The 62,228-nt window shown below is 36.3% G+C and overlaps 1 protein-coding gene and 3 pseudogenes across 2 annotated transcripts; all 4 read left to right on the forward strand.

Moving 5' to 3' along the window:
* Positions 1-30,504: 30,504 nt before the first annotated feature.
* LOC114278115 (L-type lectin-domain containing receptor kinase IV.3-like) lies at positions 30,505-37,255 on the forward strand. Its single transcript, XM_082897305.1, has 5 exons — positions 30,505-31,149; positions 33,961-34,175; positions 34,330-34,860; positions 34,958-35,112; positions 35,485-37,255. Exons 1-5 carry the CDS (start codon positions 30,606-30,608, stop codon positions 37,115-37,117), a joined length of 3,078 nt encoding a protein of 1,025 aa, XP_082753431.1. The 5' UTR covers positions 30,505-30,605; the 3' UTR covers positions 37,118-37,255.
* Positions 37,256-38,989: 1,734 nt separating this feature from the next.
* LOC145803926 (L-type lectin-domain containing receptor kinase IX.1 pseudogene) lies at positions 38,990-41,216 on the forward strand (annotated as a pseudogene). The gene has a single exon (XR_014345587.1). The product of XR_014345587.1 is annotated as an L-type lectin-domain containing receptor kinase IX.1 pseudogene (transcript).
* Positions 41,217-41,250: 34 nt separating this feature from the next.
* On the forward strand, positions 41,251-46,956 carry LOC114300659 (L-type lectin-domain containing receptor kinase IX.1 pseudogene; annotated as a pseudogene).
* Positions 46,957-48,976: 2,020 nt separating this feature from the next.
* LOC114311072 (L-type lectin-domain containing receptor kinase IX.1 pseudogene) lies at positions 48,977-50,080 on the forward strand (annotated as a pseudogene).
* Positions 50,081-62,228: the final 12,148 nt, after the last annotated feature.

Here is a 62,228-nt window from a genome sequence, read left to right on the forward strand (position 1 = left end):
TGAACTTTTTGAACCTTTTAGTAGTCGACCGGTTGGTCGATCGGTAAGGTAAAAAAAAATTTTTTTTTTTTTTTACTGTTTGAACCTTTTCTTGGAACTGTTTGAACTTTTTGGTGGTCAACCGGTTGGTTAACCGGCCGGGCAACCGGTTGGTCTCCCCCAACGGTCACAAACATGTTTTGATGAAATCAGTATTCTGTCCTCAGTTTGATGAATTGTTTGGTGAAATCTCATTTTGATATCGATTTGGTACAACTGTTGGAGCACCAAACAGTAACTTTTTTACCAAATTTTAAATTTGATGTCAACTTTGATGAACCGTTGGAAATGGTCTAACATTGAAAAAAAAAAAAAAAAAAAAAAAATCTGGAAATGATCGCGGGGTCAAAGTTGTTGACAACTGTGATATCGGTAGATATTGGCATTTATATGGATTGGTGAGCTGCTATCTTCAAGTTGTCAGAGCCACATGTCTTGGGGAAATTTTTAAATGCAGATAGGATAGAGGTGACGTGGGAGGCCAAGGTTTCAAAAAAGTACGGGGACCATAAGTTAGCACAATAGGACGCCAAAAGTGTGTTTGACTTGCATTTTGCGAGAAATTTTAAAAATAATTTGAAAAGAGAATTTAGAAATTTTTTTATTCATTTAGTGATATATTTTGAAAAAGTAAATTATAAATATATTTTTTAAAATTTATTTAAAATATAAATTATTTTTTGTGATTTAGAAAATTATAAATATTTTATTGTCAAAATTTTTTATTTAACATAGTTAACTAAAAAAAATAAAATTCATAATTATTTTTCTATATAATTGTGGGGGCCGAATATATGAAAAAATCAGATGGTGCGTATCATTGGAAGACTGATATTAATCGGCTATATCCTACGAGAGTGGCGAGCCGAATATAATATATGTGCCGAATAAGTGTAAGTCCTTAGTGCCGAATAAAAGAAAGGACAATGATTAAAAAGTAGGCCCTGGCCCCAAGGATCAAAAAGAACAGGTATAAATACAAGAACAACGGTTATAGAAAGGTATGTAAGAATCACTTGACAAAACTTAGTAAAGAAGCTACCCTAAGTATCTAAACTAACTTGTCCGTCAGAGTGCTAATTCCGGCACCCCCGACCGGAGTGTTTGTATCTTTTCAAGTGACTAGCTGAGGATCACGAGCGTCTCCCAAGATCCGAAGAGTATTTCCAAATTACTTCTCCACAATTGGCGCCGTCTGTGAGAATACTCAAATACATCCATGGCAGGCGTGACTGAAGATCCTCCGGCAACCATTGACGAGACCGCACAGGGAGCTGACCTCACTCCAACAAATATGCTTGGAAAAGAAACCATTGCTGCAAGACACGCCTTGAACTTTGACTCACCAACGACCTCAGCGCAAGAGACAATGCAGGTGATCATCGAACAAGCAAAGCAAAATGAACAAAGGCTAGAGAACATGATCGCTGAAAATGAACGTCTCCGTCAAGATTTGGCCCTCGAAGTCGCAAAATCGAGAGAAGCCATGCGCCAAGATCCCGAACGACCTCCGAGGGCCGGTGGACAACGACCTCGAGCCCGACCAAAGGATACCGATAGCAACTCCAACTCATTAACCACGGAGCTCAACAAGAAGGGACGATCCAAAACTTCCAGTTCCTCCGAAAAGAGTCTACATACAAGGAACAAGCATAGGAGGAGCAGTTCAGACGAAGAGGACCAGCACGATCCTTTTGTCTGAAGGATTGCAAGGGCGACCCTGCCCAAGAAGTTCAAAGCTCCGTCATTCACTCTCTATGATGGAAAATCAGACCCCACTGATCATATCCGTCACTACAAGCAGGCCATGACATTGCATGCAGACAACGAAGCCCTCATGTGCCGAATATTCCCCAGCAGCCTGGGGCCATTAGTTGTCAGGTGGTATTACAAGTTAGAGCCGGCCTCGATTAAAAGCTTCCATAAATTACAGAAATCCTTCAGGGCCAGGTTCATCACCAATGAGGTGCAGCCGAAACAGGCCGACTCTTTCTGGGCTATGCAGATTCAGTCAGGAGAAACGCTCAGAGCGTATTCGGCGCGCTATTGGGAGTGCTTCAACCTCGTCGACGACGCTTGCAACGACTCCATGGCCATCACCGCCTTCAAAATGGGACTACATCCTGACAGTTCTCTTCGCAGTTCCCTGACCAGAAGACCCCCAAAAACAGTCTGGGCGTTGATGAAGAAAGTTGAAGAGTATTGCAAAGTGAAAGATGATGCCTTGATAATAAAAGCCGGCCAAATGTCCAACAAAATGGCCTCCCCTGAAATTGCTCAACCAATAAGTTCCGCGCCACCTCCTAGCCCAGAGCCTCAACAACGTGCTAAACGAGACAAAAGGCGGGATACTCGCCGATCAAGCGATCAATGCTCCCACCGGACGAATGAACAACTGCAAGCCGACAGCAGGCGTTCGAGGCGTGCCGACAAGAAGTACACAGAGTTGTCAGAACCAATCGCTGCAATAATGACCAAAGTCCAACATCTTCCATTCTTCAAATGGCCGTTAAAGATGGTGGGGCCGCCTGACATGCGAAGAAGGGATAGGCGGTGCGAATATCACAAAGATCACGGCCACAAAACGAAGAGTTGTTACGCATTAAAAGATCACCTGGAAGAACTAGTGCAAGACGGCCAACTGCAACAGTACATGAGAAAGGGAAAGCCAACCACGGCACTGGCCTTGAGACAGGACTCACCTCCACTTGGCGTGATCCATATGATCTATAGCCTACCTGCACCCCCAACCGTGAACACAATTCAATCGCATCCAATCCCCAAAAAGCAACGTATTCCGATTGAATGGCCCAAAGAAGCTCCGACAATTACTTACAATGACTCCGATCTTAGTGGCACAACAACTTCCCACATCGATCCGTTGGTCATTAAATTACGCATAAATCGGTTCACCATTGAACGCATTCTCATAGACCCGGGGAGTACTTCAGAGGTTATGTATTACCAAACTTTCATCAAACTCGGCCTCAACGAGTCAAATCTGTCTCTGGCGCCTCACCTATTGTTCGGCTTGAATATGAATCCTGAATACCCGTTAGGGAAGATCATACTACCTGTTCAAGCGGGCTCCAGAACGGTCGAAGTAGAATTCCAGGTCGTAAAGCTCTCTTCGCCGTATAATGTCATCATGGGGCGAACCTGGATACATATTATGAAGGCCGTTCCAAGCACTTATCATCAGCTTGTGCGCTTCCCGACAGCCCATGGCATTGAAGAGATCCGTGGCTCCCCCCAATCGGCACAAGCAGAGATTTAATGAAAACCCTGTCACTAACCCGACCTGTGGGCTTTGATACTTGTATATATATCACTTCTGCAATGCAAACCATTTTTCTTCGTGGCTCCATTCATTTCTCAAAGCTCACTTGGGTGCACGACACCTTAAGGCCGATTAAAATCTCCGGATTCGGAGCCCCCTTGGGTACACGACACCTTAGGGCCGATTAAAGTCTCCGGATTCGGAACGCCCTTCGTGGATATCACGATTGGCCAAACAAAGTCTCCGGATTCGGAGCCCCCTTGAGTGCAGGACACCTTAGGGCCAATTAAAATCTCCAGATTTGGAGCCTCCTTGGGTGCACGACACTTTAAGGCCGATTAAAGTCTCCGGATTCGGAGCCCCCTTGGGTGCACGACACCTTCGGGCCGATTAGAGTCTCCGGATTCGGAGTGCCCTTCGTGGATATCATGATTGGGCAAAGTCTCCGGATTCGGAGCCCCCTTGGGTGCAGGACACCTTAGGGCCGATTAAAGTCTTCGGATTCGGAGCGCCCTTTGTGGATATTACGATTGGCCAAAGTCTCCAGATTCAGAGCCCTCTTGGGTGCAGGACACCTAAGGGCCGATTAAAGTCTCCAGATTCGGAGCCCCCTTGGGTGCACGACACCTTAGGGCCGATTAAAGTCTTCGGATTTGGAGCCCCCTTGGGTGCACGACACCTTAGGGCCGATTAAAGTCTCCGGATTCGAAGCGCCCTTCGTGGATATCACGATTGGCCAAAGTCTCTGGATTCGGAGCTCCCTTGGGTGCACGACACCTTAGGGCCGATTAAAGTCTCCGGATTCGGAGCGCCCTTCGTGGATATCACGATTGGCCAAACTAAGTCTCCGGATTTGGAGCCCCCTTGGGTGCACGACACCTTAGGGCCGATTAAAGTCTCCGGATTCGGAGCGCCCTTCGTGGATATCACGATTGGCCAGTCTCCGGATTCGGAGCCCCCTTGGGTGCACGACACCTTAGGGCCGATTAAAGTCTCCGAATTCGGAGCCCCCTTGGGTGCAGGACACCTTTGGGCCGATTAAAGTCTCCGGATTCGGAGCGCCCTTCGTGGATATCACGATTGGCCAAACTAAGTCTCCGAATTCGGAGTCCCCTTGGGTGCACGACACCTTAGGGCCGATAAAAGTCTCCGGATTCGGAGTGCCCTTCGTGGATATCACGATTGGCCAGTCTCCAGATTCGGAGCCCCCTTGGGTGCACGACACCTTAGGGCCGATTAAAGTCTCCAGATTCGGAGCCCCCATGGGTACACGACACCTTAGGGCCGATTAAAGTCTCCGGATTTGGAGCACCCTTCGTGGATATCACTATTGGCCAGTCTTCGGATTCGGAGCCCCCTTGGGTACATGACACCTTAGGGCTGTCACGACCCAAACCCGGCCCTATGGGTTTAGCACCGTAACCGGCCAGTAATCCGAGATTACCGAAGGCCTGCTTAACAGAAATACAGTAAAACAGAGTACAGGGCCTGGCGGAAGCCAATACAGTAATTAAACAATGTCCAATGAGCTGTGACAGTCTGTATGCAAAAGATTTTCCATGCATTCATACATAAACGGTACAGAACAGTATGAACAATATTCACATCCATTCAAACTAGGGACTCAACCCTACATAACAGTACAGAAAACATTCCGTCTGTACAAAACAGTACGGTCTATACAAAATTTACAGTCACACAGTACAGGGACCTAATCCCTGTATAACAGTACAGTAAACAGTCAGTCTATACAGAACAGTTAGACAGTACAGAAGACAGGCGAGGGAAACAACCAAAACACCCCCAAGCCATAGCATGGCAACTCGGAACCTCGCAGTGAGGCGCAAAGGCTGGCTTGACAAAACTGGAGTTACCCTGACGCTCCTAGCTCCGATCTGGTGCCTGTACACCTACATATATATATGAGCAGTGAGCTAAAGCCCAGTGAATAACACAATACGTAAAGGGGTTAAGAATGAATGTCCTTACAGTATGAAAACAGTTCATTTCAATCAGTCATTCAGTTGTTCCGTACAGTAAACAGTCATATGTGGTACATCCATTAGCATAACAGTAACAGTAGGTCTTAAAAGACCGAACAGTAATGATGGCCATCAGTCAGTAAACAGTAGTGGTTCCACGAGGGAACCGACAGAGAATTCTGTCGCAGTAACAGTAACAGTAAACAGTAAGTACTAAGGATGCCACAGTACAGTTCAGAAATAAAGGACATACATTCATTCAGTAATACCAGTTCAGTATTCAAAAGATAATCAGTTGAACATATCTTTACACAATTGTTACTCACAGAGCTCTGGGCTACAGTATGCTAGAGCGTGTCTCCCCAGTTGCCAACCCTACACAGTTCACAGGTTGAACACACTAAGCTACACAGTTGGGAAATCTCATAACTTAATCCCTAATTTGCCTTGGTGTGTTCTACAATGATATCCTCATCAAGATGCCTTAAACTAGGCCTAAGAATGCCTAGGATGGGATGAGGATGCAAAAATATACTTAGAAAATATTTCGCAAAGTTTGCTGAAAATAGGAGCCTCGCTCGAGCGAGACTTTCTACGCTCGAGCGTAAGTCCAAAATCAAAGGCTTCGCTCGAGCGAGGAATCCTTTGCTCGAGCGGTCTGCAAAACAGTAAAAGTACTGGATGCTGAAATTTTACGCGCGATCGTCGCTCGATGGTCGCTCGAGCGGAGCCCTGGACAAAGGTGCTCGCTCGAGCGGGGAATCCTTCGCTCGAGCGAGGAAGCCAAATCTGGAATTTCCAGATCTGCCTCCCAAGCTCAAACCAAGCATTCAACCACTCCAAACTCGACCTCTTGGGCCCAAATTCTGGAAAACATCATTAAATTCAATGTATAACAAGTTTCAAAGCTCAATTTATGAATTCAAGCCCCAAAGGTGAGTCAATTAAAACCACATTCAAACCCATTTTCAAGAACAACATTCAAACATGTCATGTATGAGTTTTAAACCAAATTAAAGCTCCAAAGCTTGATCAAATGAGCTCATTTCTTTTCAAACCAGTTGGAAACATGGTCTATAACAACAATATGAGCATGCATGCACTAATGTTCATGTAATCAACCTCAAAATGCAACAATACCAACATGCATGCAAGAAATGATCTTCAATCCATCATTAATGAACCAAATCATGACTTAGCTCTACAAATTAACATGAATCATGCAAGAATGAACTCAAGAACAGCAACATGAAGATGGATGTCCTACCTTAGTCTTGTATTCAAGGTCTAGGAGCTCAAAGTAGCAATCACACTTCAATTCTCAAACAATTCCAAGCAATTTAAGATGAAAACCAACTCCTCAAGTCTCTCTCTCTCTAAGGTCGGTTGAGGCAAGAAGAGGAGAAGAAATGTTTGGTTTGATCACATACGTGGAGTGTAAAAGGCTCAAGTGTGTGTATATGAGATAGTGGCAAAATGGTAAATATGGCAAACTCTTTAATTGGCTTATTTTAATCTAATTTAATCATACCTAATCAGTTTTCAGATAAATATACCATAAAATCACATTAATTATGAGGGTCACGGAACATCAATCGGTTTCTAATTCGGCCGCCGATAAGGCCTTCAATTAGCAGTTTAAACATATAAACATGAACAGATAATCAGACAATCAAACAGATAGAATGCAATTAACTAACATATACTCAGTCAATTCAGTTTCAATTTCAGTCAGTCAGTTCAATATTTCATTCAGTTCGATTATCAGTCAGTTATCAGTTCCGTTTAGCAGTAATCGGTGATTATCGGTAATCAATCAGTCCTTAATCAGTGAACAGTATGGGGGTTGTTACAGTCTCCCCTCCTTATAAAGAGTTTAGTCCTCTAAACTCGAGTTACCTTCATTCTGGAAGAAAACAGGATTCAGTGGAAACAGTTCGGGATATCGTTTAGCCATGTCATCTTCCCTTTCCCAAGTGGCATACACGCCACCATGGTTCTGCCAGTCAACTTTCACTAACGGAATCTCTTTGTTCCTCAGTTTCTTGATTCGTCTGTTTACAATCTGTATAGGCCGTTCCTCGTAAGTGTAGTCATCACTCAACACTACGTGGGTAGGCTCTATTATATGGAAGGGATCCCGGAGATAGTCTCTCAACATAGAGATGTGGAAGACGTTATGCATGTGCTCCATTTCAGGAGGCAGCGCAACTTGATACGCCACCGGATTGATTTTCTCAATAATCTCGTATGGTCCGACGTATCTCGGTGCTAGCTTGCCTTTGACTCCGAAACGAGTCTGGCCTTTCATTGGTGTCACTTTCACAAAAACGTGATCACCCACTTCATACTCTCTGTCCCGTCTTCTGACATCTGCATAACTTTTCTGTCTACTCTGTGCAGTTTTCAGTCTGTGTTGTATCAGTTTCACTTTTTCAGTTGTTTCATACACAATCTCGGGCCCAAGCAAAGGCCCATCTCCAACTTCTGCCCAGCAAATTGGAGATCTACATTTTCTGCCATACAATGCCTCAAAAGGCGCCATACCAATACTCGAATGGTAGCTGTTGTTGTAGGCGAATTCAGCTAAGGGCAAGTGACTTTCCCAGTTTCCCTGATAATCAAGGACACACATTCTCAATAAATCCTCCAGAGTTTGGATGGTCCTTTCTGATTGGCCATCTGTCTGAGGATGATAGGCACTACTCAGTCTCAGTTCAGTACCCAGTGCAGTTTGTAGGCTTTGCCAAAACCTCGATGTAAACTTCGAATCCCTGTCAGAAACAATAGACACAGGCACTCCATGCAGTCTTACAATTTCATCAATATAAATAACAGCCAATTTGTCCGCATTATAAATCGTCTTGACAGGTAAGAAGTGAGCAGATTTGGTTAGTCTATCAACAATAACCCAAATTGAATCCATACCTTTTCTGGAGCGAGGTAATCCGACGATAAAATCCATCGTGATATGCTCTCATTTCCACTCTGGTATGGGTAGAGGTTGCAATAATCCGGCAGGTCGCTGATGTTCAGCTTTGACCTGTTGGCAATGAAGACATTTAGATACAAAATCAGCAATTTCTTTCTTCATTCCCGGCCACCAGAAATTCTGTTTCAGATCTTGGTACATTTTCGTGTTCCCCGGATGGATAGACAATCTTGAGTTGTGGCCCTCTTGCAGAACTCTTCTTTTCAGTTCAGTATCATTTGGTACACACAGTCTTTCATGAAATTTCAGTACATTGTTCTCGAATTTGAATCCCGGTCTCGGTTTAGATTCTCTTTCTTCGATGATCTTCTTCAAGAAGTCATCCAGTTGCTGTTTCTCTTTAATCTCCTCAATCAGCGCCGGTTGAGAAGAAATAGCAGCTAAGGTTCCACCTTGTTCTCTCAAAACAATTTCTATTTCAGATTTTTCAAGGTCACAAAGCAACTCTTTCTGTCCTGTAAGCAAACAGGCTAAGTTTCCAATCGATTTCCGGCTCAATGCATCGGCAACGGTATTGGCTTTTCCCGGATGGTACAATATCTGTAGGTCATAGTCTTTAATCAGTTCCAGCCATCTCCGCTGTCTCATATTCAGTTCTTTCTGTGTGAAGAAATACTTTAAACTCTTGTGGTCGGTGTATACTTCACATGTCACCCCGTACAGATAGTGACGCCAGATTTTCAGTGCAAATACTACTGCAGCAAGTTCCAGATCATGGGTCGGGTAGTTCTTTTCATGTGGTCTCAGTTGTCGGGAAGCATAAGCAATAACCTTCCCATTCTGCATTAAAACACATCCCAAACCCTTATGAGAAGCATCACTAAATACAGTATAACCATCCGTACCTGAGGGTAAGGTAAGCACCGGTGCAGTCACTAATCGAGTTTTCAACTCCTGGAAAGCAGATTCTCTTTGGTCAGTCCAGTCAAATGATGTCCCCTTCTGAGTTAACTGAGTCAATGGTAGGGCAATTTTGGAGAAATCTTTGACAAATCTTCTGTAATATCCAGCCAATCCCAAAAAGCTTCGGACTTCAGTCACATTTGTTGGTCTAGGCCAGTTCACTACAGCTTCAATTTTCTGCGGATCAACAGAAATTCCATTTTTGCTAACAACATGCCCCAAAAACATAACATGGTCAAGCCAAAATTCACATTTAGACAGTTTAGCATACAGTTTCTGTTCTCTTAAGGTTTGCAGGGCAAGTCTCAGATGATGTTCATGTTCTTCTATACTTTTGGAGTAAATCAATATGTCATCAATAAATACAACAATAAAGTCATCAAGGTACGGTTTAAAAATTCTGTTCATGAGGTCCATAAAGGCAGCAGGGGCATTCGTTACTCCGAAAGGCATAACCAAAAATTCGTAGTGTCCATACCTTGTTCTAAAAGCAGTTTTATCAATGTCTTCCGGTTTAACCTTCAGTTGATGATACCCCGATCTGAGATCAATCTTAGAAAACACTTGTGCACCCTGTAACTGATCAAATAAATCATCAATGCGTGGCAAAGGGTATTTATTTTTCACAGTTACCTTGTTCAATTCACGGTAGTCTATACACAACCTCAACGAGCCATCTTTCTTCTTTACAAACAAAACTGGTGCACCCCATGGTGAGGTACTGGGTCTGATGAACTTTTTGTCTAACAGTTCTTGCAGTTGCACTTTCAGTTCTTTCAATTCAGTTGGAGCCATTCGGTATGGAGCTTTAGAAACTGGTTGTGTTCCGGGAATCACATCAACGGTAAATTCAATCTCCCTGTCAGTCAAATCTCCTGGAAGATTATCTGGGAAAACATCTGGAAATTCTCTGACTATAGGAATACAATTCACATCAGTTTTAACACTATCATCAGTAGACACAGTCAGTACAGAACACAGATATCCTTTACACCCCTTTCTAATTAATTTAACAGCTTTCACTGACGAAATCAAATACGGAGGAGGTACTACTCCACTCCCATTAAACACAACTTTAGGCAAACCAGGTGGACGGAAAACAACTTGCTTGGTCACACAGTCAATAGTGGCATGATATTTTTGTAACCAATCCATCCCCAATATCACGTCAAAATGATCAATGTTCAATGGCAGTAAATCAATAAACAGATGCATATCCCCAACAATGATTTCACATGCGGGGTACATATAAGCACATGTCATAGATCCCCCTATGGGTGATGATACGGCTAGCAAATAGTTCATGGGTTCTAAGGGTCTATTCAATTTCCGTGAGAAAGCATGTGATACATAAGAATGTGTAGACCCCGAATCAATCAGTACATATGCATTTTGAGTACAGATAGAGAGAATACCTGACACAACGGTCTCGGTATTCTGCACATCTCCCGGTACTAGTGCGAACACTCGGCCTTGCCTCACAGGCTCTTTCCCGGTAGCTCTAGGGTTAGGCTTTGGTGGAGCGTTTGATGCTGCTGCGCTTGGTGCAGCTTTACTACTGGCTTGTGGAGCAGAGGGGCAGTCTTTGACCATGTGGCCCACCTTGCCACACCTGTAGCAGGCTCCAGATATTCTGTAGCAAACCCCCTTGTGCTTCTTGCCACACTCAGGACAGGGTGGTATAAACCCACTCCCTTGGCTGGGGCTAGTTGTCAACCCCGTATTCTGTTTCTTGTTGGCTGGGTTGTGCTTGCCTTTCTTGAATTTGAAACCCTGCCTTTTACCATGCCATTCAGTTGTTGGTGTTTCAGATTGTTTCACCGCTGCGATGTTCGACTCGGCCATCAATGCCCGGTCGAGAACACCCACGAAAGTCGGTAATTTCAAAACATTTATCCGGTCAAGTATTGCCACATTAAGGCCGCCTTCAAATTTTCTGGCCTTCTTATATTCCGTATCCACCATATGCGGTGCATATCTAGCAAGCTCGGTGAATTTCGTCTCGTATTCCGCAACAGTCATTGTGCCCTGCTTCAGCTGTTCAAATTCAGTCACTTTTCTATCCCTAACACACTGAGGGAAATACTTTTCAAAGAAGGACTCCTTGAACTGAGCCCAAGTCATAACAGTATTTGTTTCACGGATTAACATCCACCACCTTCTAGCCTCTTCTTGTAGGGTGAAGGTAGCTAACAATACTTTGTTCGCTTCTGAACACGGAAACACTTCAAATAGTTTTTCTATTTCCAGAACCCAAGCTTCAGCTTTTAACGGTTCAAGGCCTCCCTGAAAGGATGGCGGTTTCATCTTGCTGAATTTATGGGTGAGAGCAATAATATCCCCATCATCCACATTCGCATTAGGTTCCGGCTGTACCGGAGGAGGAGGAGGTGGGGGCGGTTGGTTCTGTTGTTGTTCAAGTCTAGCAGTTATCAGTTCTATCATTCTTTCCATTCTTTCCATTCTTGCCTCGGTAGACGAGGATTCAGGTTCATTTGCATTGTCCATTTCACTATAAGCAGTTATAACAGTTTTAAACATAAGCAGTCATTTGTTTACCAGTTTAACACATTAGCAAATATTCAGTCATAACGTATTCACACACTTAACATGCTCATGAGATGCCCTAATCACTTTCTAAGACACCCTATAGCTCATTTGGACACGTGTGTGCGGTATAACTCGTGGTTAAGTATCGCTCTGATACCACTCTGTCACGACCCAAACCCGGCCCTATGGGTTTAGCACCGTAACCGGCCAGTAATCCGAGATTACCGAAGGCCTGCTTAACAGAAATACAGTAAAACAGAGTACAGGGCCTGGCGGAAGCCAATACAGTAATTAAACAATGTCCAATGAGCTGTGACAGTCTGTATGCAAAAGATTTTCCATGCATTCATACATAAACGGTACAGAACAGTATGAACAATATTCACATCCATTCAAACTAGGGACTCAACCCTACATAACAGTACAGAAAACATTCCGTCTGTACAAAACAGTACGGTCTATACAAAATTTACAGTCACACAGTACAGGGACCTAATCCCTGTATAACAGTACAGTAAACAGTCAGTCTATACAGAACAGTTAGACAGTACAGAAGACAGGCGAGGGAAACAACCAAAACACCCCCAAGCCATAGCATGGCAACTCGGAACCTCGCAGTGAGGCGCAAAGGCTGGCTTGACAAAACTGGAGTTACCCTGACGCTCCTAGCTCCGATCTGGTGCCTGTACACCTACATATATATATGAGCAGTGAGCTAAAGCCCAGTGAATAACACAATATGTAAAGGGGTTAAGAATGAATGTCCTTACAGTATGAAAACAGTTCATTTCAATCAGTCATTCAGTTGTTCCGTACAGTAAACAGTCATATGTGGTACATCCATTAGCATAACAGTAACAGTAGGTCTTAAAAGACCGAACAGTAATGATGGCCATCAGTCAGTAAACAGTAGTGGTTCCACGAGGGAACCGACAGAGAATTCTGTCGCAGTAACAGTAACAGTAAACAGTAAGTACTAAGGATGCCACAGTACAGTTCAGAAATAAAGGACATACATTCATTCAGTAATACCAGTTCAGTATTCAAAAGATAATCAGTTGAACATATCTTTACACAATTGTTACTCACAGAGCTCTGGGCTACAGTATGCTAGAGCGTGTCTCCCCAGTTGCCAACCCTACACAGTTCACAGGTTGAACACACTAAGCTACACAGTTGGGAAATCTCATAACTTAATCCCTAATTTGCCTTGGTGTGTTCTACAATGATATCCTCATCAAGATGCCTTAAACTAGGCCTAAGAATGCCTAGGATGGGATGAGGATGCAAAAATACACTTAGAAAATATTTCGCAAAGTTTGCTGAAAATAGGAGCCTCGCTCGAGCGAGACTTTCTACGCTCGAGCGTAAGTCCAAAATCAAAGGCTTCGCTCGAGCGAGGAATCCTTCGCTCGAGCGGTCTGCAAAATAGTAAAAGTACTGGATGCTGAAATTTTACGCGCGATCATCGCTCGATGGTCGCTCGAGCGGAGCCCTGGACAAAGGTGCTCACTCGAGCGGGGAATCCTTCGCTCGAGCGAGGAAGCCAAATCTGGAATTTCCAGATCTGCCTCCCAAGCTCAAACCAAGCATTCAACCACTCCAAACTCGCCTCTTGGGCCCAAATTCTGGAAAACATCATTAAATTCAATGTATAACAAGTTTCAAAGCTCAATTTATGAATTCAAGCCCCAAAGGTGAGTCAATTAAAACCACATTCAAACCCATTTTCAAGAACAACATTCAAACATGTCATGTATGAGTTTTAAACCAAATTAAAGCTCCAAAGCTTGATCAAATGAGCTCATTTCTTTTCAAACCAGTTGGAAACATGGTCTATAACAACAATATGAGCATGCATGCACTAATGTCCATGTAATCAACCTCAAAATGCAACAATACCAACATGCATGCAAGAAATGATCTTCAATCCATCATTAATGAACCAAATCATGACTTAGCTCTACAAATTAACATGAATCATGCAAGAATGAACTCAAGAACAGCAACATGAAGATGGATGTCCTACCTTAGTCTTGTATTCAAGGTCTAGGAGCTCAAAGTAGCAATCACACTTCAATTCTCAAACAATTCCAAGCAATTTAAGATGAAAACCAACTCCTCAAGTCTCTCTCTCTCTAAGGTCGGTTGAGGCAAGAAGAGGAGAAGAAATGTTTGGTTTGATCACATACGTGGAGTGTAAAAGGCTCAAGTGTGTGTATATGAGATAGTGGCAAAATGGTAAATATGGCAAACTCTTTAATTGGCTTATTTTAATCTAATTTAATCATACCTAATCAGTTTTCAGATAAATATACCATAAAATCACATTAATTATGAGGGTCACGGAACATCAATCGGTTTCTAATTCGGCCGCCGATAAGGCCTTCAATTAGCAGTTTAAACATATAAACATGAACAGATAATCAGACAATCAAACAGATAGAATGCAATTAACTAACATATACTCAGTCAATTCAGTTTCAATTTCAGTCAGTCAGTTCAATATTTCATTCAGTTCGATTATCAGTCAGTTATCAGTTCCGTTTAGCAGTAATCGGTGATTATCGGTAATCAATCAGTCCTTAATCAGTGAACAGTATGGGGGTTGTTACAAGGGCCGACTAAGACTCCAGATTCGGAGCGCTCTTTGTGGATATCATGATTAGCCAAACCAAGTCTCCCGATTCGGAGCCCCCTTTAGTGCATGACACCTAAGTGCCGATTTAGCCTCCGGATTCAGAGTACCCTTTGGCACGAACAAAACAAAACTCGCTAACATCGCAAATAAGGTGCTTAACTAAGCATATAAAAAATTCAGAATAAGACGCAAATGTTCGTAATAAAGCTTTTTATTCGATCAAACAGTTGTTACATAAACGCAACCCGCATTTGAGCGTTACAATTTTTATTTAATCACACAGTTGTTACATAAACGCAACTTGCATTTGAGCATTACAATACCCATTTCCAAACTTAAAAGCTAAAAAAGGGAGAAGACGCATTGGTAAAGCGGCAGCGCCGAATCAACTCCCGTCACTTGAAAGTCCTCCACGGTTTGCAATGCCTTGAGCCAACCGTGCCTAAGTCCTCCCCTGATACCATTGACAATGTCAAGGCAAAGATCCAGGACAATGAAGGATAAAAACCCAACGGTCGTTGCCTTTCCTTTCGGGGTGATCTGCTTCGACGACTTGAAGATTCATGCCAACTTTTGGACGCCCTACTTCCCATACGGATGGGTCCTCCGCCGCGCTCCATGGCAACACCAAGATCGATTGAACTCCAGTCTCTCTAACTAACATCCCCACTTATCCCACCACACATGAGTGATTGTTTATCTGCGCGAAGTGCCAATTCCTTTTATTTTCAATACTGGCAGCGATCTCGAGGCCCCAATCCCGAGGCAATTTCACTAACATTAAACTCCATGAGAAAAACGTCGGTTGGCATTCGTCACGGCGTAGTTATCCAAACGACGTTTTGAAGCACGTACACTGGCAAAAAATCTAGGCCTCGTGCCGAGTTGAATTTGTCGCAGCCACTCTACCCACTGGCTTTCGGCTTTCTCAAGTTACAATAGCCTCATTCAGGGATAAACGGCTATCACGTATGGGTCGAACCTGCCGATCAACGCTTATACATTCATTCAAACATATACGGTAAAACGAAACGCATACATACCAAATACAAACTGCAACTAAATATTTATCATAGAACGTTTTTTATTCGATAAAATATGCAATATATTACATAGTTTTGAACGCAATCTGCGTTTCAACCTTACAATAAGTATACTTATACGGCATCACCCTCATCCTCACTCTTCTCGACTTCAAAAGCAGAAAACAGAAAATGTTTACTGTGGTAGAGTGGCGATGCCGAATCAATGCCCGACGCTTGAAAAGCTTCTGCGGCTTGAGATGCCTTGATCCAACCGTGCCTAAATCCACGATTTTCACATCGGCAAACTTCTTCAGCAAGTTTTTCCATGGTCTTTTCGATTCCAACTTTTCGGTCGTCATGAAAACCTTTCTCATAGGCCCTCCGCTTCGCGTTCTCCATTGCGAACATACTCGCCGTCTCACGATCGGCAAGCGCGGAATTGATGAGCCGACTGGTAACCCTTTCTTCCATGATTGGTTTTCCATGCCCGGCGGGTTGTGCCTGGGCCGTCTTGGTCTTCCTTAACTCGCGCTCAGCCGCCTCCGCACGAGCCTCCAAACTTCCAATACGTTCCTCTTTCTTCTCCATCTCTCGGCGGGCAACGCGCAACCGCATGCCAATTTCATAAGCAGTGTAAAGCCCCTTCACCGCCCCATGAATGCCTTCGCGAAATACTTCGTAGTCCTGACAACCTACCATCGATTGCTGAACCTCAGGAGGAAAAATTTGTCGAGCAAACTCGACCGCTACATTTGGGTCCCGAACGATCGAGTCCGCCTCTGTCATGGGTCTATTCCCACAAATACCGCAAAGCTTAATGGGCACGGATTCGAGTCAGATCCCTTCTCGACTCGAGGTTGAGAAGATCTGCCTTGCGACTGCTTGTCCCGCCTGGGCGACCCGCTTCGACGTCGAGGAGACTGACGCCTCTCTCGATCCGTGGAACTCCTACCCCCAGTGCGCGAAGGGTCACCCCCTCGATGCATGTCTCCATCCAGCTCAGCTAGCGTCCTCTCTTCCCTTCTACTGTTAAAGAAAAGTCTGTTCGACATTCACACGATACCTTCAAAAGCTGGAGTTAGTTGTTTACTGTGTTCATAAAAGTTGTACCCTTAATCATTTATCCTTTACAGAGTCAGCATCCTCGAGGAAATTTCATTAATTGTGAAAACCTCAATCGCCCAACGCCGACTGGATAGACCCGCCAGCGCCCGAATGATCATGCACCACCTGGGGCAAGGGCGTGATAGATTAATCAATATATTCGGCTTAAGTGCCCCAGTCAGCTCATGAATCGATTTCAGAATGATCATGCCCCGCCTGGCGCAAGGGCGTAATAGATTAATCAATATATTCGGCTTAGGTGCCCCAGCCGGCTCATGAATTACTTCAGAATTATCATGCGCCGCCTGGGGCAAGGGCGTGATAAATTTATCAATACATTCGGCTTAAGTGCCCCAGCGGGCCCATGAATTGATAACAAAACTAAGTTCACCTCCTCCGGCGCCCGAATGATCATGTACGGCCTGGGGCAAGGGCGTGATAGATTTATCAATATATTCGGCTTAAGTGCCCCAGTCGACTCATGAATCGACTTCAGAATGATCATGCCCCGCCTGGCGCAAGGGCGTAATAGATTAATCAATATATTCGGCTTAGGTGCCCCAGCCGGCTCATGAATTGACTTCAGAATTATCATGCGCCGCCTGGGGCAAGGGCGTGATAAATTTATCAATACATTCGGCTTAAGTGCCCCAGCCGGCCCATGAATCGACAACAAAACTAAGTTTGCCTCCTCCAGCGCCCAAATGATCATGTACCGCCTGGGGCAAGGACAGATTAATCAATCTATTCGGATTAAATGCCCCAGCCGGCCCATAAATCGTTTCAGCATAATACCAACGAACTATTCGGCATACGAATGATAAGATTGCCATGATATTCAATCATAGAAAAGTCAACAGAGTAGTCATTCTAACTAAAGTAGTGAAAGGCAAACATTCTACACCAACATAACATCACAAACTGCGCATTAGTAGTGAAACAAGAAGATAATTTTCATTAATAAATTGAGCGCAGACAGTAGCCAATTTATACATGAAAACTACTCGGAACCAACAAAAGTCCTAAAAACAAAAACATACATTAAAAGGGAAAGTATTTCATAAAATTCGAATGACTCCCAGATCAATCCTCGGGGTCAGACTCAAGTGGCTCAACGTCTACCTGCTCATAAGGAATTGGCAAGGCCAATGTAACCCCAGCGGCATCAAGGGCCTTGAGCCACCCGTGTTTGAACCCCCGATTCTCAAACTTAAGGACTTCATCTACGTATTCTTTGAAGACGGCGCCTTTTCCTGTTTCAAATGCGGCGGAAGCCTCAGATTCTGCCTTTTCCTTGGCCGCCTTCAACTCTGCTAACTCAGTCTCCATCCTATTAAGCGCCTCTTCGGCTAGCCTAAGCGATTCTTTGCTCACGTTCGCCCTATCTTCGGCATCAGAACGGTGCTGATCGGCAACCCGAGCCCTTTCCACTTCGGCTTCGGCTTGCGCAATCTCCATAGCGGCCCTCATCATCTCAAACTCGGCCCTGCTCTTTTGATCGACCACTTCTGACTGCAAACGGTCAATCCTCTCAAGGGCATCGTGTAGGTGGCGGCCCAAGTCGGCGATCCTGCCAACCGTCTGCAAAACGAGTTGGGATCGTTAGATGCCATAGGCAACCAAAATCAAAACAAGTCAAAGTTCACCTACCAAAAGGGCCGACTGCGTAGATAGGGCTATGGCCACCAAATCCGGCACGGCATAAAAGGATGCCTTATCAGCTGGTAGGGAGACTGACGCCGCCAGGCTCAAGGCTACCGTCGGGTCGGTAATGATGGATGCGTCAGAAGGAATCGGCGTGTCTCTAATCTTTGGCTGAACAATAAAAGGAACAACCACGTCCGATTCTTCTAAGCGAGGCCTTTTGTCGGCAAGACTATCTTCTGAACCGGCCTCTCCCTCGGCGCTACGCTTCTTGCCCCGCTCTTCCGGAATCAACCGTTCATCAATGACCGGTTGTTCAACCTCTTTCGCCGTATTGGCCGCAATAATCTTAGCCGCTCTTCAATAACGGGTTCGGAAGACTCAACCAAGGCAGGTCCAGAACGGGCGACCTCGGCCTTTTTTCGAGCAGCCATATGCTCGGTATTTTTCTTTCGAGCCATCTGCGTGAGGCTTTCCCCAGCCATACCTTCAAAAAAATCGCCGGGTAAGTCTCCCAAACCTCCAAAAATATCTTCAAAAGAAAACTCCGCCAGACCCGAAGTGGACGGCGAGGTAGGCTGACTACGTCTGGCTGCCTCAAACGTCGAGTTTAGGGCCTCGTCAACCTCTTCGGCCTCCTCAGCGAACTCTCTGTCTGGTTCGGCGACTACCTCTACCACCGGCTCGACGTCTTGCCCCGAGTCAGAGGCTTCGAGACCAACTTGTTTGAGACTCTTGAAGCTAGGGAAGATAAGAGCCGCAAGCTGTCGATCGCCGGATGGAATTGGAATATTGTCAGCGGCTGAAAAAGTAGTGTAAGTAGGCTCGTATCGAAGAAGTATGTGGGTCGCTCTCCCTTGCTTCTGTAAGTTTGGACGGCCGAAGTATCCGAGTGCAGTCGCAACCTGGGCAAGGACCGCGTCGTCGGTAGAAACCAGAATCTTCTTCAAATTACTGCCTGCAAAGGCAAAGAGTTAGACACAGGGGGAAAGTCGAGTAAAAGAAAAGTTCAGTAAAACACAAGGAGACACACAGCAACCTGGTTCACCCCTCCGTCTGGGAATAGGGTCTAGGCGATCCTCGTCTTCGCCAAATTCCCAGTTCCCTCGGATATTGACCATTACGTCATCCACACGTTTGCCAAAACTGGCGAGCATGGTTACCAAATGATGGTCAGTATCCTTGGCTCTAAGAAAGTACCACCCAAGCCGACCAGAAGATTTGGCTAAAGCATAGCAGTGCCGAATGGCCGGAATCCCATTTTTCAAATCATAATTCTACACCCATTTTTCAAAACTCAATTCAGGCTGCGTTTGGAAAGTTGGGTTTGGGCTAAATTAGCCACTAAATGACAAAAGTGGCTAATTTAGCCACAAACGGACAAAAGAAAGTTGGGAGCATGGCTGCAACAATTTGGGAAGTAAATTTACCATACTACCCCACATGAAAGAGGGGCAGCGTCAGCCCACAAAAAGTAAAAATAAAAAATAAAAAATAAAAAAATTCAAATCAGGCTTTTTACCAGGAAAGGCAAAGAAAGTTGAAAAAAAAAATAAAAACATATTTTTTTTTTTGTTAAAATATTTTATGAAAATAAATTTAAACTATATTTGATAAAAATATTTTTAAATAATTTTTTTTGTTATGTATTTGGTTATGATTTGAGTGTAGAGTTGTGAAAGTAGTATGTAATTTCAAGTTATGTGTTTGGTTATGAGTTACCTCAATAATTTATGAATTGAGTTTCATTTTATGTGTTTGGTTACGACTTGAGTGTAGAGTTGTTTTTAAATTTAAAATATTAACATTTTAAATTATTTAAATTTCGAGTTATGTATTTGGTTATGATTTGAGTGTAGAGTTATGAAAGTAGTATGGAGTTTCGAATTATGTGTTTGGTTATGAGTTTTCAAAATAATTTATTAATTAAGTTTTGTTTTACGTGTGTAGTTACGATTTGAGTGTAGAGTTGTTTTTAAATTTAAAATATTAACATTTTAAATTATTTAAATTTAAAACAAAATATTTAAAAAATTTAAAAATTTTTGTTAAAATAATTTTTTGAATATTTATTTTAAATTTTTTACTTATTCAATTTTGTAGATTATTTACATTATTTAAATATTTAAAATAAAATTAAAATTAAAAGTAAAATTAAAATTAAAATTAAAATTAAAATTAAAATTAAAATAAAAATAAAAATTCGAATAAAAATAAAAATTATATTAAATATTTAAAAATAAATTAAAATTAAATTATTTAAAATACGCAGGACAATATAATAAATTTTTTATGTATTTGGTTACGATTTGAGTGTAGACTTGTTTTCAAATTGAAAATATTAACATTTTAAATTATTTAAATTTTTTTGTTAAAATTATTTTTTGAATATTTAAATTATTTTAATTTTTACGATTTAAATTTTTTGAATATTTATTTTAAATTTATACCAACGTAAATTTTTTAGATTATTTACATTATTTAAATATTTAAAATAAAATTAAAATTAAATTTAGAATAAAATTAAAATAAAACATTAAAAATATTAATATTTTAAATTATTTAAATTGAACATTATTTAAATTATCCAATATTAACATTATTTAATAGTAACATTATTTAAATTATTTAAAATTAAAAAAAAAAATTATCCAAATTCGGTCCTCCACGGAGGCTGACGTGGAGGACCACTTTTATTGCCACAGGTACAAGTTGAACATAAGGGGCATTTTGGTAATTTAATAGTAAGACACATCACCAAAAAGTCAAAAAGTCAAAAAAGTCAAAAAGTCCTTCCCAAACCAGGCTTTTTAGCCCAGGCTAAAATAACCAAAAAAGCCAAAAAGCCAACCCACTTCCCAAACGAAGGCTCAAAACATAATCATTAATTTTCAAAACTCATAACCAAACACATAATTCAAAACTCTTTTTAAAACTCAATTCAAATCAATATTTTAATTTTTTAAATATTTTAATTTTGTTAAGATTTTAAATATTTTAATATTTAAATATGTTACGATTTTTTTAATTTTTAAATTTTTTGAATATTTTTAATATTACGATTTTAATTTTTTAAATTTTAAAATATTTTATAAAAATAAATTCAAACTCTATTTTATAAAAATATTTTTAAATATTTTAATTTCTTGTTATATATTGGGTTACGATTTGAGTGTAGAGTTGTGAAAGTAGTACGGAGTTTCGAGTTCTGTGTTTGGCTATGAGTTTTAAAAATAATTTCTTAATTAAGTTTTGTTTTATGTGTTTGGTTACAATTTGAGTGTAGAGTTGTTTTTAAATTTAAAATTTTTAAATTTAAAATTATTTAAATTTTTTGAATATTTAAATTATTTAAATTTTTACGATTTAAATTTTTTGAATATTTATTTAAGTTTTGACTTATTAAATTTTTTAGATTATTTAAATAATTTAAATATTTATGATTTAAATTTTTTGAATATTTATTTTGAAAAAAAATTATTTCATTTGTAGTATTTTCAATTAAAAAATTGATTAATGTTATTTTCTGTTAATAATAAATTTTTTTAATTAAATTTTAAAAAGAATTTGGTTATGAGTGTTGATCATAATTTTTAATAGTGTGGAAGTAGTTTATTTTGTTATGAGTTATAACAATTTGAATTAAGTTTTAAAAACTCTTTCCAAAACTCATAACCAAACAAATTTTCGTATTTCACATGTCAAATCAAACTTTCAAAACTCAATTCCACACTCAATTCAAAACTCAATTCAACACTCTATTCAAAAATCATAACAAAACAAATTTTCTACATTCAAATTATAATTTCAAAACACACAAACTCAAAATACAACTCATATACTCAAATCATAGTTAGAAAGTCTTACCAAACGGAGCATTAATTTTTTGATTTTTTAAATTTATTTTATCTTTTTATAAATAAAAAATGTGAAAAGTGATGTGACTCAAAATAAATAAAAAAATTAAAAATTGTCTTTTTTCTTTGGCTTCCCAAAACACCCCTGAGCTCTTTGGACAACCGCATCAGCCTTGTTCTTTCGTTTGACTTTTTATTATTTTACTCCGACTAAAAAGTAACTTCAAATGATGAATAGCTAAAATAAATAGTTAAGAGCATCTTCAATCGTTCACTATTTTTTTCACTAAATTTGAGTAAAACATTTCTGATTTTCTCAATTTGATATGAGTTACTCTAATGGTGCATCACAAGGAAAGGGTCATCCGATGGGTCGACCGGCCGCTCGACCGTAAGGCTAATTTTTTTTTTTTTTTTTTTAAACCTGTTTGAACCTACCTATTTGAAAGGGAACCGGTCGACCGGTTGGTCAACCGGCCGGACATCCGGCTGGTTGACCGGCTGGTCTCCCCTAACGGTAAAGCACAGTAAAATAGTGAAATTTGGAGCTTGTTCTCACTTTGATGAATTTTTTGTTCAATTGTCATTTTGATACCAATTTCCTAAAACCATTGGAGCTCCAAAAGTGACTTTTTCACCAAATTTCAAATATGATGCAAGGTTTGATAAACCGTTGGAGATGGCCTAACGTTATAATTTAAAAATAAATGATGTAAAATAATCATAAGATAGTAATCAATATGTTTAGTTTTAATTTTTAAATTAAATTTTTTATTTTTCGTATTTTAGTATTTTTAATGAATATTTTTAAAACTTTAAGTATTTTTTTATATACACTTTATTTAGTTGTATTTAAAAAGTAAAATATTTTTTAAAATTAATAAATACTCAAAAATATGAAAAATGTACTAAATTTTCAATTTTTTTGGTATTTTTGATATTTAGTGAATTTTTTAAAGATTTTTTTCACAAAAATTATATTTTTTTAAGTATATTTATATTAAGTGTGTCTAAAAATTTTAAAAAAATTACTTAACATATTTTAAAAATTTAGCAAAAATAAAAAATAAAAAAAATAATAAAATAGAATTTTTTAAAAAATGAATTCTAAAAATCAAAACTAAGCAGAGTGAATGTTATTTCAATGGTCAATTTGTTATTTTCTGTAAAACTAAACAAAACTTTCACCAAATAATCTACCACCCGATTATCCACTCGATGGAACCACAGGTGAATATATTTTTCATTTGTCAATACTGTTAAAATTTTCAAACATTTCCCACCAATTTGTGGTTTACATCTTCTGAATCCACTATAAGCTAATTTCCCCTTCAGAAATCAAACTCGGAGCTCTTTGGTCAACCTCACAAGCCTTGTTCTTTCGTTTGACTTTTATTATTTTAGTCAGATTAAAAAGTAAGCCAATGATTGATGGTTAAAATGAATAGTTAAAGTTATAATTTAATAATAATTAGTGTAACATAATTATAGGATAACAATCACCATGTTTGTTTCTAATTTTTTAAAATATTTTTAAAATTATTTTTATGAAAAATTTGGAAATCCCCTACATGTTGATTTGTGATTTATGTATCAATTTTAAGCAGTATATAACAATCCCAATCAAACAATCAAGACAAATCGACACAACGATTTTAAGTGGAAAAATCACAATTGGACACTTCCAATTGTGATAAAAAAAATCACGAGCAAAAGTCACAAAATAATTCACTAAAAAGACATAAAGGAATTACACAGGTATACTCTCAATTACCTAGCGAATCCACGCCCGAATTGAACCAACCCCTATGTGTCTCTTCTAACCCCGTCTTCACCTCGGAATTATCTTGACGATGAGCCACTCCAGAATCCACCAAAGCTTCAGGCTCAAATTCTTCAAAATCCACCGAAGAACAACTCTCTATTTTGTATAGAATGAACAAACAAACCTTTGATGTATTCTTCTTAACCCATGAGTTGAATACTCAATCAAAACATCAAAGAAAACTAACAAAATATCCCCAGATATAAATCCTAGAACCCAAGAAGAAGATCTGGAGAAGTAATCCTAGATTTGGACTGAAACACGTATTTATAGAAAACTGTCCCGCGATCTCCGCTCGAGCGTCAGATTGGCCACTCGAGCGGACCTACGCACGAACTCGGAAAGTTCCGCTTGAGTGAAAAAAAACAACATCCAGTATTTTTGCAGGCGAATAAACTTCTGGAACTCAGCATTCTCCGCTCGAGCGTGGGAATGTACGCTCGAGCGGACAGGCAACTTGGAATGTATTTTTACATTTTGCTTCGGGGGCATTGCCCCTCGACCCCGCCTGGGCGCTGCCCCGGACCCGCCAAGGGGCGCTGTCCCCTCGACCCCCGCGAGTTGACCAGGCAGCTCGATCCCCGTCATAATCAGCGAAGTGACAATCTTGAAAGAATTAAACACCACAAACTTCTCTGCAAAGCACGATTTGGGTTGGATTCGCATCTAATAACTCATAGCCTTACTAAAATAAAAAGTGCGAAAACAAATACAACTGAAATGAGTTTTGTCAAACGGGATTGCTAAGAAAAAACCTAACATTTTATTTTCTTATTTTTCTTATTTTTAATTTTTATTGAATTTTTTTAATATTTTAAGTAATTTTTAAAATTTTTAGACACACTTAGTATAAATACACTTAAAAAATATAATTTTCGTGAAAAAAAGCTTTAAAAAATTCACTAAATATCAAAAATACAAAAAAAATACGAAAATTCAATATATTTATCACATTTTTGTATATTTTTTAATTTTTAAAATATTTTTTCACAAATATTTTACTTTTTAGATACATTTAAGTAAGTTGCATCTAAAAAAATAAAAAATAAAAACTTAAAATTTTAAAAATATTCACTAAAAACAAAAAAATAAGAAAAAAAAAATCAGCTTTCAGAAAACTAAAACCAAACACAATGAATGTTATTTCAATGGTCAAATTGTTATTTTTTGAAAAAATGAGCAAAACTTTCACCAAGTGGTCAACTACCCGATCATCCACTTGGTTGACCACCCGGTCAACCACCGGCCTCTCAAAATTGTTGCGCTGGCAGATTTAATTATGAGTAAAACTGGTGTCAAATTTAATGAAAGATACATCAAAGGTATAATTTAGCAGTTCTGATAACTCACCGTTAAAGATGAAAAAAGTAAACTCTATACTATTTTATAGCAATAGCGCTCCAATGCCTCACTGTTGGGGGATTCTATTTGAACCGAAACTATGTCTCTGTACGCCCAATTTAAATTCATAAATTTTAATTCCTATTATATTCTAATATGAATTTACTAATAAAGACAACACATATTAAATCCTAAAATATTTTTTTTTTCTTCTCATGGTACACTCTAATTAATTATTTTTATTCAAATCTCTGTATCTTATTCCTCAAGAGATCAAAGTTATTTCTTCTTCTTCTTCTCTCCAAAACTCCAAATCCACCCTACCAAAACTCTCTATCATCATCAACATCATTATTTTTAATTATTTTGAAACCCTAAACCCTATAAGAAAGTTTGAATAAAATCAAATAATAAATGAGAGTAATAATCAAAATAGTTTTTTAAAAAAACTTATCAAAAAGGAAGTAAGCATTCATATAAAATGGTTTCATAATTTTTGTAGAGTACCATCAGTTATTTTCTATATCATTTTTTCGACAAAAATTGAAGGGCCTAGTACTTAGATTAACAGTAACATATTATTGGAGTTGTTATTATTTTGTCATTTAAATAGGTATATTATTTGAGAACTACTATTTCTTGTTAGTGCCTGATATTTATGTGCTTATAAGTTTGGTTTTTTACTTTTCCATGAGCATTCTTGTAGATAATTTATAATGTAATTTTTTTTTTTGTATTGAAAAGTTTTATAATACTTATGTAAAAGTTTGGTTTTTTCTGTATTTATAATGTTCATGTGCTTATAAGTTCGTTTTTTTTTTTTTTTCTATATTTGAGAATTATTTTCTGTATTGAAAAGTTTTTGAAATAATTTAGTTTTTTTAATTTGTTTATTATTTATTATTTAGATTTACCTTAAGGGTAATTTGGAAAAAATAATAGGGTGTAATAAGAGTAAAATAAAATTTGAAATAATTAAACAAAGTGTACTTAGAAATTGGGAGTACTAAATGGTTTTTTGAGTGTAAATAGAATCCCCCCTCACCATTGGAGTTGTTCTAAAAAAGCTTCGTTTGGGATGAAGTTTTGGCCTTTTCGTAATTTTGTGAGAGAAAAAGTAAAATGAGTATGATTTAGATATGACATTTTATCTTATTAATTTTTTGACATATTTTCTTGTTTAGTGGGCTAAATTAGTCCAACTATCTTGCCAAATGGGGCCTAAATAAACAACTTATTAATTTATGGGGAACTTACCAATAAGTCTTATATACAAAGTTCAAAATCTATCTAATCCCCAAACAAAACACTTACACCAATTAGTCCTATATATTTTTAATTGTTATCAAAAAATCCTTCTTTTTTTTTTTTTCAATTTACAAATGTTGTTACATTCTACTACCGTCAAACTTCTATCAAACGGTCACCGGAGACTCGTCGGAATATTCAACATCATCGGAAATTCGCCGAAGTATCGCCGGGAAGTCGTCGGAGTATCGCTGGAAGTTCACCGGAGTGTTAAGAACGTTAATGGAAGTCGCCGGAATGTTCAGAACGTTCACGGGACGTTAAGAATATCATTGGAGATTCACCGGAATATCTAGAATATTGCCAAAAAAAAAAATGGAGAAATTAGAGTGAAAAAATATAGCAAAATGTGCTAAATATTGATAAATTAAAAGAAAAAAAATGGAACGATAAAAAACAGCAACAATGGAAAAAGCATATGCTATTTTTCAATTTTTGTAAAGTTTAAGCAAATAATATCCAATATTGATCAAACTTAAAAGTAAGTTTTGAAACTGTAAAATATTACAGTTTCAAAGCAAAAATTTATTAAGTATTTATTCTTATTAATCAAACTGAAAAACATGTTATGAAACTGTAAAATTTTACAGGTCTAAAAACTGTTATGAAACTGCAAAATTTTATAGTTTTCACCGCCCGTAACTAAAACTCGAAAATAACTTGTTCAGAACTTCAAAATTTTCTCCATTAGAACAGAAAAAGAGAAGTGTATAACAAAGAAAATGTAAAAAAAAAAAAAAAAAAAAAAAAAAAAAAAAAAAGAGATCGAAGGAGAGAGGTGAATATAGAGAGAGAGGATTGTACTCCGGCAATAATTTTTTGTTTAGATCTAGCCGGATCTGATGTAGATCTACTCAGATCTAATGTAAATCTACACAGCACCAAAAAAATTTGAAACTGTAAAATTTTACAGTTTTCACTGCCTGTAACTAAAACTCGAAAACAACTTGTTCAAAACTTAAAAATCTTCTCCATTAGAACAGAAAAAAGAGAAGTGTATAACAGAGAAAATGTAAAAAAAAAATAAGAGATCAAAGGAGAGAGGCGGATATAGAGAGAGGATTGTACTCCGGCAACTATTTTTTGTTTAGATCTAACCGGATCTTATGTAGATCTACATCAGATCTGATGTAAATCTATTCATCTTCTACGTCGGAAACATATCTTCTTTTATTGTCGGTGAGAGTGAAGTAAGTAGTCGGCGGTCGGTGGTTACTGGTGAATCCCAATCGATGATAGTCGGCGGTCGGTGGTTACTGGTGAATCCCAATCGATGAATCCCAAAAGAGACAAAGAAGAAGAGAGGCAGAGAAGAAGAATAATAACGTTATAGGACTTTTGGGTATAAGCAAAAAGTTATGAAACTAAATAGACTACACGCTTTTCAAACAAGACTTCCTGGTAATTTTTCCTTAATTTATTTGAATTACATCATCTCTCTATTTTTCTAAACATTTTTTTATAATAAATAAAATAATCAATTTATAAGTCATATCTAAAACAACTCTAGTTAATCTTCATTACTCATTAAGGCTTCATTTGGGAAGCAGGGTTGGGTTGGGTTGGATTTGGGGTTATTTTAGTCACAAAAGACAAAATATATTTTTTAGCCCAATAAGACAAAACATCGCATCCAACCCATAATCATTACATTTTTTATCTCACAAAAAATCAAAAAAACTAAAAAGTCATTCTCAAACGAGACTTTTTAACCACAAACTAAAATAATCAAAAAATCAAAAAGCTAACCCACTCCCAGACTAACCCTAAAAGTTGATGCTAGCTTGACCAATTACGTAGCCAAATCAAATTCGAACTTGTTTTAAAATTTGTTATGTATTCAAGCCATGCATGAATAACTTCGGTTCTTGTTTTGTTTGCAGTCTATTTTAGGCCATGCTTGGAACTTGCTTTTTTGATATTATTTATTTATTTATTTAGAATTTTTAAAAATTGTTGGGTTTGATAATTATTAAAAATTTATTTTTGAGTCTTTTAAACTTGTTTTTCTGTGAGAAATTTTTGGGGCAATTTTTTTTTACCCCCCTTCAATTAAAAATTGTAGCACTTAACCAAGCCAAAGATGCAAATTCAAGTAAATACTGGGGTCAAGATGTAAATAAAGCTTTTAATTTGTAAACATGAACACAAATTAAAAGCTATTTTGTATTGTTTGGTGTGGTTTTTTGAGCCATCATATATATTTTAGTTTTGGAAAAGTTTTTTTGTACTGCGTGTGGTTGAATTTATTTCAAATAATTTCTAATTTTAATAATTTATTTTTATCCAAAAAAACTAATTCTAATATGTTGCCCATCTCTCTGATTATCAATTTTTGATTATAACAATTTATTTATGATTATACCCTTAATTGTTTTCTCTTATTTTTTGAAATAGAAAAAGACCTAAATGGATTGTAGACTAGTTTTTTTTTTATTTTTTTATTTTTATTTTTAATGTGGACTAGTAGTTAATAATAAAAAATAAAAATAAATTTAATTTACAACTAATAAATGTTAATTCAATTTACAATTAATAGAGGTAAAATGGAAATTTACACATCAAAAAATTATTAACAACTTCTGATTAAAATCATAATATATAATCTGTTTTAACAACTATACCAAACACCCCCAACAAAAGAGGAACTGGTCAAAAGAAAAGGTTTAATAACACTTGGCACCCTTATGTTTTCAATATAATCTCACTTTGCTCTTTTTATTTTCAATTGTAACAATTACTCTCTTATACTTTAAATCAAATTGCAATATCACCCTTCCTTCCACCTATTATTACCAAAGTGAAATTTTAAAATCTAATTACAATGTCACCCTTCCTTCCATCCATCGTTACCAAAGTGAACTTTTAGCGAAAATGCAATAACTATAATAAGATCTTAATAAAAAGTGTAAGTGTGAGCTAATTAGACAAAAACAGTCAGGTTGATAAACTTTTTGTGACATAATGTAAAATTTAATCAACTTTAACTTTAAGAATTTTCTTTCTCTATAGAAAATTGTAACTAGTGTAGTTAATAATATTTTAATCTATATATTTGAAAAACAACCATTCATTACTTTTGAATAATTCACCACTTCAATTGTATTTAAAATTTTTCCAATACAATTTTATGGTCAATTCATACGGTTCCATTATCAATATAGACTGATGTTAGAATTAGGGTTAAATTGATAATTTTAAGAATCAAAATAATAAAATTGAAACTTTAGAGACTAAAAAGACCAGGAATACATACTTTAGGAATTAAAATTATCTTTTATCTTCTATCTTTTTTTTTCTTCTTTTTTTTCCCCTCTCATTATCGATGTTGATAGACGTTAGAATCAAGATTAAATTGACTCAAATTGATAATTTTGAAGATAAAAATAAAATTTAAGAGACTAAAATGACAAAATGAATATTTTAGGGATTAAAACTATCTTTTATCCTCAAAAATTTTAAGAACAAAATTAACAAAATTAATTAAAAGGATCAAAATAAGATGAAACACATATTTTAAATACCATAAAAGATAATTTATCCTTCTAAAAACTAAACTATATGATTTTGTTTGACAACGCAAATTTCTTATGACATAAAAATTGTTGGATTGGTAAAGTTGAATAAAAAAAATGTAAAATCGTCTAGAACTACAAGTCAAGAAGATATCAATAAATAAAAAAATCGTATGCAGTGTTTACTATTTGTGGTGACGAAAGAACTAAGAACACGCGTAATGAAGGAAAAAAAAAACTATTAAACAAAATGGGTGTTTGAGAAGTGAGTTTTTATGTAAATTTTTTTAGTTGTAAGATATTATTGTATAAAAAAAATTTGGTGTTTGAGAAGATAGTTGAGTTTTTTTGTGATTAAATGTGATGTTTGCGAAAGAAAAAATGAAATAATTATGAAGATGAATGTGATATTTTGTTTAGATTTATTTTTTTTAAATTTTACAAAAAAAATTGTCTTTTAATGTAAAAAAAAAAAAAAAAAAAAAAAAAAAACACAAACTTCCCAAACACCACTAACATTGACCTATATCTGTATCTATATCTATATATCTATACTTCCAAACTGAGTCATCATTTAGTCTTCCTCCTTACAACCCACCATGGATATGGCTGTGCGGAACTCTTGGAATTCCCAATTCCCATCAAGTATTATTCTGCTTTGTTTTCTCTTCTTCACCCTTTATTACTTCCCTCTTCATGCAATTGCACTGAACTTCAGCCTCATCAATATTGATCAAAGTCTTCAAAATAGTGAGATACTAATCAATTCATCTGCTTATATCACCACCGAAGGCATCCAAGTCACCCCAAACGACCTAGGCACGAACCGATCGCAAAGAGCCGGTCGAGCCACGTATAAAGATCCTCTTCACCTTTGGGACAAAGCTTCTGGAAACTTGACAGACTTCAACACCTATTTTTTGTTTGTCATTGATTCACTGGGAAGCGACAATTATGGAGATGGGCTCACATTCTTCCTTGTTTCTAATGATTCCACTCCCAATATCACACAAGGTCGTGCCATTGGCCTTCCAGTTGACCCCCAGACATTCGAACCGACTAGTCCCTTTGTTGCTGTGGAGTTTGATACCTATCCGAATAAGGGTTGGGACCCTGTCTACACTTATCCGGGAACTCATGTAGGTATCTGATAAATAAAGACTGAAATGAAAGAGAGGAGAAGGACTGAAATGACAGTGATGTATATTCAGTGTCTGTTGTATTTCTATATGTTACAAGAGACTCAGCTCTCTCTATTTATAGAGAGGAGAAGGTGACCGAAGTGTATATTACAATACATTAAACTAAGCTTTCTTGTGTGCTGGTGTGTGCTTTACAGTGTGATATGAACATGTGATGCTAGTGGGTGTGTGCTGGTGTGTGTTGTATTGTATACTTTAACAGCCCCCCGCAAACTCAAGGAGGATAGGTACTAGCCAACTTGAGTTTGGAGAGAGTAACAAAACAGAAAAAAATAAGCGGACAAATAAAATTAAAAAAAAAAAATGGGATAGGAGACACTGTATGGTCGTGTCGGACCGTTGTAGCAGACAGTTTACGGGGTCATGTCGGACCGTTGTAGAAGACAGTTTACGGGGTCATGTCAGACCGTTGTAGAAGACAGTTTACGGGGTCATGTCAGACCGGTGTAGAAGACAGTGTATGGGGTCATGTCGGACCGTTGTAGAAGCTGACCGAAATCAAATGTCGGGACAGTTTATGGGGTCATGTCGGACCGGTGTAGCAGAACAGTTTACGGGGTCATGTCGGACCGTTGTAGAAGACAGTTTATGGGGTCATGTCGGACCGTTGTATAAGGTTGTGGTGGTGTACCAAGGGGGCGACTTAGGGAGTGCGCCATGAGTGACTTAGACATGATACTGTGTATAACCCCCTCTCAAACTCAAATAGGTGTGAAGATAGAAACCTATTTGAGGTTGAAACAAAGGGATTGATAAAGCTGGCTGGTGTAGAAGACACTGTATGAGTGTGTATATAGGCTGCCCAAAAGATATACATGGATGTAGATATCGAGCCCTCAAAAGTCGTGCCCTCAAAAGGTGTGTCATCAAAAGGCGTGTCAGCAAAAGACGGGCCCGAGTCATGAAAAGGTGTGCCATGAAAAGGCGTGCCAGGTTGTCGGTGTCAAAAGGCGCGCGATGCGCGTGGCTGTCTCTGTGTCATGGTCGTTATAAACCGAAGCGGAGGAGGCAGAAACTGAGACAGAAAACTGAGAGAAACCTCTGAAAAATTCTTCATTTTGCTGAGAAAGAGAGGTCGTTTTGCTGAGAGAGATAGTCTGTAACACTCTGTTGCTGTTGCCCAGAAAATGGCTTCGTCGTCCCGCGGGCTGCTCACCCTCTTTCCCGACCTCAACGAGTCCACAGGAGAGAGAACTGGTGCGGTGGCCAGTGAACCTCAACCAAACACCGCTGGGTTTGCTCCGCTGAACTTTCCGATGCAGTCGGTGGAGCAAAAAATGGCAGTGCAAACGGATGTGGAGGCGAATCAGTATACTTTGAAGGCATGTGTGGAGTCCATGACGGCGGTCACAAACTTGTCGCACCGGCTGCAGAGTAGGACAAATGAGGTGCAGCAATTAAACTCCCAGCTGGCTCTGCTCCAACGCATGTATAAGGATGCGCGAGCAGAGATAAGCGTGCTACGGGCAGAAAACAAGGAGCTGAAGCGGAAGGCCACCGTGATGTTCCGATTTGGAGGGCCGCCATATGCTGCAGTGGAGGAGCAGGGAGTAGTGATCGTGCCCAGTGGAGTGGGATTAGGAAGCACAGAGGCCGCACCGGCAAGGACCGCCCAGGACGGAGGCAAGAAGAAAAGACCGACGGAATAGGCGAAGAAGTGAGGTCGGTTGGTGGCCGGCTGCAGAAAAGAAAACAAAGCTGTTGGTGTTGATTTGTTTTTTTTTTTTTTTTTTTTTTTGTGGTTTGTTTTGTTTTGTTTTTTTTTTTTGTTTTTTTTTTTTGTGGGCGTGTAAAATGGTGATCGGGGGTGATCCCAGAGATGAATAAAATATGGTTTGGTGTTGGAGTGCAAATCTTTATCACACGGATTTGTGAAAAACAGCAATAGTGTTGGGATTTTTTTTTTTTTTTTTTTTTTTTTTTTTGGAATAATAATAATAATAATAATAATAAGAATAAGGGAGAAAGCATATGCGGTGGAGAGAAAAAAAAAATATATATATATATATATATCTTTATAAAAGATATAAAGAGAAGTGTGATAAAGAAAAGAATGGTGGTGGATATGATTAAAGATGGGGACAAGCCCATGTGAGTGGGGTGATTAAAAAAAAAAACAAATGTGTTCATCATTAAGTGCACGTGGGAGACCACGGGAAGTGAGAGAGAGGTTCTCTCTCTTTTGGGTGCTTGGTGGGGTTGCTACGGAAAGAAAAAAAAAAAAAATAGATATAAATATAGATATAGATAAGATAAAGAGGGTTTGAGCGGTGGAAAAGAAATAAAATAAAATATGATGATAGTGGGACTATTAAAAACAGCAAGAGGTATTGGATTAAGAAAAGAAGGCATGGGTGGTGAAAACAAAAATGGTGGGGGGGACAAAAGCGGCTAAGTTGGTGGGTGAGAGAGAGAGAGATGGCCGGGTGCGAAGATGGTGAGTGTGTGGGTGTTTACTGTGGCTTCGAGGGTTGGTAAGAGGAGGGCCTGCTCAACGAGCTCGGCGAGCTCGGTGTAATGGGAGTCGAGAAGGGCGACGGGGACGGAGTTGGAGTTGATTGGGACTGAGTTAGATGGAGAAGAGGAAGATGAAGAAGAGGGTTTTGGAGTGTGTTGGGTGTGCCTTAGAGAGAGAGCAACCTAGGAATGTCTAGAGAGAGAAGAGAGAGCTGGCTTTTGGTGTTGTGTGTCTCTGTCTTTCGGTTTGGTAGTTGAATATGGAGTGCGTGGAAGTGATATTTGGAGACCATAGAAGGTTATCTGCTAGTCCACCACTTGGATCCTGAAGTCGCTCGATGCCCTGGCTGTGAAGGAGCTAGACGGAGTCCGGTGCGTGGGGGTCGTGGAAGGTGCTTGCCGCCGAAGCTGCACATGAAGCGTACACGTGGCTGGGTGATGGTGTCGGCGTTGATCAAGAGAAGTGTTCTGGAAATGGAACCATTGATAGATGCAAGGCCAACAGTAAAGGTGCCCACATAGGGTAACCACGGGTCACGTGCAAAGTCTAGGCAGATGCTACATTCGAAGCAGCCGGATATATTTTCGGACTCTGATGCTGCAGCGGAGATGGATTTCCACTCTTGGGCAACATACTGATCAAAGGCTCTGAGAGTGTTCTTAGCTTTCAATGTCGATTTTCGAGGCGATTGATGATGGACGTATCGGTCCAAGGGATGACCCCAAGGTTCGAGCTAAAATCTTGTCCGAGGAGTTCGGTTGGGACAAGGATCTTGCAAAGAAGATTTGGTGTTTCGGCCCTGAAACCACTGGTCCTAATATGGTAGTTGATATGTGTAAGGGAGTCCAATATCTGAATGAAATTAAGGACTCTGTTGTTGCTGGGTTCCAGTGGGCATCGAAGGAAGGTGCCTTGGCAGAAGAAAACATGAGGGGTATTTGCTTTGAAGTTTGTGATGTAGTTTTGCATGCGGATGCTATTCACAGAGGTGGTGGCCAGGTCATTCCAACGGCTAGGAGGGTTATCTATGCTTCCCAGCTGACTGCCAAGCCCCGACTTCTTGAGCCCGTGTACTTGGTGGAGATCCAAGCACCAGAGCAAGCCCTCGGTGGAATCTACAGTGGTTTGAATCAGAAGCGGGGTCATGTGTTTGAAGGAATGCAGAGGCCTGGTACCCCACTCTACAACATCAAGGCATACCTTCCTGTTATAGAGTCGTTTGGATTCTCGGGCACTTCGAGAAGGCTCTTATTTTGCTGACTTTCTTGGCATAGCAGGGGTTGAATGCTAGGCTTCTGGAGGAGAAGAAGATGGGATACTCAGTACCCAGAGACAAGCAAGACGGGTGGTTTACGAGGGACTCAGTGGCCGAGTCACTGAGATTGGTGATGATGCTCTGATCTTGAAGGTGAATATTGAAGTGGGTTTAGTGGCAGCGGAGTCAAGGTATGTGTATGTGATATGTGTTGAAAAACTCCCGCGGGCAGCGAAGGCAAGGTTGCCGGCCGGCTGCCCGCCGGAAAGAAAGGAGTATAGGCCTAAATCTTATGGCTCTGATACCATGATAAATAAAGACTGAAATGAAAGAGAGGAGAAGGACTGAAATGACAGTGATGTATATTCAGTGTCTGTTGTATTTCTATATGTTACAAGAGACTGAGCTCTCTCTATTTATAGAGAGGAGAAGGTGACCGAAGTGTATATTACAATACATTAAACTAAGCTTTCTTGTGTGCTGGTGTGTGCTTTACAGTGTGATATGAACATGTGATGCTAGTGGGTGTGTGCTGGTGTGTGTTGTATTGTATACTTTAACAGTATCAATATCAACTCTATCAACTCTACCACCACTGCACAATGGGACACCAACATACCAATTGGGATACAAAATGAAGCTTGGATTAATTACGATTCTAGTTCGAAAATTTTGAGTGTTATTGTCACTTGTTCTATAAATAATCAGAGTACCGAAAGTAGCCTTAGTTACTTGGTTGATCTCAGAGACCACTTACCAGAATGGGTTACAATCGGTTTCTCAGCTTCAACAGGATCAAGTTTTGAGAAAAATAATGTGAAATCATGGACGTTCAATTCGACTTTGCAAATCGATGTGCCAACAGATCCAGATCCCAGTCCAGCCCCAGCCCCAACCCCAACCCCAACCCCAAACACAGTCACCTCTGCCCTTGGAAAGAAGATTGGTGCAAAAACCAATGAGCCATTGGTAGTGGGGTGGATTGTTGGCTCTTTGGTTTTGGTTGGTGCGTTGGCTTTGGTTGGCTTTGTCATGTGGAAGAAAAGTAGAGCAAAAGAAGAAGACGAGTTTGCTATTGAACTATCCATGAGCAACGAATTCGAGGCAGGTAGTGGGCCAAAGAAGTTTTCATATGGTCAACTATTTCGTGCAACAAACCACTTCGCGGAGGAACATAAGCTTGGAGAGGGAGGATTTGGTGGGGTTTATAGGGGTTTCTTAAAGGAATCCAACTCCTTTGTTGCTGTGAAGAGGATATCGAAGGGATCAAAACAAGGAATAAAAGAGTACGCATCGGAAGTGAAGATCATTAGTCGATTGAGGCATAGAAATTTGGTGCAACTACTTGGTTGGTGTCATGACAGAAGAGAACTCCTACTTGTTTATGAGTTCATGGAAAATGGAAGCTTAGATTATCATCTCTTCAAAGAAAAAAGCTTGTTGACATGGGCACGAAGGTACAAAATTGCTCAAGGCTTGGCCTCAGCATTGTTCTATCTACATAAAGAATGGGAACAGTGCGTGGTGCACAGGGATGTAAAATCAAGCAATGTCATGTTGGATTCAAATTTCAATGCTAAACTTGGTGATTTTGGGTTAGCCAGGCTTGTCGACCACGGTAAAGGGTCACAAACAACAGTTTTGGCAGGGACCATGGGCTACATGGCACCTGAATGCCTAGTTACTGGGAAAGCCAACAAAGAATCTGATGTCTTTAGTTTTGGAGTTGTGGCATTGGAGATTGCTTGTGGAAGAAAACCCATTGACTTGACGGTCCCAGCAAGTCAAATGAGAATGGTGGAGTGGGTTTGGGACCTCTATGGTACCGGTAGGCTTCTTGAAGCGGCAGTGGATCCGAAGATATGCCCAGATTTTGTTCAAAAAGAAATGGAATGCTTAATGATTGTTGGGCTGTGGTGTGCTCACCCTGATTACAATCTCCGGCCTTCAATTCAGCAAGCAATTCATGTGCTTAATTTTGAAGCTCCATTGCCCATTCTTCCAGCAAAAATGCCCGTGCCAACGTACCTTGCTCCACCAATGAATGCTTCATCATTGGTCTCTTTAACCTATGGCTGTACTACTGTTTCTGATAGCAGCCAAGTCCATTCTTCAAGCTATAGTTACAACACAGATTCCTCGAAGTTAACCTCATCCTCTGCAGCTTCTTCTTCATCTGCATCACTTTTGTATTAATGAATAAGTTGGTATTAATGAATAAGTTGATTAGTAAAGTGATCAAATTTCGATACCATATATAAGTTTTAATTCAACAAGTTCCTTGTACAATATTTTAATGTATTTAGTAGTTACTAATTCCACCAGCTAATTTTTTTATGTAATATGTAGTATACCCATATTTTCCAGCGTTTGTTTTGGATTCATCACTATAAACATTAGCCACCATATATATATATATATATATATATATTTGTTCATGATTATCAAGTATTAAAAAGTTAGAAAGTAATATAATGATTGTTATAATAATTATTACTATATATAATGTGAATTGTCAAAAGCGGATTTTCTGGTAGATCCCAAGTATGCAGATGGTTGAAGTTCATTTTCCCATACAAACTACATAGCCGTAGATTGCATAAAATTTAGCACACAAATATATGAAAAATATAATAATGAATCTGAATGTCAAGCACAAACATAAACTTCTCTTTGTCAATTAGAAAGACAAACTTACAATAGTCTAACAATTCCGCATGGGCCTGTTTCATACCAAAAGAACAAGCAACATTTCAGTTTGTTATTTTCAAGGTCAAAATGCCATTGCAAATATTATTTTTTGTTATCACGACTACTATAAGTGATGGGCATGGATGCTGGGGCATTGCTCCAACACCATCGAAAACCCTACATTTGTGTGGGGTCATGCTTGTAGTATTGGGATCCATACATGAGCCATGATTTTAGAGTTGTGATCATTTGGAGTGATTTATTTCCTAAGCATACAAACAATCACTCTAAGATTACTTTAGAAAAAATCAGCCTAGAGGATCCAAATTTCTGATTTCATCCTAGGGCGCTAAACATTATGTCAATAAATTTAGACAAACAACATGGACTTGGGAAACTGATTGATTGTGCACTTTTGATGCCAATTGATGTGTGTATCATATCCTAATACTGATATGAAATTTCACTATATTGTTTGTAGAATCCATTGTCCTTTATTTTAATTACAAAAATAAACATCTCATGTAATAATCAAATCACATCACATTGCATGTAACGTAACTATGTAAAGTGCAAACACCAAATAACCGAAAAAAAGGGTAACTCTAGATCAATAATGGTCATATTTAGCATTAAATTAGGAAAAAAGAGCCACAAAGTTTATGAAAATTAGGACTGAACTTACAGTTTCCGGAGTAAAAGGAAAGTGATTGCTGAGAACAAAAAGAAACCTTCATTTAGTAATTTTGTCAAACACTTGTTGTGCAACAAAAGGAGTTAGTTTCAAAACATTCAAATAGGCATCCAGCGACAAATCTGAACAGCAAGTTGGATGACAAAAGAAACTGTAGATCGGAAAAACTAAAACGAAAAGCCATAATTGATGTACCTGATTAGAACAGAGTATGAGGCCCCAACCAAAAAAACAAAAAGTCAGTAGTTTGTTGAGATCTCTCTCTCTATCTATCTTTTTTCTTTCCTTATAGATTTCACTCATACAATGATCTTGTTTTGGAGTAAATATTGAATATGTAGTTCAATATTAATGTATTTACATTTGATTGCATTAATAAAGTTTTGTTTATTTATTTTCTTATAGGAAAAAAAAAAAATACATAACTAGAATTCCAAGAAGTATCTAGAAAGTGGACTTCTATATCATTTTCCTTTCAAGAACCAACACAAAATATAGTCCATAATAAAAAGAAATAAACATCTTAAAACAACATTCATACTAAAGGAGAAATATTCGACTTTTGTCAATGACAAGTATTAACCCCTTGACCTCCAATGTAAGAGTGTAAAAGAGTGGTGAACTGAACTTAGTCCAATTGGAATAATGAATAATTACCCCATTCATTCTTTATATAATTTTTGTGTATGCTTTTTATCTATATATCATTGCTCATGAAAAAAAATAAAAACACAGTATACAGAAACATGGGTTCAGTATGATGTTGCAAATTTTGTATGACAATGTAAGCTCGTGTACAAGTCAAAGAAGATTCCATAATAGTGCTTAAGGAATTTCGATGCAGTGTTTTCAATTCATTTGTGATGAAGGAAGACCCGCGGTGTGAGGAAAATTATAATTTTGAAATAGCACACAATGACTGATTCAACAAAGCACAAGACTTTGGAACAATTAATTTATAGAAAATGTCAAACTCCACACACACACACACTTCCATATATGCTTCCAAAGTAGTACTCACAAACATGGCTGTGCCTCTCTCCAACTCTTCGAGCCCACTATTCCCATCAAGTATTATTCTTCTTTGTTCTCTCTTCTTCATGCTTTATTACTTTCCTCTTCATGCAACTGCACTGAGCTCCAACTTCACCAATATTGATCAAAAGCTTCAAGATATCAACATAACAGCCTATGAGCCAGCTTATATCACCGATCAAGGCATCCAAGTCACCCCAAACGATATTGACATAGACCGATCAGACAAAGACGGTCGAGCCACATGTAAAGAACCTCTTTACGTTTGGGACGAAGCTTCTAACAGCGTCACAGACTTCAACACCTATTTCTTGTTTGCCAGATGAAAATGTTGATTATGGAGATGGGCTCACATTCTTCCTTGTTCCTTATGATTCCACTCTCAATATCACAAAAGACGGTGCCATTGGTCTTCCGGCTGACCAAATCACAGGCGAAGCAATCAGTCCCTTTGTTGCTGTGGCGTTTGATACCTATTGGAATGAGAAGATCGATCCAGCTGACATTAATCAGGCAACTATCAACTCTCTCAAATCTAGTAAATATGCAGCATGGAACAGTAACATAACACATGGGTTAGGAAATGAAGCTTGGATTAGTTCTAATTCTAGTTCAAAAAATTTGAGTGTCATTCTCCGTACTGGTTCTGTAAATAATAACAAAGCTGAAAGTGCCCTTAGTTTCGTGGTTGGTCTGAAGGATTACTTGCCAAGAAAGGTTGCAATAGGTTTCTCAGCTTCAACAGGATTGACATTTGAGAGAAACAATGTTAAATCATGAACTTTCAATTTGACTTCACAAATCGATGAGCCAACGCAACCAAGTCCCAGTCCAAGCTCCAACACAGTTACTCCTAGCCCTGGAAAGAAGATAGATGAAAACAACAAAAGGGCACTGGTAGTGGGATTGACTGTCAGCTCATTTGTTTTGGTTGGCGGGTTGGCTTTGCCTGGCTTTGTCTTGTGGAAGAAAAGTAGTAGAGCAAAACAAGAAGACGAGTTTGCTATTGAACTATCCATGGACAATGACTTTGAGGCAGGTATCGGGCCAAAGAAATTTTCTAATGCCGAATTGTTTCGTGCAACAAATTACTTCGCGGACAAACAAAAGCTTGGAGAGGGAGGATTTGGTAGGGTTTTTAAAGGTTTCTTGAGGGAATTGAATTCCTACGTTGCCGTGAAGACGATATCAAAGGGATCAAAACAAGGAATAAAGGAGTATGCATCTGAAGTGAAGATCATTAGTTGGTTGAGGCATAGAAATTTGGTGCAATTACTTGGTTGGTGTCATGACAAAAGAGAACTCCTACTTGTTTATGGAAGCTCAGACTACCATCTATTCAAAGAAAAAAGCTCATTGACATGGGCAATGAGGTACAAAATTGCTCAAGGCCTAGCTTCGGCATTGCTCTATTTACAGCAGAATGGGAACAATGTGTGGTGCACAGGGATGTAAAATCAAGCAATGTCATGTTGGATTCAAATTTCAATGCTAAACTTGGGGATTTTGGATTAGCTAGGCTTGTCGATCATGGGAAAAAACTCTCAAACAACTATTTTGGCAAGGACCATGGGCTACATGGTACTAGAATGCCTAATCACAGGCAAAACGAACAAGGAATCATACGTTTACAGTTTTGGAGTTGCGGCATTGGAGATAGCCTATGGAAGAAAACCTATTGATCGGGAGGTTCCAAAAAGTCAAATGAGAATGGTGGAGTGGGTTTGGGACCTCTATGGTACTGACAGGCTTCTTGAAGCGGCTGTAGATCCAAAGATATGCCCAAATTTTGTTAAGGAAGAAATGGAATGCTTGATGATTGTTGGGCTTTGGTGTGCTCACCCTGATTACAATCTTCGACCTTCATGTGCTTAGTTTTGAAGCTACATTGCCCATTCTCCCAACAAAAATGCCTATGCCAACATACTTTGCTCCTCCAGTGAATGCTTCATCCTTGGTTTCTTTAACCTATGGCTCTGCTACTGTTTCTAGTAGCAACCAAGTCCAATCTTCAAGCTATAGTTACAATACAAATTCCTCAAAGTTCACCTCATCATCTGCCGCTTTTTCTCCATCTGCATCAGTTTTGTATACATGAATACATTGATTAATAAATACTATGGTGATCCAATTAGGATACCACATATAAGTTCATTAAAAAAGTTTCTAGTAAAATATTTTAATGTATTTAGTAATTATCAATTCTACAAGCCAATTTTAATATTGGTACCATGTGTAAGTATGTACTGCACCCATGTATTCTAGTGTTTGTTTTGAATTTATCACCATATATATGTATTTGTTTATGATTATCAAATGTTAAATATACTTGGAAAGTAATTGTTTGCACAATAAATAAAATTTCTTTCGATTATAACTAGGTTTAAACTTTCTATTACTTATTATTATTATTGTTATTACTATTATGATTATGCAGGAAAATTTTGAAAGTTAAGAGAAGTTAAGTCAAGTTTTGAAGATTCACGGGATGGAGGACAAGTGGCAATGTAAGAAGGTGGAAGTTATATGGGTGGTAAGATGATGGTTAATAGAAGTTTTTTCCTACATTTTTTTTTTGTATAAATTGCCATTGATGGCTCTATTGCAAGGGTGACCAACAAATCAATACATGACTTGATTTCTATTTCTTTTCTATCCTAGGAGGAGATCTAATCTACATAGGAGTAGTTTAAACTTAGATAAGAGTAGTCTTAATGTACTTCACTTTTAATTTGATTGTTCATTCAATCATTCACATTATCATCTTCTCCTTCTCTCTTCTCTTTTTCTTGTTTGTATTGTCATTATTTTTACTCCAAGGAAGTCCTTGAACTTTCAAGGCATAGAATCTCAACACAATTGCTTGATCATTGCATTGTTTGGTGAGATTTTGGTTAAGGCACTGTCGATCTAAGCCTAACAAAAATTTTACTAATAGTAATATAATGCTTCTTATAATAATTATAACTATATATAACATATATTTGTCAAAAGAGGATTTTTCCGACTACATCCAAGGTATGCAAATGGTTCAAGTTCACTTTGCCATTCAATCTACATAGACGTAGCTTGCATAAAATTTAAAACACAAAGATATGAAAAAAAAAATAATAATAATAAATTTAAATGTTAAGCATGAACATTTGGTTGAAATGTTTTAAGATTCATGCGATTCAAGTTGTCCCTTTTTGTTTTTAATGTTCTTTAGTTGTATATATGCAAAATATCTGAAAAGAATGTATCAACCCATATTTCAATGACGTTATCATTCAAGCAATTGCTTCATGAATTTTCTAAACATATTTGCAGAACAACTGTTAATCAAGCTGTCTAATGTAAATATACTGTGTATCTACAGATCATCTTAAGTACATAATTGATTGGCAAATTTTCAATTATGTTGACTGACAGAATAATGACATTTTCATAGTGTACTGTTTCTTTATGACTCCTCACCACAGGTTTCATACCAGAAGAATTAATAGTTGGATTTATTTTTTGTGACAAAAAAATGGCTTTGCAAATATTATTTTTTGTCATCACAAGTACTATTTTTTTATCAGCAAAAAAGAAAATTTTATTAATGCAATTTGCAAAGATTAAATCAATAAAAACACCAAGGTGCAGAACAGCATCATGGCAAAGTTAACATATCCCAACTAGATTGGCACATGAACTCACGCAAATCATATGCAAGCACCAATGAATGACAGCTGTTGGCGAGAAACCAACTAAATTAAACACGAACCAATTACAAAGGAACACCACAGAGCAAACCTAATGGAAGAAATCATGCTCCCACACCAGTAGTCATCACATATACTATTAGAGATGGCACAGTGATAAGTGGTGGTCACTAATAGTATTTTTGCTAATAATATGGATATTTTCAAATGATGGGTACATGTATTAGTGCTTTCCATATAGCAGTGAATATGCATGAATCTACAACGCCTGGGGCTGTTGGGGCAAGGCTTCAACACCTCAAGAAAACCATACATTTGTGTGGGGTCATGGACATAGTAGTGGGATCCATAGAAATGTGTGAAAAAAAAACTACATGCAGTTCATCCTAAGGTGTCCCAACATTATGTCGAGAAATTTAGACAAATAATGTGAACTTTAGAAACTGATTGTGCACTTTCAAATTGAAGTGTGTAACTATCCTATCCTAATACTGTTATGAAAGTTCACTTTATTGTTTTTGTCAGGAATTTGGGCTGATTGACAAGAGCTATCCCCATTTCAGTAATCCAAGAAGACACATTTAAATTAACAAAATAAGCATCTAATGTAATAATCAAATCACATCGCATTCACATTGCATGTAACTATGTAAAGTGCAAGCACCACATAACCAAAAATGGGTAAACATTAATTAAATTAAGGCCATAATCAGCATTAAAATAGCAAAAAAAAAAAGCCACAGAGTTTATGGAAGTTAGAACTGAACTTACAGTTTTCGGAGTAAAAGGAAAAAAGTGATTGCTGAGAACAAAGAAACCTTCATTTAATAATTTTGTCAAACACCTGTTGTGCAACAAAAAGGAATTAGTTTCAAAACATTTAAATAGGCTTTGAGTGACAAATCTTAATATAGAGCAGGACGACATAAGAAACTGTAGATCAGAAATACTACAAAAATGAAGCTGTAATTGATGTACCTGATGAGTTGAGAAACACTCCGGCTTCCTTTGGAAGATGGATTTGGGGCTTTTTTGGGAGTTAAAATAGCTAAAAAAAAATAAAATAAAATAGACTTTTTAGTCCAATAAGACAAAACATCACATCTAATTCATAATCATTACATTCTTTCTCTCACAAAAAAATAAAATAAAAAAGTCAAAAACTTTTCCCAAACCAAACTTTTTAAACCCAAGCTAAAAAAAAAAAAAAAAAAAAGAAAGAGTTAATAATAAGCCAAACCACGTTTCAAACGAAAGCTCAATGGCTTTCTTGTTGAAGAGAAAGTTTTCTGTGGTATTATTGTTATTTAAAATTGTTAAATAACAATTAATGTTAGTGAAAATTGTTATTTAAAATTTTACTTCATCATTTTAACTTCTTGTTTTTTTATTATACACTCCAACAACCCCTCTCTATTTTAAATATATTTTATTAAAAAATACTTTCTTATATTTTTTTTTTTCAATTGCTTCAATATTTTTTCTATTGATTTTATTTTATACATACACCAAAATATATACAAAAACCTATAAGGGAGATTCTGCGTCACTTTTTTATACATGAATAAGTTGATAGGAAATACTATAATACATATCTACAATAGTGTGTATCATATGCTTTAGTTATGAGGTTTGTGATTTTTGATTATTTTTGATCGAAAAAAGGATTATAATAATTACATGTCATAATTAATATCACAATGAGTCATAATCACATCATAATTAACACCACAATAAATCATAACAAAAAACCGCAAACATCCTACAAACGTCATAATTGGGCATATGATATACATCCCATTTTGAGATTTGTATTATAGAATTTTCCTTCTTTTTAAGACTTCAATTTAAAAATCAAAATCATTTACTGTTGAATTTTATACGCCAATTTCAGTCTCAATATTTTTTCCAACTCACAACGGAAAAGTCTAGCTCCAGCCGTTTGTGTCTCATGTGAGGGGTAAAAGTCTAGCTCCAATCGTTTGTGTCTCATGTAACCTTTCATTTTTTAACGGGGAAGAAACATCTTGTTTGATTGGTAATGTCAATATTGGATCAATCACAAGACTTTTACTAAAATTTAAAATTTATTGTTGTTCTAATCTTTTGAAAAGTAATCCTTAGTTAGTATTACTACCAACATGAGTGCCAGCTAGTCCCATAAACAGTAGGACACATTATTTTGATCAAAATTAGAAGCTCTATTGCTCTTCTTCAATGACTATCTTCTTCTTCATCATCTTCTTTCTACTACTAGTCCCTTATTGTGATGCTGCTTAGCTCTCTTTCAGTTTCACTAGCTTCAATCTGAATATTCACGACATAGAATATGATGGAGATGCTTCAGTTTCCAACAAAGTCATCCAACCAACCTTAAACCAAAATGACAAAACCATGACAAGTAGTTCAGGCCGAGCCAGGTACTTCAAACCGATGTAGCTTTGGGACAAAGCCTCAGGAGGAGCACTTGCAGACTTTAATACCCATTTCTCCTTTGTCATTGATTCACAAAATAAAACCTCCTCATATGCTGATGGAATAACATTTTTCCTCGCACTGGTTGGTTTCCCAATTCCATTTCAAGAAGGCAGCGGTATAGGCCTTGTTAGCCGTGAACAAGTTTTCAACCCAGCGTTCAACTCATCGTCCAATCCATTTGTGGCAGTGCAGTTCGACACATATCACAACCCGGAATATGATCCACCCTCAGATCATGTAGGTATCGACATCAACTCATTAAATCTATAAAAAAATGTGACATGGTTGAGTTGAATCCCCTCTGGGAAAATGAATGAGGCCTGGATTAGTTACAATTCTAGTTCAAAAAATTTTGAGTGTTGCATTCACCGGTTATCGTGATGAAAACACCACAATCCTGCAAGAGCTTTATCATATAGTTGATCTAAGCAAGTATTTGCCAGAGTGAGTTACTTCCGGCTTCACTGTAGCGATAGGAGTGTTAGCTGAGATACATGCTGTTCACTCTTGGAATTTTACTTGTAATAGACAAATCGCTCCAAATTTGTTGAATCCAACTGGTTTGAAGCCAACGTTTGCCAACCAGGATAGAAACAGAACAAACTAAAGAGTGGTACTAACTAGATCTATTGTAGATGTTTGTGTTCTAATTTGTGTGTTGGGCTTGCTTTGGTTTAGCTTCAAGAAGTGGAAACACAACAAGGTTAAAACGAAAGATGATCATGATTTCAATGTTTTGTATGAGTTTGAAGGCAAAACAGGACCTAAGAAGTTTTCATACAAAGAATTGGCCATTGCAACAAGAAACTTTGTGGAGGGAGAGAAGCTCGGACAGTGTGGATTTGGCGGCATTTATAGAGGTTTCTTGAGAGACTTAAATGCTTACGTTGCTGTCAAGAGGGTGTCAAACTGAACAAGGGATTAAAGAGTATGCGTTAGAAGTGAAGATCATCAACCAGCTGAGGCATAGAAATTTAGTGTGACTCCTCGGTTGGTGCCAGGAAGAAAAAGAACTACTTGTGTACGAGTTCATGCCCAATTGCAGCTTGGATTCTTATCCCTTCAAAGGCAATACCTTATTGACATGGCTAACTAGGTACAATATTGCTAAAGGTTTGGTCGTGGCATTGTTATACTTACACGAAGAATGGGAACAGTGCGTGCTACATAGAGATAATAGATCGAGCAACATTATGTTGGATTCAAATTTTAATGCAAAACTTGGAGATTTCGGGCTAGCTAGGACTGTTGACCATGGAAAAGAGTCAAAAACCACAGTCCTAGCCGGAACAATGGGCTACATGGCTCCTGAGTGTGTCATGACAGGCAAGGCTAGCAAAGAATAAGATGTTTGCAGTTTTGGTGTTGTTTCTTTGGAAATTGCCTGTGGAAGAAAGCCCATTGACCTCATAGCTAGAGCCGGTCATGAGAGGTTGGTAGAGTGGGTTTAGGAGCTCTATGGAAGAAAAAACCTTCTTGGAGCAACAGATGTGAAATTGGGAGATTTTAACAAGGAACGAATAGAATACTTGACGATTGTTGGGCTTTGGTGTGCTCACCCAAATTACAATCTCAAGCCTTTAATAAAGCAAGCAATTCAAGTTCTTAACTTGGAAGTTCCATTGCCTAGCCTCCTACCAAAAATGCATGTGCCAACTTATTCGGCTCCTAAGAGGATTGAGATAGAATCCCCTAGCACTAGTTACCATACCATCTCCTTCAAGCACACTACAACCCTAGTAGTTTTGTCGTTGTAGACATAACCACTACTTTCATAAGCTGAGGGATCCTCTGTACTCGATCCTTGTTCCCCTTGTGCCTAATACACTCCAAACCCCAGTCGTTTTGTCATCGTAGACATAACCACCACTTTCATAAGTAGAGGGGTCCTCTGTACTCAATCCTTATTCCCTTTGTGCCTAATACACTCCAAATTCCCGATTATATGATGTGGTGGAAATCTTTAACACACATGAATCTTGAGGTATGATCGTGCAACTAAGAGTGCATTAGGTATAGGAGAACATGAATTTAGGTAGAGGGTTTGCTTTCATTCAAGGTTCAAGATGGTCATGATGACTTGGGTGTTTTAGGCTTTCAATGTTTCTTCTACTGTATTCAGCAATAACATAATCTGGCAGCTACCTTCATCTGTATCACTTTTGTAGACATGAATAATAATGTTATGGTGAGCAAATATGAATTTGATTTCAAAAATTTCTAGGACAATATATTTTACTATATTTGAGCCAACTATAAGTTAGTTATCAATTCCAGCAGTAAGTTTTTATATTAGTAGGATATATACTCTAAAAAAAACCTTTAATTGATGTACCTGATGAGAAGAGAGTATGAGGCCCAAAAAGAGAGAAGCCAGTGGTTTCCTTGTTGAAGGGAAAGAGTTTTCAGTGGTATTATTGTTGAAGCAATAATTTTATGTTTGTTAGAGCATCTTCAATAGCTTCCTATTCCCATTTTTTCTCTACTTTAAAAGTCAGAACACAAAAAATTCATCTCCAACAATCTACTTACTCTTCATTAAAAAAAAAAAACAAAAAAAAACCCTCCATATTCAACTTTCAATTAAAGGAACTGTACTTTCACCTCCCTACGTTGAGGATGGTTTAACTACTCTCTATAATTAAAAGATTTTTTTTCTCTCTCATCTCTCATATTTTCTTTAAATGGTGGAAGGGGGAGAAGAAAGTAGGGAAAAATATTTTTGATAAAAGATAATAAAGAAAAAATATTTAAAACATACATAGGAAAAAATAAAGAGGATTACGGAGATGATAGTTGAAAAAGTGATTCATTTTCCAAAATAAAAAAGACATATTTTAGCTAAATTTGAGAAAAATATAAAGAGTATCGCTAAAGATGGTCTAAGTGGCCATAGTGACCATTGTCGAAGAGACAGAGAAAAAGTAATTTTGAATGTGAAAGGAATCCAAACTGAAATAGAATGATAATGGATGGGACACCATTGGTTTTTTTATTTTTTATTTTTTATTTTTAAAGAAAAATATCTTCAATCCTTACTCATTTAAAGGATTACTATTTTTCTGTACGAGATTGCTAGCATCGTATATTGAGTTTTGAAGTATGGATGCTCCAAAGGTATTTATTTGGTTCAACTTATTGTAAGTTTTAATAATAAGAAATTAGAAATTAAAAGTTAAAAGTATCTCTCTTAATTTTTACATAATTAGTTTTTTTTTAAATTTATTTAAGTTATTTTTGTATGATAAAAAGATTATTATTTTATTTTTATCAACAAAGATAAAAAGAGCTTTATTGTTAAAAAGATGATAAGTGTAACATTATCATTGAAAACAATACCCAAAGACAATTCAACAAATCACAAGACTTTTGAACAATTAATTGATAAGTAATTGAATAAGTCTATTTAATTTACATGTCTAACAGCGTATATACCTCCAAAATCATCAAAGATTTTCCTTACAACCAACCATGGCTGGATTGCCTGTTGGCTCAATTGTTTTGGTTAGTGGGTTGGCATTTCTTGGCTTTGTCTTGTGGAAGAAAAGAATAGGACAAGAAGAAGATGAGGAATTCGCCCTTGATATGTCCATGGACAATGAGTTTGAGGCCGGTACTGGGCCGAAGAAGTTTTCGTACGGTGAATTATTTTGTGCAACAAATAACTTCGCGGAGGAAGAAAAGCTTGGAGAGGGAGGATTTGATGGGGTTTATAGAGGTTTTTTGAGGGAATCCAATTCCTATGTAGCTGTGAAGAGGATACCAAAGGGATCAAAACAAGGAAGAAAGGAGTACACATCAGAAGTGAAGATCCTTAGTCGGTTGAGGCATAGAAATTTGCTGCAGCTAGTTGGTTGGTGTGATAACAAAAGAGAACTCCTACTTATTTATGAGTTCATGGAAAATCGAAGCTTAGATTACCATCTATTCAAAGAAAAAAGCTTGTTGACATGGGCAATAAGGTACAAAATTGCTCAAGGTTTGGCCTCGGCATTGCTTTATCTACACGAAGAATGGGAGCAATGTGTGGTGCACAAGGATGTAAAACCAAGCAATGTCTTGTTGGATTCAAATTTCAATGCTAAACTTGGGGATTTCTGGTTAGCTAGACTTGTTGACCACGGAAAAGAGTTACAAACAACAGTGTTGGCAGGGACTATGGGTTACATTGCACCAGAATGCCTCGTGACAGGAAAAGCAAGTAAGGAATCAAATGTTTATAGTTTTGGAGTTGTGTTATTGGAAATAACTTGTGGAAGAAAACCTATTGACCTAAAGGTCCCAAAAAGTCAGATAAGAATAGTGGAGTGGGTTTGGGACCTCTATGGTACCGGTAGGCTTCTTGAAGCGGGGGTGGATCCAAAGATATGCCCAGATTTTGTTCAAGAAGAAATGGAATGCTTGATGATTGTTGGGCTTTGGTGTACTCACCCGGATCACAATCTCCGACCCTCAATTAAACAAGCAATCCATATGCTTAATTTTGAAGCTCCATTGCCCATTCTCCCAACAAAAATGCCTGTGGCAACGTATTCTGCTCCTCCAATGAATATTTCACCATTGGTTTCTTAAGCTATGGCTACTGTTGCTAATAACAGCCAAGTGCAGCCTTCAAGCCATAGTTACAACACAGATTCCTCCAAGCTTGCCTCATCCTCCACGACTTCTTCTCCATCTGCATCACTTTTGTATACAAAAGTCTATTGATTGAAAAAGTATGTAGTCCAATAATTAAGTGTTTGAGTTGAGTTAAATCATAGTTATTAAACATTAATTTCACAGTTCTTGCTATTGTTGTAATTTGTATAGGTACTAAATAATGTATCCACTAAATATAGATGTTCATTCATGATCATCAAATGTTAAATATGTTGGAAAAATGGTTTAATATAGGCATATTTTTTAGCCCAATTTTAAGTGGGCCCCAAACGTTGTTTGGGGTGGGTTCGACGAGCTGAAGTGTTCCTTGCCGCGTGGCAAGTCACACGGTGAATACGGAATGTCAAAACCATTTATGAGTGAATGGGAAGTTGACATCGTTTTCGGGTTTAACATTAATTTTTTTAAATAAAATTCTTTTGAATTTTTTCAATAAGAAATTATTGTGGGAATTTAATTTAAATCTAAATTCAAATTTTTGGTTTCCTAAAGTTTGTCAAATAGATTAATATTTATATTCCTAACAGATTTTATTAAATCTATTATACTATTGTTTATTTAATTAAACTAGTCTAATAGTTTAATAATATTTATATTCAAATAGTTTGGATTTAAGTACACCTACGGCCACTTCTTCCAAATTGTTTGAATTATAGCCGTTCCTGTACAACGGCAGAATCTGTTTGATTTTTGAATCAAACCTGTTCACTTTTGTTTTGCACTTGTTCGGGTTGCACATGTGTGCCTATAAATACCAAATTCCAGCATGTGTTTTGGATCAGGAAAAATTTCAGTCTGAAAGTACCCTTTTTTCTTGTTGTCCAGATTATATCTGTTTGTATTCTTTTTATTCTTTATTTTAGATTTAGAATAAATTAAAGAGAGTTAGAACACAGGTTTGGTTCGTCTAACAAATTGTTTAGAGTGCTACTACAATTTGTGAAGATCATTGTATCCTGGGAGATAGACGCCATTCAACCGTAAGCACCATAGCGGGGCGAATCTGTCTTAAGGACAGAGTGTCACACACTCGACTTGGTCTTAATTTTATTTCGGTTCGATAAATAAATCTGGTATGTTATTTATTTATTTTGTTTGAATTTATTTCAAGTTATTTTATATACACAGAAGATTGTTCCAACAATCTTAAGACAGATTCGAATTATTCTGTTTACAGAATTTTTCATTTGTTTCCCTTTTTCTTTCTTCGTAAATAATTTCGAAAGAAAATCATTTTCTGTGGATTTACAAAATAATATTCTGGTTGGAAAAACAAATAGTGATTATATGCTATTTGGCAGATAGTAGTAATATACTGTCTCTTTTCTTTGACAACAACTAGTAGTACGATACTGGTGTCATTAACAATTCAGAATATATTTTTGTGAAATTTTTTCAGAAATTAATTTTGGGTTTTAGAAATTATTTTCTGAGTTTTCATTAATTAAAATTCTGCTTTCAGTATTTTAATTATTGGAGTGTAACAAGAGATTTAAGTTTCTGTGTGAAATTAATTTGGTTAAATAAAATTTTATTTTTCCAAATTAATTGAAAAAATAAAAGTTATATTCTTATTTCTTTTATTTTACAGAATTTAATTTCTTGTGTGGATTTAATTTGGTTAAATAAAATTTTATTTTATTTCTGAATTAATTGAAAAATAAAAGTTATATTCTTATTTCTTTTATTTTACAGAATTTAATTTTCTGTGTGGAATTATTTTGGTTAAATAAAATTTTATTTTATTTCCAAATTAATTGAAAAATAAAAGTTATACTTTTTATTTCTTTTATTTTCTGTGTGGAATTAATTTTTTTAAATAAAATTTTATTTTATTTTCAAATTAATTAGAAAATAAAAGTAACATTCTTGTTTCTTTTATTTTTACAGAATTTAATTCTGTGAATTTGGTTTAATTTTCTGTGTAGTGTAAATTCTAATTATAATTTTGTTTTATTTAATTAGAATTGATGGCTACTGAAACAAATGCCCAAACAAGTACTACTGTGGTGGCTGCAATTGCACCAACCCCCTCTCCTGTGATGACAGTACCGGTAAATCACGGTGAAAAGCTAGAGAAGTTCTCAGGAACTGACTTTAAAAGATGGCAACAGAAAATGTTGTTCTATCTTACAACTCTGAACCTGGCTCGTTTCCTCCGTGAAGATGCTCCTATCCTGAAAGAGGATGAAACCGACCGGCAAGTGGTTGCTGCGGTTGATGCTTGGAAACATGCCGATTTCCTTTGCCGGAATTACGTCTTGAACGGACTTGACAACACATTGTACAACGTCTACAGTCCAATCAAGACAGCAAAGGAACTTTGGGAATCGTTGGAGAAAAAGTACAAAATGGAAGATGCCAGCTCAAAGAAATTTGTGGTTGGCAGATTCTTCGATTTTGTAATGGTTGATTCAAAAACTGTGATCAGCCAAGCTCAAGATTTCCAACTCATTCTGCATGACATTCACGCAGAAGGTATGTCTCTCAGTGAATCCTTCCAAGTTGCAGCCTTAATTGAAAAATTACCAAAAGGCTAGAAGGAATTCAAGAACTACCTCAAACATAAGCGCAAAGAAATTTCTATGGACGAATTAATTGTGCGTTTGAGAATTGAGGAAGACAACCGCAATTCTGAAAAGCTGGCTGGTAAGCATCCTATGGAGTCTAAGGCAAATGTGGTGGAACATACTTCAAAAACCAAGAAACGAAAGTCTTCTGGAGAAAGTTCATCACAAGGCTCTAAAGGGGGGGATAATAAAAAGTACAAGTTTAATGGCAAATGTTACATCTGTGACAAAGAGGGACATCGGGCCAAAGATTGCCGTAGCAAAGGCAAAAGTAAGAAAAGAACAAGCAAGAAGCCTGCTCAAGCCCATATGACCGAAGTGGACAATATTTCCAATGGTGTCGATGACATCAATCTTTCTGCAGTTGTTTCCGAGGCAAATCTTGTTGGAAATCCTAAAGAATGGTGGGTGGAGACTGGTGCTACTCGCCATATTTGTGTTGACAAAAAGATGTTCACATCTTATTCTATAGTGGACAATGGTGAACAACTCTTTATGGACAACTCCTAAACTTCCAAAGTTGAAGGACAAGGAAAGATTGTACTCAAGATGACATCTGGAAAGGAACTCACTCTTAACAATGTGTTGTATGTACCGGACATTCGCAAGAATCTTGTTTCCGGATCTTTGTTGACTAAGAATGGGTTTAGGCTAGTTTTTGAAAGTGACAAGTTTGTACTTACCAAAAACGGGATGTATGTAGGAAAATGTTACATGTCTGATGGCCTTTTCAAGTTAAATGTAATAACCGTTGTACCCTCTGTTATTAATAATACTACATCTTCTTCTTACTTGCTTGAGTCTTCAAATTTATGGCATGGTAGACTAGGACATGTTAATTATGGATCTTTGCGTAGATTAATTAATATGGAATGTTTACCTAAATTTAACATTGATTCAAATCATAAATGTGAAATTTGCGTTGAGGCAAAATTATCTAAAACTCCTTTCCATTCAATTGAAAGAAGTACGGAACCACTTGAATTAATTTATAGTGACATTTGTGATTTTAAATCAATTCAAACTAGAGGTGGGAAAAAGTATTTTATCACTTTTATAGATGACTATACTAGATATAGTTATGTTTATTTAATTCGAACCAATGATGAAGCTTTGGAAACTTTCATTCAATATAAGAATGAAGTTGAAAATCAACTTGGTAAGAAAATCAAGAAACTTAGAAGTGATAGAGGTGGTGAATATGAATCACCTTTTGGTGAGTTTTGTAAAGAACGTGGAATAATTCATCAAACCATCGCTCCTTACTTACCTCAACAAAACGGAATTGCTGAAAGAAAAAATAGGGCTTTAAAAAAAATGATGAATGCCATGTTAATAAGTTCTGGTTTACCTCAGAACTTGTGGGGAGAAACAATACTTTCTGCTAATTATATTTTAAATAAGTACCCCGAAAGAAAGTGAATCAAACACCTTATGAAATGTGGCATGGAAGAGTGTCATCCTACAAATACTTAAAAGTGTGGGGGTGTTTGGCTAAAGTGGCTATTCCTAGTTCTACAAAGACTAAGATAGGTCCTAAGACCATTGATTGCACTTTCATTGGTTATGCCAAGAATAGTAGTGCATATCGGTTTTTGATTCATAAATCAGAACATTCCGAAATGCATGTAAATACTATTATTGAATCTCAGAATGCATCTTTCTTTGAACATGTATTTCCGAATAAGATTGGACAAGATACTAGTAATAAGAAAAGATCTTTTGATGCTATTACTAGTAATGATCAAGAACATGATCAAGAACAAAAGTTAGATCAAAATGAGGAAGAGGAACCTAGGCGTAGTAAACGTGCTAGAACCTCAAAATCTTTTGGTCCAGATTTTCTAACATATATGGTAGAAAATGAGCCTTTAACTTTTAAAGAGGCTATGTCCAGTCCTGAAGCTCCTTTATGGAAAGAAGCTGTCAACAGTGAAGTTGAATCCATCTTGCAAAATCACACTTGGGAATTAGTGGACTTACCACCAGGTTGTAAACCACTTGGATATAAGTGGATTTTCAAAAGGAAAATGAAAGCGGATGGATCAATTGACAAATACAAGGCAAGACTTGTAGTCAAAGGATTTAGACAAAAAGAAGGTCTTGATTACTTTGACACGTACTCACCGGTTACTAGAATAACATCCATTAGAATGCTAATTGCCATTGCATCTCTATACAATCTAGAAATTCATCAAATGGATGTTAAAACCGCTTTCTTAAATGGTGAGTTAAATGAAGAAATTTACATGGACCAACCAGAAGGGTTTTCTGTTCCAGGGAAAGAAAAGAAAGTGTGTAAATTGGTTAAATCATTATATGGTTTAAAACAAGCGCCAAAGCAATGGCATGAGAAATTTGACAAGGCAATGATGTCAAATAGATTTAAAATTAATGAGTGTGACAAATGTGTTTATATTAAAAACACAGATAAAGGTTATGTCATTGTATGTCTTTATGTAGATGATATGCTCATCATTGGTAGTAATAATGATATGATTAAAACTACCAAGAAAATGTTGAATAAACATTTTGACATGAAGGACATGGGCATTGCTGATGTAATTCTTGGTATGAAAATTACCAAAACATCAGAAGGATATACTTTGTCACAATCTCATTACATTGAGAAAATACTTGACAAATTCAGCAAAGATGATGATCATCTAGCTAGAACACCTGTAGATGTTAATTTGTATCTTTCTAAAAATGTACAGGAAAGTATTTCTCAATTAGAGTATGCCCAAATTATTGGAAGCTTAATGTACTTAATGAACTGCACTCGCCTGGATATTGTTTATGCAGTAAGTACATTAAGTAGATATACGAGTAATCTAGGAGTAGAATACTGGAAAGCTATTATAAGGGTTTTTAGATATCTCCGATTTACCCGTAACATTGGGCTTAACTATACTAGATATCCAGCAGTACTTGAAGGATACTATGATGCAAATTGGATATCGGATACAAGAGACTCGAAGTCCACCAGTGGGTATGTCTTTACTCTTGGTGGGGCGGCTGTATCTTGGAAATCTTCCAAACAGACTTGTATTGCTAGGTCTACTATGGAATCTGAATTCATAGCTTTAGACAAAGCAGGGAAAGAGGCAGAATGGCTTCGCCACTTCCTTGAAGATATTCCAATATGGCCAAAACCGGTGCCTGCTATATGCATACATTGTGATAGTCAATCAGCAATTGGTAGAGCACAGAGTCATATGTATAACGGTAAGTCACGACACATTCGTCGTCGACATAACACCGTAAGACAACTACTCTCTAATGGAATTATTTCCATAGAATATGTTAAGTCTAAAGGCAACATAGCGGATCCACTAACCAAAGGGTTAGCAAGAGAGTTAGTTGAGAATTCATCGAGGGGAATGGGACTTAAGCCTATGAAATAAGAGTTACCACAACGGCAACCCAACCTAGTTGACTGGAGATCCCAAGATCTAGGTTCAAAGAGACAACCGAGCTGTGATTGACTCAGAAGGATCACTGTGGAGTCCAACTCCTACCCATTTCTATGATAAAATAAGTGATGTCTGCAGCGTTTAAGGTTAAGTACAATTTTAATGATTCTTATATCTAGGTAAACCTAGTGGAGTATGGCAGGATACTTTTCATAAGAATCACCTATGTGAGTGTGAACAGGGCCGGTTCTATAAGATTTGTGAAGGGCTACAAGTCTTTAGAGCACTCATGAAAGACCAGGTTGTTCAGGGCCAAAATGAACACAATAGTGAGAACTAAACTGTGTCTGGGAATATACTGTGTGAGTTCTATTGTCTTGATTTACACAAACGGCTGAACAGTTCAAGACATCATGTTCACTGTTTAGCTTGTAAATCCGATAGTGTCTCACAAGGGAAGGTTCAAAGCCAAAAGCTACCTATCCTTTGCAGAATATTACCAATTTCTATACTCTCTGTATTTAGATCATGTTGTTGCATTTTCTCTCCGTCAAATTCCATTCATGTGGGAGATTGTTGGAAAAATGGTTTAATATAGGCATATTTTTTAGCCCAATTTTAAGTGGGCCCCAAACGTTGTTTGGGGTGGGTTCGACGAGCTGAAGTGTTCCTTGCCGCGTGGCAAGTCACACGGTGAATACGGAATGTCAAAACCATTTATGAGTGAATGGGAAGTTGACATCGTTTTCGGGTTTAACATTAATTTTTTTAAATAAAATTCTTTTGAATTTTTTCAATAAGAAATTATTGTGGGAATTTAATTTAAATCTAAATTCAAATTTTTAGTTTCCTAAAATTTGTCAAATAGATTAATATTTATATTCCTAACAGATTTTATTAAATCTATTATACTATTGTTTATTTAATTAAACTAGTCTAATAGTTTAATAATATTTATATTCAAATAGTTTGGATTTAAGTACACCTACGGCTACTTCTTCCAAATTGTTTGAATTATAGCCGTTCCTGTACAACGGCAAAATCTGTTTGATTTTTTAATCAAACCTATTCACTTTTGTTTTGCACCTGTTCGGGTTGCACATGTGTGCCTATAAATACCAAATTCCAGCATGTGTTTTGGATCAGGAAAAATTTCAGTCTGAAAGTACCCTTTTTTCTTGTTGTCCAGATTATATCTGTTTGTATTCTTTTTATTCTTCATTTTAGATTTAGAATAAATTAAAGAGAGTTAGAACACAAGTTTGGTTCGCCGAACAAATTATTTGGAGTGTTACTATAATTTGTGAAGATCATTGTATCCTGGGAGATAGACGCCATTCAACCGTAAGCACCATAGCGGGGCGAATATGTCTTAAGGACAGAGTGTCACACACTCGACTTGGTTTTAATTTTATTTCGGTTTGATAAATAAATCTGGTATGTTATTTATTTATTTTGTTTGAATTTATTTCAAGTTATTTTATATACACAGAAGATTGTTCCAACAAAATATACATATATAGAAAGTAATATAGTGGTCTATATAATACATATAATATATAAAGCGTACTTGTCAAAAGAGGATTTTCGGAGTTCTATTAGTACATCCCAAGTTTGGAGATGGTTCTTGTTCATTTTTCCTTACAAACTACAAAGACGTAACTTGTGTAAAATTTAACACACAAAGATATATATATATATATATATATAAATCTAAATTTTAAGCACAAACAAACAGTTGGTTGAAATGTTTGAAGATTCATGTGATTGAAATTGTAACTTTCTTTTTTTCTTTTATTAATATTCTTTAATTGTATATCTGCAAAATATTTGAAAGAATGACAATGAAGCCATATTTCAATTATGTTTTAATTCTAGCTATTTATTTTTTAAAATGTTGTACATATCTACAGAACAACTGTTAATCCAACTGTCCCTTTTTAAAAATATTCTTTGCATATCTACAGAACATTTGAAATGCAGAATTAATTGGTAAGTTGTCAATCATGTTGAAAGGTAGAAGCTACCCTTTATCAATAATATAAACACAAGCTTACTATAGTCTTAACAATCAGGCATGGCAAAATGTCATTTTCAGTGTACTGTTTCTGGATGTATATTAGAATTTGTATGACTCCTCACCAAAGCCTTGATGTTGAAAATTCAACTTATGGCTGCGCAACTGTGATAGGTAGTGGCATCATGGACCGGTTTCATGTAGAAGGACTGGTAGGTGCCGTTCAGTAACATTTACAGTATCATTTTTAAAAATAAGTGAAAGGGGTGGCCGGATGTGGTTGTTGGCTAAAGGTTAGAGCCGTTGATGGTGGGCTACACAAATTTTTGAAATGGGGCCTTTAATACATAATCACACGATTTATTTATTTTTTTTGGTAAAATAACAAGTATTTATAATTTTTTATTTGCTAATACCTATACAAATTATACTTTAATATAAAATCACTAAAATTATATATTTCATTTACTTGCATTGATAGATTAAGACCGGAAGAAATCATTACAAAAACTCAAAAAAATAAACATATGATTTTGTTGCTTTATAATTTAACAAAATCCATAAAATAAATAAATAAAATTATGATACCAAATAATAATTAAATCAGCTACAATAAAGTATCAATTAAATATTATTTTTCTCGTATTTTTAGATGCAAAATTACTAATCAAAATTACATAATCTATACATATCCTTTAATTTAGATTCTGAACTTAAATTAGTTAGACTAAACTGAATATTTATTTTTTAGGCTACTAATGCTATAAAAGTTAAAATTAATTGGGGCCTCTTGATTTTTTTAAAATTTGGTCAAATCTTAATACTCTTATGAAAAATCACTCTACAGTTTCTTTCTTTTTCTTTTTTCTTTTTTTTATTTTTTTTTGCAGGAATTTGAGCTGATTGACAAGGCGCTATCCACACTTTAAGAGCTTATACTTGTTGAATCCATTGTTCCTCATCAAACTTCTTGTGCACTTAGTAAAATGAGAATCAACTATTAAGAAAATTCAATAAGAATCCAAGAAGATACATTTCAATTACAAAAATAAAAATCTCATGAAATAATCAAAAATCACATATGTAAAGTGCAAACACAAAATAACCAAAACAAAATGGTAATCCTATATTAATATTGGTTATACTTAGCATCAAATTAGGAAAAAAGGCAACAGAGTTTATGAAAATTAAAACTGAACTTACAGTTTCTGAAGTAAAAAGAAAGTGATTGTTGAGAACAAAAAGAAGGGGATTTGGTCAAAACCCAATCATAATAAAAATTTAATGCATTGAGGACAAACATAAAAAGTTTTTCTTGAAAAGTCCAACACATACTATTATTATCAAAATATCAAACTTTAAAATAATATAACTTTTGATGTAAATGTTGGTTTTTAATAAAATTAGTATTTTTAAAATTCTCACATCAAGATCTATCAAATAATATCCATGTTGACTATGAAATTCTTAAAAAAAAAAAATTATTACTGTCGAAATTGATGTAAATAGAAACAGTAACATGTTACTCTGTCTCACCGTAACATATTACTGTGTTTGACAATAGCATGTTACTCTGGTTCGCAAAAACATATTACTCTGACAATATTGACTAAGAAAATATATATATATATATATATATTTTGATTTGTCTTTACTCAATTATGTGTTTTTTCCTTAGGAGATTTATGAAGCAAAATAAATTGAGTTGTCTTTTTCACTAAAAAATGATCCCCAATAGAAGGGTTTTGGCTAAATTTCTCCAAAAGAAGAAACCTTCATTTAGTAATTTTGTCAAACACCTGTTGTGCAACAAAAAAATAAATAAATTAGCTTGAAAACATTCAAATAGACATTCAGAAATGTTAACATAGAGTTGGACGACATAATAAGAAACTATAGATAAGGAAAAAAAAGAAGAAGTGAAGCCGTAATTGATGTATAATGTACGTGATGAGATGAGAGTATGAGGCCCCCAAAAAGAGAAAAATATCTTTTATTCTTATACTTTTTAAAATTTCATCAAATTAAAGTAAAAATTTGACAATTAAAAATTTGATGAATGATTTGATTTATTTTTAATTTAGTGAAAAATTTGACTCACTCTTAACTTAATAATGTCTGATGAAATAATTAAATCTCGCTTTTTATTTATTAAATTTAAATTCGATAGAAAATTTTTTAATAATGGATTAGAGATGTTACAAATTCCTACAACTTCACCTCATCTTCTGCAACAGTTCCTTTTTTTCCCCCTTCATTTGTATAGCTTTTCGGGGTGGTAGTATTGAAATTCAATTCCATTGAAATGAAAGTAAAATAATAATTTCCTTCACTTTATAAATAAAAACAACAATCACTTTCTATATAACGAGATTTTTATGTATTTTGAGACTTGAGGTTAAACGAAAAAATGAGGTCTTATTTTATTGTATCTATTAAAACTTAGGGTAAAAAGCACTTAACTCCCCGTGATTTTGGGTTATTGCAAATGATTTCTTGACGTATAGAAATATATAGATACCTCCCTTATAGTTTTAGACTGATTTGTAACTATTATATTTTCTATCCAAACAAACGACAAGTGGGCAACACATGCCCCATTTGCATGGATTGGTCCGTTTTATAACTTTTTCTCCAAAAATGGTTTGACCAAAAGACCACTACATAAGACAATGCTATGAAATGGATGTTATATTCTATCCAAATTAGAGGAAAAAGTGGAACCATCCTGGAACAATTAGTACCCCTCTCCCTTTTATTTTAATTTTTTAAATTTGTTTATTTTTTTAATTATATTTTAATCTCTTATTTATTTATTTATTTAATCAAATATTTATTTGTTTAATTTGTCTTCCACTCTACAGTGTCTTTTTCATTTTTTTTAATTTTATTGTTCATTTTAATTGTTTAATTTTTTTAAAACTTCATTATACAATATTAGAAATATTGAAATGTCTTCTGCAAATAATATTGGAGGGGAAACACTTGATTATATTTTATTAAACTTTATTATTCAATTTGTTTTTTTTTTTCTATTAGTATATTTTTATCTCTTATTTATTTTATTTTTATTTTTTTATTTGATCAAATAATTTATTTGTTTAATTTATCTTCCACTCTAAAGTGTCTTTTTAATTTTTTAATTTTCTTTAAATTTTATTATATAATTTGTTAGAAATATTGAAATGTCTTCTGCAAACAATATTGGAGGGGAAACACTTAATTATATTTTATTAAACTTTATTATATAATTTGTTTATAGAATCATAAGAAAATGATCTTTTCGTTACAAATTAGTTTTATTTATTTTTTTAGAAAAATAGGAGACAGAAGTCAATCAAATATGATGAATTGGATTTCTCATGACATAATTTTTTGAAACTATTTTTAATGCTAAAATATATGTGGCTATTTTTTGATTATTTTTAGTGAACTTTTTTTATATATATATTAATTTGTATTATTTTTATTGTATGATTTGAGTTAATAAAAATACAAAATAAAATTTGTATGGATTAATTATTATTATTTGTATGGTTTATTAGTATTTTTTATTTATACAATTTAAGTAAAATTTGTATAGTTTGATTATTATTATTATTATTATTATTATTATTATTATTATTATTATTATTATTATTATTATTATTATTATTATTATTATTATTATTATTATTATTAATTTTGTACAATTTGAGTTAATAATTTTTTGTTAGTCTTTACATTTTTTTAGTAAATAAAAATAATATTTTTCTATTCAAAAAATAATTCTAAATAATTGTTATTTACATTAATTTCAAATCATACAAATTATTTTAATTATGTAAGTTTATTATATATTTATTGAATTATTAATTTAAATTTTTATTAAATATGTTAAATATTAGTCTTATTTTAAATTTTTTTTGATATTTTTTTGAATAATATTAATTTGATAAAAATTGAATTTATTTATAAAAAATTATATGTATTTTTATTAAAATAAAATTGAGGCAAATTTTTTTTGTTTTTCAATTAAAAAGGTGAGATGAGTGATGTGATCTGATATGTATTGGAGGGAG

This window comes from Camellia sinensis, chromosome 12 (assembly GCF_055761805.1).
Source record: "Camellia sinensis isolate YWXY chromosome 12, ASM5576180v1, whole genome shotgun sequence".
Classification (NCBI taxonomy): domain Eukaryota; kingdom Viridiplantae; phylum Streptophyta; class Magnoliopsida; order Ericales; family Theaceae; genus Camellia; species Camellia sinensis.

What these genes read in the sequence shown, in the direction of transcription:
- LOC114278115 (XM_082897305.1), top strand. Translation starts at nt 30,606, where the DNA reads ATGGATATGGCTGTGCGGAACTCTTGGAATTCCCAATTCCCATCAAGT. An exon ending in TTATCCGGGAACTCATGTAG is followed by an intron (nt 31,150 to 33,960) that starts GTATCTGATAAA and finishes TGGAGACCATAG; the next exon opens with AAGGTTATCTGCTAGTCCAC. An exon ending in TTAGTGGCAGCGGAGTCAAG is followed by an intron (nt 35,113 to 35,484) that starts GTATGTGTATGT and finishes ATACTTTAACAG; the next exon opens with TATCAATATCAACTCTATCA.